The following is a 72,089-nucleotide window of genomic DNA, read 5'->3' as shown; positions in this document are numbered from 1 at the left end:
ATGCGAGAAACGCGAAAGTACGAACCACATGAGGGAAAATCCCAGAAAAAACCGAGACATAACCGGCGTTTAGCTCTAAAATATTAATCGCAACCAGGTTTAATTGACTGTTTCGGTGTGGTGACGCATTACTACGTGATCCAAACCAGAAAAAGGCCAGGATCTGGCCAACAAGTATGCGAAAAACGTGAAAGTACGAGTCAGATGAGGACAAATCCCAGACCTACCCGAGACATAACCGGCGTTATCCTCTAAAATATTAATCGCAACCAGTTTAATTGACTGTTTCGGTGTGGAACCTCATTACTACGTGATCCAAACCAGATAAAGCCCAGGATCTGGCCAACAAGTATGAGAAAAATGCGAAAGTTCGAGCCAGATGAGGGCAAGTACCAGACCTAACCCAGACAAAACCGGCGTTATCCCCTAAAATATTAATCGCAATCAGGTATAATTGACCGTTTCTTTGTGGAACCACATTACTACGTGATCCAAACTAGAAAAGGGCCAGGATCTGGCCAACAAGTATGCGAAAAATGCGAAAGTACGAGCCAGATGAGGGAAAATCCCAGACCTAACCCAGACATAACCGGCGTTATCCTCTAAAATGTTATTCGCAACCAGGTTTAATTGACTGTTTGAGTCCGGTGCAACTTTACTACGTGATCCAAACCAGAGAAAGGCCAGGATCTGGCCAACAAGGATGAGAAAAATGCGAATATATGATCCAGATGATTGCAAATACCAGAACTAACCCTGACATAACCAACGTTATCATCTAAAATATTAATCGCAACCAGGTATAATTGACTGTTTCGGTGTGGTACCACATTACTACGTGATCCAAACCAGAAAAGGGCCACGGTCTGGCCAACAAGTGTGCGAAAAACGCGAAAGTATGAGCCAGATGATTGCTAATACCAGAACTAACACAGACATAACCAGCGTTATCCTCTAAAATACTAATCGGAACCAGCTTTTATTGACTGTTTCAGTGTGGTACCACATTACTACGTGATCCAAACCAGAAAAAGCCCAGGATCTGGCCAAGAAGTATGCGAAAAACGCGAATATATGAGCCAGATGATTGCAAATACCAGAACTAACCCTGACATAACCAGCGTTATCCTCTAAAATACGAATCGGAACATGCTTTTAATGACTGTTTCAGTTTGATACCACATTACTACGTGATCCAAACCAGGAAAAGCCCAGGATCTGGCCAACCAGTATGCGAAAAATGCGAAAGTACGAGCCAGATGAGGGAAAATCCCAGACCTAACCGAGACGTAACCGGCGTTATCCCCTAAAATATTAATCGCAACCAGGTATAATTGACTGTTTCGGTGTGGTACCGCATCACTACGTGATCCAAACCATAAAAAGGCTAGGATGAGGCCAACAAGTAAGCGAAAGATGCAAAAGTACGAGCGACCTGAGGGTAAATACTAGACCTAACCTAGACATAACCGGCGTAATCCTCTAAAATATTAATCGCAACCTGGTTTAATTGACTGTTTCGGTGTGGAACCACAATACGACGGGATCCAATCTACAAAAAACCAAAGATCTGGCCAACAAGTATGCGAAAAATGCGAAAGTATGAGCCAGATGATTGCAAATACCAGAACTAACCCAGACGTAACCAGCGTTATCCTCTAAGATACTTGTCGGAACCAGCTTCTATTGACTGTTTCAGTGTGGTACCACATTACTACGTGATCAAACCAGAAAAACCCAGGATCTGGCCAACAACTATGAGAAAAACGCGAAAGTATGAGCCAGATGATTGCAAGTACCAGAACTATCCCAGACATAACCAGCGTTATCCTCTAAAATATTATTCGCAACCAGGTTTAATTGACTGTTTCAGTCTGGTACCACTTTACTACGTGGTCCAAGCCAGAAGAAGGGCAGGATCTGGCTAACAAGTATGCGAAAAACGCGAAAGCATTTGCCAGACGATAGCAAATACCAGAACTAACCCAGACATAACCAGCGTTATCCTCTAAAATACTTATAGGAACCAGCTTCTATTGACTGTTTCAGTGTGGTACCACATTACAACGTGATCCAAACCAGAAACGGGCCAGGGTCTGGCCAACAAGTATGCGATAAATGGGAAAGTCCGAGCCAGATGAGGGCAAATACCAGACCTAACCGAGACATAACCGGCGTTATCCTCTAATATATTAATCGCATCCAGGTTCAATTGACTGTTTCGGTGTGGAACCACATTACTACGGGATCCAAACCAGAAAAAACCCAGGATCTGGCCAACAACTATGAGAAAAACGCGAAAGTACGAGCCAGATTGGGGCAAATCCCAGACCTAACCGAGACATAACCAGCGTTATCCTCTAAAATATTAATCGCAACCAGGTTTAATTGACTGTTTCGGTGTTGTACCGCATTACTACGTGATCCAAACCAGAGAGAGGCCAGGATCTGGCCAACAAGAATGCGAAAAAAGCGAAAGTACGAGCCAGATGTGGGCAAATCCCAGACCTACCCGAGACATAACCGGCGTTATCCTCTAAAATATTAATCGCAACCAGGTTTAATTGACTGTTTCAGTGTGGTACCACATTACTACGTGATCCAAACCAGAAAAAGCCCAGGATCTGGCCAACAAGTATGCGAAAAACGCGAATGTATGAGCTAGATGATTGCAAATACCATAACTAACCCAGACATAACCAGCGCTATCCTCTAAAATACTGATCGGAATCAGCTTCTATTGACTGTTTCAGTGTGGTACCACATTACTACGTGATCCAAACCAGAAAAAGGCCAGGATCTGGCCAACAAGTATGCGAAAAATGCGAAAGTATGAGCCAGATGATTGCAAATACCAGAACTAACCCAGACATAACCGGCGTTATCCCCTAAAATATTAATCGCAACCAGGTTTAATTGACCGTTTCGGTGTGGTACCGCATTACTACGTGATCCAAACCAGAGAAAGGCCAGGATCTGGCCAACAAGGATGAGAAAAATGCGAATATATGATCCAGATGATTGCAAATACCAGAACTAACCCTGACATAACCAGCGTTATCATCTAAAATATTAATCGCAACCAGGTATAATTGACTGTTTCGGTGTGGTACCACATTACTACGTGATCCAAACCAGAAAAGGGCCAGGATCGGGCCAACAAGAATGCGAAAAATGCGAAAGTACGAGCCAGATGAGGGAAAATCCCAGAGCTAGCCCAGACATAACCGGCGTCTTCCTCTAAAATATTATTCGCAACCAGGTTTAATTGACTGTTTGAGTCAGGTGCAACTTTACTACGTGATCCAAACCAGAAAAAGCCCAGGATCTGGCCAACAAGTATGCGAAAAATGCGAAAGAACGCGCCAGATGAGGGCAAATACCAGACCTAACCCAGACATAACCGGCGTTATCCGCTAAAATATTAATCTCAACCAGGTTCAATTGACTGTTTCGTTGTGGAACCACATTACTATGTGATCCAAACCAGAAAAGGGCCAGGGTCTGGCCAACAAGTGAGCGAAGAACGCGAAAGTATGAGCCAGATGATTGCAAATACCAGAACTAACCCAGACGTAACCAGCGTTATCCTCTAAGATACTTATCGGAACCAGCTTCTATTGACTGTTTCAGTGTGGTACCACATTACTACGTGATCCAAACCAGACAAGGGCCAGGGTCTGGCCAACTAGTGTGCGAAAAACGCGAAAGTATGAGCCAGATGATTGCTAATACCAGAACTAACACAGACATAACCAGCGTTATCCTCTAAAATACTAATCGGAACCAGCTTTTATTGACTGTTTCAGTGTGGTACCACATTACTACGTGATCCAAACCAGAGAAAGGCCAGGATCTGGCCAACAAGGATGAGAAAAATGCGAATATATGATCCAGATGATTGCAAATACCAGAACTAACCCTGACATAACCAGCGTTATCATCTAAAATATTAATCGCAACCAGGTATAATTGACTGTTTCGTGTGGTACCGCATTGCTACGATGATCCAAACCAGAAAAAGGCCATGATCTGGCCAACAAGTATGCGAAAATTGCGAAAGTATGAGCCAGATGATTGCAAATACCAGAACTATGCCTGACATAACCGGCGTTATCCTCTAAAATATTAATCGCAACCAGGTTTAATTGACTGTTTCAGTGTGGTACCACATTACTACGTGATCCAAACCAGAAAAAGCCCAGGATCTGGCCAACAAGTATGCGAAAAATGTGGAAGTATGAGCCAGATGATTCGAAATACCAGAACTAACCCAGACATAACCAGCGTTATCCTCTAAAATATTAATCGCAACGAGGTTTAATTGACAGTATCGGTGTGGTACTGCATTACTACGTGATCCAGACCAGAAAAAGGCCAGGATCTGGCCATCAAGAATGCGCAAAATGCGAAAGTATGAGCCAGATGATTGCAAATTCCAGAACTATGCCTGACATAACCCGCGTTATCCTCTAAAATACGAATCGGAACATGCTTTTAATGACTGTTTCAGTGTGGTAACACATTACTACGAGATCCAAACCAGAAAAATCCCAGGATCGGGCCAACAAGAATGCGAGAAACGCGAAAGTACGAACCACATGAGGGAAAATCCCAGAAAAAACCGAGACATAACCGGCGTTTAGCTCTAAAATATTAATCGCAACCAGGTTTAATTGACTGTTTCGGTGTGGTGACGCATTACTACGTGATCCAAACCAGAAAAAGGCCAGGATCTGGCCAACAAGTATGCGAAAAACGTGAAAGTACGAGTCAGATGAGGACAAATCCCAGACCTACCCGAGACATAACCGGCGTTATCCTCTAAAATATTAATCGCAACCAGTTTAATTGACTGTTTCGGTGTGGAACCTCATTACTACGTGATCCAAACCAGATAAAGCCCAGGATCTGGCCAACAAGTATGAGAAAAATGCGAAAGTTCGAGCCAGATGAGGGCAAGTACCAGACCTAACCCAGACAAAACCGGCGTTATCCCCTAAAATATTAATCGCAATCAGGTATAATTGACTGTTTCGGTTTGGTACCGCATTGCTACGATGATCCAAACCAGAAAGAGGCCAGGAACTGGCTAACAAGTATGCGAAAAATGCGAAAATACGATCCAGATGAGGGCAAATCCCAGACCTAACCGAGACATAACCGGCGTTATCCTCTAAAATATTAATCGCAACTAGGTTTAATTGACTGTTTCGTTGTGGAACCACATTACTGCGGGATCCAAACCAGAAAAAACCCAGGGCCTGGCCAACAAGTATGCGAAAAATGCGAAAGAACGATCCAGATGAGGGCAAATGCCAGACCTAACCGAGACATAACCGGCGTTATCCTCTAAAATATTAATCGCAACTAGGTTTAATTGACTGTTTCGCTGTGGTACCGCATTACTACGTGATCCAAACCAGCAAAAGGCCAGGATCTGGCCAACAAGTATGCGAAAAATGCGAAAGTATGACACAGATGATTGCAAATACCAGAACTATGCCTGACATAACCAGCGTTATCCTCCTAAAATACGAATCAGAACATGCTTTTAATGACTGTTTCAGTGTGGTACCACATTACTACGTGATCGAAACCAGAAAAAGGCCAGGGTCTGTGCCAACAAGTATGCGAAAAATGCGACAGTACGATCCAGATGAGGGCAAATCCCAGACCTAACCGAGACATAACCGGCGCTATCCTCTAAAATATTAATCGCAACCAGGAATAATTGACTGTTTCGGTGTGGTACCGCATTGCTACGATGATCCAAACCAGAAAGAGGCCAGGATCTGGCTAACAAGTATGCGAAAACTGCGAAAGTACGATCCAGATGAGGGCAAATCCCAGACCTAACCGAGACATAACCGGCGTTATCCTCTAAAATATTAATCGCAACCAGGTTTAATTGACTGTTTCGTTGTGGAACCACATTACTGCGGGATCCAAACCAGAAAAAACCCAGGATCTGGCCAACAAGTATGAGAAATATGCGAAAGTTCGAGCCAGATGAGGGCAAATACCAGACCTAACCCAGACAAAACCGGCGTTATACCCTAAAATATTAATCGCAACCAGGTATAATTGACTGTTTCGGTTTGCTACCGCATTGCTACGATGATCCAAACCAGAAAGAGGCCAGGATCTGGCTAACAAGTATGCGAAAAATGCGAAAGTACGATCCAGATGAGGGCAAATGCCAGACCTAACCGAGACATATCCGGCGTTATCCTCTAAAATATTAATCGCAACCAGGTTTAATTGACTGTTTCGTTGTGGAACCACATTACTGCGGGATCCAAACCAGAAAAAACCCAGGATCTGGCCAACAACTATCAGAAAAATGCGAAAGAACGATCCAGATGAGGGCAAATGCCAGACCTAACCGAGACATAACCGGCGTTATCCTCTAAAATATTAATCGCAACCAGGTTTAATTGACTGTTTCGTTGTGGAACCACATTACTGCGGGATCCAAACCAGAAAAATCCCAGGATCTGGCCAACAAGTATGCGAAAAATGCGAAAGTACGATCCAGTTGAGGGCAAATCCCAGACCTAACCGAGACATAACCGGCGTTATCCTCTAAAATATTAATCGCAACCAGTTTAATTGACTGTTTCGGTGTGGAACCTCATTACTACGTGATCCAAACCAGAAAAATCCCAGGATCTGGCCAACAAGTATGCGAAAAATGCGAAAGTACGAACCAGTTGAGGGCAGATCGCAGACCTAACCGAGACATAACCGGCGTTATCCTCTAAAATATTAATCGCAACCAGGTTTAATTGACTGTTTCGGTGTGGTACCGCATTACTACGTGATCCAAACCAGATAAAGCCCAGGATCTGGCCAACAAGTATGAGAAATATGCGAAAGAATGAGCCTGATGAGAGAAAATCCCAGACCTAACCTAGACCTAACATGAATTATTCTCTAAAATATTGGTGGAAACCAGGTTTAATGGACTGTTTCAGTGTGGTACCACATTACTACGTGATACAAACCAGAAAAAACCCAGGATCCGTTCAACAAGTATGTGAGGAATGCGAAAGTATGAGTCTGATGAGTGAAAATCCCAGGGCTAACCTAGACCTAACATGCGTTATCCTCCAAAATATTGATCGAAACCTGTTTTAATCGACTGTTTCAGTTTGGTACCACATTACTATGTGATCCAAACCAGAAAATAACCCAGGACCTGATCAACGAGTATGTGAAGTGTGCGTAGGTATGAGTCTGATGAGGGCAAATCCCAGACCTATCCCAGACCTAACTTGCGTTATCCTCTAAAATATTGATCGAAACCAGGTTTAACCGACTGTTCCAGTGTGGATCCACATTACTACGTGATCCAAACCAGAAAAAACCCAGGATCAGTTCAACAAGTTTGTGAAGAATGCGAAAGTATGAGTCTGATGAGTGAATATCCCAGGCCTAACCTAGACCTAACATGCGTTGTCCTCAAAAATATTAATCGAAACCTGGTTTAATCGACTGTTTCAGTGTGGTACCACATTACTATGTGATCCGAACCAGAAAATAACCCAGGATCTGTTCAACGAGTATGTGAAGTGTGCGAAAGTATGAGTCTGATGAGGGCAAATCCCAGACCTATCCCAGACCTAACATGCGTTATCCTCTAAAATATTTATCACGACCAGGTTTAATTGATTGTTTCAGTGTGGACCCACATTACTACGTGATCCAAACCAGAAAAAACCCAGGATCCGTTCAACAAGTATGTGAAGAATGCGAAAGTATGAGTCTGATGAATGAAAATCCCAGGCCTAACCTAGACCTAACATGCGTTATCTTCAAAAATATTGATCGAAACCTAGTTTAATCGACTGTTTCAGTGTGGTACCACATTACTATGTGATCCAAACCAGAAAATAACCCAGGATCTGTTCAACGAGTATGTGAAAAACGCGAAACTGTGAGCCTGATGAGAGTAAATCTTAGACCTAACCCAGACCTAAGATGCGTTATCCTCTAAAATATTTATCCAGGCCAGGTTTCATTGAGTGTTTCAGTGTGGTACCACTTTACTACGTGATCCAATCCAGAAATAGCCCAGGATCTAGCCATGAAGTATGAGATATATGCGATAGTAAGAGCCTGATGAGGGCAAATCCTAGACCTATCCCAGACCTAACTTGCGTTGTCCTCTAAAATATTGATCGAAACCAGGTTTAATTGAATGTTTCAGCGTGGTAGCACATTACTACGTGATACAATGCAGAAACAGCCCAGGATCTAGCCATGAAGTATGAGAAATATGCGAAAGTATGAGTCTGATGAGTGAAAATCCCAGGGCTAACCTAGACCTAACATGCGTTATCCTCTAAAATATTGATCCAAACCAGGTTTAATGGACTGTTTCAGTGTGGTACCACACTACTACGTGATACAAACCAGCAAAAACCCAGGATCTGTTCAACAAGTATGTGAAAGACGCGAAAGTATGAGTCTGATGAGGGCGAATCCCAGACCTATGCCAGACCTAACTTGCGTTGTCCTCTAAAATATTTATCAAGACCAGGTTTAATTGAATGTTTCAGTGTGGTACCACATTACTACGTGATCAAAACCAGAAAAAACCCAGGATCCGTTCAACAAGTATGTGAAGAATGCGAAAGTATGAGTCTGATCAGTGAAAATCTCAGGCCTTACCTAGACCTAACATGCGTTGTCCTCTAAAATATTGATGGAAACCAGGTTTCAATGACTGTTTCAGTGTGGTACTACATTACTACGTGATGCAATCCAGAAATAGCCCAGGATCTAGCCATCAAGTATGAGAAATATGCGAAAGAATGAGCCTGATGAGAGCAAATCCCAGACCTAACCTAGACCTAACATGCGTTATCCTCTAAAATATTGAGCGAAACCAGGTTTAATGGACTGTTTCAGTGTGGTACCACACTACTTCGTGATCCAAACCAGAGAAAGCCCAGGATCTGTTCAACATGTATGAGAAATATGCGAAAGAATGAGCCTGATGTAAGCAAATCCCAGACCTAACCTAGACCTAACATGAATTATTCTCTAAAATATTGATCGAAACCAGGTTTAATTGACTGTTTCAGTGTGGTACCACATTACTACGTGATCCAATCCAGAAATAGCCCAGGATCTAGCCATGAAGTATGAGAAATATGCGAAAGCATGAGCCTGATGAGGGCAAATCCTAGACCTAACCCAGACCTAACATGCGTTATTCTGTAAAATATTGATGGAAACCAGGTTTAATTGACTGTTTCAGTGTTGTACTTCATTACTACGTGATCCAAAACAGAAAAAACCCAGGATCTGTTCTACATGTATGAAAAATATGCGAAAGAATGAGCCTGATGAGAGCAAATCCCAGACCTAACCTAGACCTAACATGAATTATTCTCTAAAATATTGATCGAAACCAGGTTTAACTGACTGTTTCAGTGTGGTACCACATTACTACGTGATCCAATCCAGAAATAGCCCAGGATCTAGTCATGAAGTATGAGAAATATGCGAAAGTATGAGCCTGATGAGGGCAAATCCTAGACCTAACCCTGACCTAACATGCGTTATTCTGTAAAATTTTTATCAAGACCAGGTTTAATTGAATGTTTCATTGTGGTACCTCATTACTACGTGATCAAAACCAGAAAAAACCCAGGATCAGTTCAACAAGTTTGTGAAGAATGCGAAAGTATGAGTCTGATGAGTGAATATCCCAGGCCTAACCTAGACCTAACATGCGTTGTCCTCAAAAATATTAATCGAAACCTGGTTTAATCGACTGTTTCAGTGTGGTACCACATTACTATGTGATCCGAACCAGAAAATAACCCAGGATCTGTTCAACGAGTATGTGAAGTGTGCGAAAGTATGAGTCTGATGAGGGCAAATCCCAGACCTATCCCAGACCTAACATGCGTTATCCTCTAAAATATTTATCACGACCAGGTTTAATTGATTGTTTCAGTGTGGACCCACATTACTACGTGATCCAAACCAGAAAAAACCCAGGATCCGTTCAACAAGTATGTGAAGAATGCGAAAGTATGAGTCTGATGAATGAAAATCCCAGGCCTAACCTAGACCTAACATGCGTTATCTTCAAAAATATTGATCGAAACCTGGTTTAATCGACTGTTTCAGTGTGGTACCACATTACTATGTGATCCAAACCAGAAAATAACCCAGGATCTGTTCAACGAGTATGTGAAAAACGCGAAACTGTGAGCCTGATGAGAGTAAATCTTAGACCTAACCCAGACCTAAGATGCGTTATCCTCTAAAATATTTATCCAGGCCAGGTTTCATTGAGTGTTTCAGTGTGGTACCACTTTACTACGTGATCCAATCCAGAAATAGCCCAGGATCTAGCCATGAAGTATGAGATATATGCGACAGTAAGAGCCTGATGAGGGCAAATCCTAGACCTATCCCAGACCTAACTTGCGTTGTCCTCTAAAATATTGATCGAAACCAGGTTTAATTGAATGTTTCAGCGTGGTAGCACATTACTACGTGATACAGTGCAGAAACAGCCCAGGATCTAGCCATGAAGTATGAGAAATATGCGAAAGTATGAGTCTGATGAGTGAAAATCCCAGGGCTAACCTAGACCTAACATGCGTTATCCTCTAAAATATTGATCCAAACCAGGTTTAATGGACTGTTTCAGTGTGGTACCACACTACTACGTGATACAAACCAGCAAAAACCCAGGATCTGTTCAACAAGTATGTGAAAGACGCGAAAGTATGAGTCTGATGAGGGCGAATTCCAGACCTATGCCAGACCTAACTTGCGTTGTCCTCTAAAATATTTATCAAGACCAGGTTTAATTGAATGTTTCAGTGTGGTACCACATTACTACGTGATCAAAACCAGAAAAAACCCAGGATCCGTTCAACAAGTATGTGAAGAATGCGAAAGTATGAGTCTGATCAGTGAAAATCTCAGGCCTTACCTAGACCTAACATGCGTTGTCCTCTAAAATATTGATGGAAACCAGGTTTCAATGACTGTTTCAGTGTGGTACTACATTACTACGTGATGCAATCCAGAAATAGCCCAGGATCTAGCCATCAAGTATGAGAAATATGCGAAAGAATGAGCCTGATGAGAGCAAATCCCAGACCTAACCTAGACCTAACATGCGTTATCCTCTAAAATATTGAGCGAAACCAGGTTTAATGGACTGTTTCAGTGTGGTACCACACTACTTCGTGATCCAAACCAGAGAAAGCCCAGGATCTGTTCAACATGTATGAGAAATATGCGAAAGAATGAGCCTGATGAAGCAAATCCCAGACCTAACCTAGACCTAACATGAATTATTCTCTAAAATATTGATCGAAACCAGGTTTAATTGACTGTTTCAGTGTGGTACCACATTACTACGTGATCCAATCCAGAAATAGCCCAGGATCTAGCCATGAAGTATGAGAAATATGCGAAAGCATGAGCCTGATGAGGGCAAATCCTAGACCTAACCCAGACCTAACATGCGTTATTCTGTAAAATATTGATGGAAACCAGGTTTAATTGACTGTTTCAGTGTTGTACTTCATTACTACGTGATCCAAAACAGAAAAAACCCAGGATCTGTTCTACATGTATGAAAAATATGCGAAAGAATGAGCCTGATGAGAGCAAATCCCAGACCTAACCTAGACCTAACATGAATTATTCTCTAAAATATTGATCGAAACCAGGTTTAACTGACTGTTTCAGTGTGGTACCACATTACTACGTGATCCAATCCAGAAATAGCCCAGGATCTAGTCATGAAGTATGAGAAATATGCGAAAGTATGAGCCTGATGAGGGCAAATCCTAGACCTAACCCTGACCTAACATGCGTTATTCTGTAAAATTTTTATCAAGACCAGGTTTAATTGAATGTTTCAGTGTGGTACCGCACTACTACGTGATCAAAACCAGAAAAAACCCAGGATCCGTTCAACAAGTATGTGAAGAATGCGAAAGTATGAGTCTGATCAGTGAAAATCTCAGGCCTTACCTAGACCTAACATGCGTTGTCCTCTAAAATATTGATGGAAACCTGGTTTCAATGACTGTTTCAGTGTGGTACTACATTACTACGTGATGCAATCCAGAAATAGCCCAGGATCTAGCCATCAAGTATGAGAAATATGCGAAAGAATGAGCCTGATGAGAGCAAATCCCAGACCTAACCTAGACCTAACATGCGTTATCCTCTAAAATATTGAGCGAAACCAGGTTTAATGGACTGTTTCAGTGTGGTACCACACTACTTCGTGATCCAAACCAGAGAAAGCCCAGGATCTGTTCAAGAAGTATGTGAAAAACGCTAAACTGTGAGCCTGATGAGGGCAAATCCTAGACCTAACCCAGACCTAACATGCGTTATCCTCCAAAATATTTATCAAGATCAGGTTTAATTGATTGTTTCAGTGTGGTCCCACATTACTACGTGATCCAAACCAGAAAAAACCCAGGATCCGTTCAGCAAGTATGTGAAGAATGCGAAAGTATGAGTCTGATGAGGGAAAATCCCAGGCCTAACCTAGACCTAACATGCGCTATCCTCTAAAATATTGATCGAAACCAGGTTTAGTCGACTGTTTCAGTGTGGTCCTACATTACTACGTGATCCAAACCAGAAAAAACCCAGGAGCCGTTCAACAAGTATGTGAAGAATGCGAAAGTATGAGTCTGATGAGGTCAAATCCCAGACCTATCCCAGACTTAACTTGCGTTATCCTCTAAAATATTGATCGAAACCAGGTTTAATTGACTGTTTCGGTGTGGTACCGCATTACTACGTGATCCAAACCAGATAAAGCCCAGGATCTGGCCAACAAGTATGAGAAAAATGCGAAAGATCGAGCCAGATGAAGGCAAATATCAGACCTAACCCAGACAAAACCGGCGTTATCCCCTAAAATATTAATCGCAACCAGGTATAATTGACTGTTTCGGTGTGGTACCGCATTGCTACGATGATCCAAACCAGAAAGAGGCCAGGATCTGGCTAACAAGTATGCGAAAAATGCGAAAGTACGATCCAGATGAGGGCAAATCCCAGACCTAACCGAGACATAACCGGCGTTATCCTCTAAAATATTAATCGCAACCAGGTTTAATTGACTGTTTCGTTGTGGAACCACATTACTGCGGGATCCAAACCAGAAAAATCCCAGGATCTGGCCAACAAGTATGCGAAAAATGCGAAAGTACGATCCAGTTGAGGGCAAATCCCAGACCTAACCGAGACATAACCGGCGTTATCCTCTAAAATATTAATCGCAACCAGGTTTAATTGACTGTTTCGGTGTGGTACCGCATTACTACGTGATCCAAACCAGATAAAGCCCAGGATCTGGCCAACAAGTATGAGAAAAATGCGAAAGATCGAGCCAGATGAGGGCAAATATCAGACCTAACCCAGACATAACCGGCGTTATCCTCTAAAATATTAATCGCAACCAGGTTTAATTGACTGTTTCGTTGTGGAACCACATTACTGCGGGATCCAAACCAGAAAAAACCCAGGATCTGGCCAACAACTATGAGAAAAACGCGAAAGTACGAGCCACATGAGGGAAAATCCCAGACCTAACCCAGACATAACCGGCGTTATCCTCTAAAATATTAATCGCAACCAGTTTAATTGACTGTTTCGGTGTGGAACCTCATTACTACGTGATCCAAACCAGAAAAATCCCAGGATCTGGCCAACAAGTATGCGAAAAATGCGAAAGTACGATCCAGTTGAGGGCAAATCGCAGACCTAACCGAGACATAACCGGCGTTATCCTCTAAAATATTAATCGGAACCAGGTTTAATTGACTGTTTCGGTGTGGTACCGCATTACTACGTGATCCAAACCAGATAAAGCCCAGGATCTGGCCAACAAGTATGCGAAAAATGCGAAAGTACGATCCAGATGAGGGCAAATCCCAGACCTAACCGAGACATAACCGGCGTTATCCTCTAAAATATTAATCGCAACCAGGTTTAATTGACTGTTTCGTTGTGGAACCACATTACTGCGGGATCCAAACCAGAAAAATCCCAGGATCTGGCCAACAAGTATGCGAAAAATGCGAAAGTACGATCCAGTTGAGGGCAAATCCCAGACCTAACCGTGACATAACCGGCGTTATCCTCTAAAATATTAATCGCAACCAGGTTTAATTGACTGTTTCGGTGTGGTACTGCATTACTACGTGATCCAAACCAGAAAAAGCCCAGGATCTAGCTATCGAGTATGAGAAATATGCGAAAGAATGAGCCTGATGAGAGAAAATCCCAGACCTAACCTAGACCTAACATGAATTATTCTCTAAAATATTGGTCGAAATCAGGTTTAATTGACTGATTCAGTGTGGTCCCACATTACTACGTGATCCAAACCAGAAAAAACCCAGGATCCGTTCAACAAGTATGTGAAGAATGCGAAAGTATGAGTCTGATGAGTGAAAATCCCAGGCCTAACCTAGACCTATCATGCGTTATCCTCAAAAATATTGATCGAAACCTGGTTTAATCGACTGTTTCAGTGTGGTGCCACATTACTATGTGATCCAAACCAGAAAATAACCCAGGATCTGTTCAACGAGTATGTGAAGTGTGCGAAAGTATGAGTCTGATGAGGTCAAATCCCAGACCAATCCCAGACTTAACTTGTGTTATCCTCTAAAATATTGATCGAAACCTGGTTTAATCGACTGTTTCAGTGTGGTACCACATTACTACGTGTTCCAAACCAGAAAAAACCCAGGATCAGTTCAACAAGTATAAGAAGAATGCGAAAGTATGAGACTGATGAGTGAAAATCCCTGGGCTAACCTAGACCTAACATGCGTTATCCTCTAAAATATTGATCCAAACCAGGTTTAATGGACTGTTTCAGTGTGGTACCACATTACTACGTGATACAAACCAGAAAAAACCCAGGATCCGTTCAACAAGTATGTGAGGAATGCGAAAGTATGAGTCTGATGAGTGAAAATCCCAGGGCTAACCTAGACCTAACATGCGTTATCCTCAAAAATATTGATCGAAACCTGGTTTAATCAACTGTTTCAGTGTTGTACCACATTACTATGTGATCCGAACCAGAAAATAACCCAGGATCTGTTCAACGAGTATGTGAAGAGTGCGGAAGTATGAGTCTGATGAGGTCAAATCCCAGACCAATCCCAGACTAAACTTGCGTTATCCTCTAAAATATTGATCGAAACCAGGTTTAATTGACTGTTTCACTGTTGTACTTCATTACTACGTGATCCAATCCAGAAAAAGCCCAGGATCTAGCTATCAAGTATGAGAAATATGCGAAAGAATGAGCCTGATGAGAGAAAATCCCAGACCTAACCTAGACCTAACATGAATTAATCTCTAAAATATTGGTGGAAACCAGGTTTAATGGACTGTTTCAGTGTGGTACCACATTACTACGTGATACAAACCAGAAAAAACCCAGGATCCGTTCAACAAGTATGTGAGGAATGCGAAAGTATGAGTCTGGTGAGTGAAAATCCCAGGGCTAACCTAGACCTAACATGCGTTATCCTCCAAAATATTGATCGAAACCTGTTTTAATCGACTGTTTCAGTTTGGTACCACATTACTATGTGATCCAAACCAGAAAATAACCCAGGACCTGTTCAACGAGTATGTGAAGTGTGCGTAGGTATGAGTCTGATGAGGGCAAATCCCAGACCTATCCCAGACCTAACTTGCGTTATCCTCTAAAATATTGATCGAAACCAGGTTTAACCGACTGTTCCAGTGTGGATCCACAATACTACGTGATCCAAACCAGAAAAAACACAGGATCAGTTCAACAAGTTTGTGAAGAATGCGAAAGTATGAGTCTGATGAGTGAATATCCCAGGCCTAACCTAGACCTAACATGCGTTGTCCTCAAAAATATTAATCGAAACCTGGTTTAATCGACTGTTTCAGTGTGGTACCACATTACTATGTGATCCGAACCAGAAAATAACCCAGGATCTGTTCAACGAGTATGTGAAGTGTGCGAAAGTATGAGTCTGATGAGGGCAAATCCCAGACCTATCCCAGACCTAACATGCGTTATCCTCTAAAATATTTATCACGACCAGGTTTAATTGATTGTTTCAGTGTGGACCCACATTACTACGTGATCCAAACCAGAAAAAACCCAGGATCCGTTCAACAAGTATGTGAAGAATGCGAAAGTATGAGTCTGATGAATGAAAATCCCAGGCCTAACCTAGACCTAACATGCGTTATCTTCAAAAATATTGATCGAAACCTGGTTTAATCGACTGTTTCAGTGTGGTACCACATTACTATGTGACCCAAACCAGAAAATAACCCAGGATCTGTTCAACGAGTATGTGAAAAACGCGAAACTGTGAGCCTGATGAGGGCAAATCTTAGACCTAACCCAGACCTAAGATGCGTTATCCTCTAAAATATTTATCCAGACCAGGTTTCATTGAGTGTTTCAGTGTGGTACCACTTTACTACGTGATCCAATCCAGAAATAGCCCAGGATCTAGCCATGAAGTATGAGATATATGCGATAGTAAGAGCCTGATGAGGGCAAATCCTAGACCTATCCCAGACCTAACTTGCGTTGTCCTCTAAAATATTGATCGAAACCAGGTTTAATTGAATGTTTCAGCGTGGTAGCACATTACTACGTGATACAATGCAGAAACAGCCCAGGATCTAGCCATGAAGTATGAGAAATATGCGAAAATATGAGCCTGATGAGGGCAAATCCTAGACCTAACCCAGACCTAACATGCGTTATTCTCTAAAATATTTATCAAGACCAGGTTTAATTGAATGTTTCAGTGTGGTACCACATTACTACGTGTTCCAAATCAGAAAAAACCCAGGATCTGTTCAACAAGTATGTGAAAAACTCGAAACTGTGAGCCTGATGAGGGCAAATCTTAGACCTAACCTTGACCTAACATGCGTTATCCTCTAAAATATTGAGCGAAACCAGGTTTGATGGACTGTTTCAGTGTGGTACCACACTACTACGGGATCCAAACCAGAAAAAACCCAGGATCTGTTCAACAAGTATGTGAAAAACGCGAAAGTAGTAGCCTGATGAGGTCAAATCCCAGACCAATCCCAGACTTAACTTTCGTTATCCTCTAAGATATTGATCGAAACCAGGTTTAATCGTCTGTTTCAGTGTGGTACCACATTACTACGTGATCCAAACCAGAAAAAACCCAGGATCAGTTCAACAAGTATCAGAAGAATGCGAAAGTATGAGTCTGATGAGTGAAAATCCCAGGGCTAACCTAGACCTTACATGCGTTATCCTCTAAAACATTCATCCAAACCAGGTTTAATAGACTGTTTCAGTGTGGTACCACACTACTGCGTGATACAAACCAGAAAAAACCCAGGATCTGTTCAACAAATATGTGAAAAACGCGAGAGTATGAGCCTGATGAGGGCGAATCCCAGACCTATGCCAGACCTAACTTTTTTTTTTTTTTTTTTTTTTTGTCGTGGGGAAAATCTTCGAAAGACTCCCTCCCACCTCCTTGTGGAGAGGTGGGAGGGGTGTGTGGGATTCCCCGCGCCCGTACAACGACAGGCGCGGGACCTACCCACTAAAAACCCCACGGTGACCCTTCGGCACGCTTCGGGAGGATACCGGGAATCGCTCGAAGCATTCTTCCGGTATCCTCCCCGTGCCCGCGCTTTCGCGCCCATGCCCCGGGGGGACAATCGGTCCCCCCAGTAGACACACTGCCTCATAGCGGCGGGACGGAGCCACTCCATCCCGCCGCTATCCGTCCCGGGGCCGCGTTTAGTGGCGGCTGCGAGCCCCAACTCGCAACCGCCCGCGACCCCGTTTCCACACCTCGGCGGCCGGGCGTTCATGGCCGCACCAGACCGCCGATGCCAGACCTAACTTGCGTTATCCTCAAAAATATTGATCGAAACCTGGTTTAATCGACTGTTTCAGTGTGGTACCACATTACTATGTGATCCAAACCAGAAAATAACCCAGGATCTGTTCAACGAGTATGTGAAGTGTGCGAAAGTATGAGTCTGATGAGGGCAAATCCCATACCTATCCCAGACCTAACATGCGTTATCCTCTAAAATATTTATCAAGACCAGGTTTAATGGACTGTTTCAGTGTGGCACCACACTACTACGTGATACAAACCAGCAAAAACCCAGGATCTGTTCAACAAGTATGTGAAAAACGCGAAAGTATGAGTCTGATGAGGGCGAATCCCAGACCTATGCCAGACCTAACTTGCGTTGTCCTCTAAAATATTTATCAAGACCAGGTTTAATTGAATGTTTCAGTGTGGTACCACATTACCACGTGATCAAAACCAGAAAAAACCCAAGATCCGTTCAACAAGTATGTGAAGAATGCGAAAGTATGAGTCTGATCAGTGAAAATCTCAGGCCTTACCTAGACCTAACTTGCGTTGTCCTCTAAAATATTGATCGAAACTAGGTTTAATTGACCGTTTCAGTGTTGTACTTCATTACTACGTGATGCAATCCAGAAAAAGCCCAAGATCTAGCCATCAAGTATGAGAAATATGCGAAAGAGTGAGCCTGATGGGAGCAAATCCCTGACCTAACCTAGACCTACAATGAATTATTCTCTAAAATATTGAGCGAAACCAGGTTTAATGGACTGTTTCAGTGTGGTACCACACTACTTCGTGATCCAAACCAGAGAAAGCCCAGGATCTGTTCAAGAAGTATGTGAAAAACGCTATACTGTGAGCCTGATGAGGGCAAATCCTAGACCTAACCCAGACCTAACATGCGTTATCCTCTAAAATATTTATCAAGATCAGGTTTAATTGATTGTTTCAGTGTGGTCCCACATTACTACGTGATCCAAACCAGAAAAAACCCAGTATCTGTTCAACATGTATGAGAAATATGCGAAAGAATGAGCCTGATGTAAGCAAATCCCAGACCTAACCTAGACCTAACATGAATTATTCTCTAAAATATTGATCGAAACCAGGTTTACTTGACTGCTTCAGTGTGGTCCCACATTACTACGTGATCCAAACCAGAAAAAACCCAGGATCCGTTCAGCAAGTATGTGATGAATGCGAAAGTATGAGTCTGATGAGGGAAAATCCCAGGCCTAACCTAGACCTAACATGCGCTATCCTCTAAAATATTGATCGAAACCAGGTTTAGTCGACTGTTTCAGTGTGGTCCCACATTACTACGTGATCCAAACCAGAAAAAACCCAGGAGCCGTTCAACAAGTATGTGAAGAATGCGAAAGTATGAGTCTGATGAGGTCAAATCCCAGACCTATCCCAGACTTAACTTGCGTTATCCTCTAAAATATTGATCGAAACCAGGTTTAATCGACTGTTTCAGCGTGGTACCACATTACTACGTGATACAATCCAGAAACAGCCCAGGATCTAGCCATGAAGTATGAGAAATATGCGAAAGTATGAGCCTGATGAGGGCAAATCCTAGACCTAACCCAAACCTAACATGCGTTATCCTCTAAAATATTTATCAAGACCAGGTTTAATTGAATGTTGCAGTGTGGTGCCACATTACTACGTTAACCAAACCAGAAAAAACCCTGGATCCGTTCAACAAGTATGTTAAAACTGCGACAGTATGACCCTGATGAGGGCAAATCCCAGGCCTAACCTAGACCTAACATGCGTTGTCCTCTAAAATATTGATGGAAACCAGGTTTAATTGACTGTTTCAGTGTTGTACTTCATTACTACGTGATGCAATCCAGAAAAAGCCCAGGATCTGTTCTACATGTATGAAAAATATGCGAAAGAATGAGCCTGATGAGAGCAAATCCCAGACCTAACCTAGACCTAACATGAATTATTCTCTAAAATATTGATCGAAACCAGGTTTAATTGACTGTTTCAGTGTGGTACCACATTACTACGTGATCCAATCCAGAAATAGCCCAGGATCTAGCCATGAAGTATGAGAAATATGCGAAAGCATGAGCCTGATGAGGGCAAATCCTAGACCTAACCCAGACCTAACATGCGTTATTCTGTAAAATATTGATGGAAACCAGGTTTAATTGACTGTTTCAGTGTTGTACTTCATTACTACGTGATCCAAAACAGAAAAAACCCAGGATCTGTTCTACATGTATGAAAAATATGCGAAAGAATGAGCCTGATGAGAGCAAATCCCAGACCTAACCTAGACCTAACATGAATTATTCTCTAAAATATTGATCGAAACCAGGTTTAATTGACTGTTTCAGTGTGGTACCACATTACTACGTGATCCAATCCAGAAATAGCCCAGGATCTAGCCATGAAGTATGAGAAATATGCGAAAGTATGAGCCTGATGAGGGCAAATCCTAGACCTAACCCTGACCTAACATGCGTGATTCTGTAAAATTTTTATCAAGACCAGGTTTAATTGAATGTTTCATTGTGGTACCTCATTACTACGTGATCAAAACCAGAAAAAACCCAGGATCCGTTCAACAAGTATGTGAAGAATGCGAAAGTATGAGTCTGATGAGGTCAAATCCCAGGCCTAACCTAGACCTAGCATGAATTATTCTCTAAAATATTGATCGAAACCAGGTTTAATTGACTGTTTCAGTGTGGTACCACACTACTACGTGATACAAACCAGCAAGAACCCAGGATCTGTTCAACAAGTATGTGAAAAACGCGAAAGTATGAGTCTGATGAGGGCGAATCCCAGACCTATGCCAGACCTAACTTGCGTTGTCCTCTAAAATATTTATCAAGACCAGGTTTAATTGAATGTTTCAGTGTGGTACCACATTACTACGTGATCAAAACCAGAAAAAACCCAAGATCCGTTCAACAAGTATGTGAAGAATGCGAAAGTATGAGTCTGATCAGTGAAAATCTCAGGCCTTACCTAGACCTAACTTGCGTTGTCCTCTAAAATATTGATCGAAACTAGGTTTAATTGACTGTTTCAGTGTTGTACTTCATTACTACGTGATGCAATCCAGAAAAAGCCCAAGATCTAGCCATCAAGTATGAGAAATATGCGAAAGAGTGAGCCTGATGGGAGCAAATCCCTGACCTAACCTAGACCTACAATGAATTATTCTCTAAAATATTGATCAAAACCAGGTTTAATTGACTGTTTCAGTGTGGTACCACACTACTACGCGATACAAACCAGCAAAAACCCAGGATCTGTTCAACAAGTATGTGAAAAACGCGAAAGTATGAGTCTGATGAGGGCGAATCCCAGACCTATGCCAGACCTAACTTGCGTTGTCCTCTAAAATATTTATCAAGACCAGGTTTAATTGAATGTTTCAGTGTGGTACCACATTACTACGTGATCAAAACCAGAAAAAACCCAGGATCCGTTCAACAAGTATGTGAAGAATGCGAAAGTATGAGTCTGATCAGTGAAAATCTCAGGCCTTACCTAGACCTAACATGCGTTGTCCTCTAAAATATTGATGGATACCAGGTTTAATTGACTGTTTCAGTGTTGTACTTCATTACTACGTGATGCAATCCAGAAAAAGCCCAGGATCTGTTCTACATGTATGAAAAATATGCGAAAGAATGAGCCTGATGAGAGCAAATCCCAGACCTATCCTAGACCTAACATGAATTATTCTCTAAAATATTGATCGAAACCAGGTTTAATTGACTGTTTCAGTGTGGTACCACATTACTACGTGATCCAATCCAGAAATAGCCCAGAATCTAGCCATGAAGTATGAGAAATATGCGAAAGCATGAGCCTGATGAGGGCAAATCCTAGACCTAACCCAGACCTAACATGCGTTATTCTGTAAGATATTGATGGAAACCAGGTTTAATTGACTGTTTCAGTGTTGTACTTCATTACTACGTGATCCAAAACAGAAAAAACCCAGGATCTGTTCTACATGTATGAAAAATATGCGAAAGAATGGGCCTGATGAGAGCAAATCCCAGACCTAACCTAGACCTAACATGCGTTATCCTCTAAAATATTGAGCGAAACCAGGTTTAATGGACTGTTTCAGTGTGGTACCACACTACTTCGTGATCCAAACCAGAGAAAGCCCAGGATCTGTTCAAGAAGTATGTGAAAAACGCTAAACTGTGAGCCTGATGAGGGCAAATCCTAGACCTAACCCAGACCTAACATGCGTTATCCTCTAAAATATTTATCAAGATCAGGTTTAATTGATTGTTTCAGTGTGGTCCCACATTACTACGTGATCCAAACCAGAAAATACCCAGGATCCGTTCAGCAAGTATGTGAAGAATGCGAAAGTATGAGTCTGATGAGGGAAAATCCCAGGCCTAACCTAGACCTAACATGCGCTATCCTCTAAAATATTGATCGAAACCAGGTTTAGTCGACTGTTTCAGTGTGGTCCCACATTACTACGTGATCCAAACCAGAAAAAACCCAGGAGCCGTTCAACAAGTATGTGAAGAATGCGAAAGTATGAGTCTGATGAGGTCAAATCCCAGACCTATCCCAGACTTAACTTGCGTTATCCTCTAAAATATTGATCGAAACCAGGTTTAATCGACTGTTTCAGCGTGGTACCACATTACTACGTGATACAATCCAGAAACAGCCCAGGATCTAGCCATGAAGTATGAGAAATATGCGAAAGTATGAGCCTGATGAGGGCAAATCCTAGACCTAACCCAAACCTAACATGCGTTATCCTCTAAAATATTTATCAAGACCAGGTTTAATTGAATGTTGCAGTGTGGTGCCACATTACTACGTTAACCAAACCAGAAAAAACCCTGGATCCGTTCAACAAGTATGTTAAAACTGCGACAGTATGACCCTGATGAGGGCAAATCCCAGGCCTAACCTAGACCTAACATGCGTTGTCCTCTAAAATATTGATGGATACCAGGTTTAATTGACTGTTTCAGTGTTGTACTTCATTACTACGTGATGCAATCCAGAAAAAGCCCAGGATCTGTTCTACATGTATGAAAAATATGCGAAAGAATGAGCCTGATGAGAGCAAATCCCAGACCTATCCTAGACCTAACATGAATTATTCTCTAAAATATTGATCGAAACCAGGTTTAATTGACTGTTTCAGTGTGGTACCACATTACTACGTGATCCAATCCAGAAATAGCCCAGGATCTAGCCATGAAGTATGAGAAATATGCGAAAGCATGAGCCTGATGAGGGCAAATCCTAGACCTAACCCAGACCTAACATGCGTTATTCTGTAAGATATTGATGGAAACCAGGTTTAATTGACTGTTTCAGTGTTGTACTTCATTACTACGTGATCCAAAACAGAAAAAACCCAGGATCTGTTCTACATGTATGAAAAATATGCGAAAGAATGAGCCTGATGAGAGCAAATCCCAGACCTAACCTAGACCTAACATGCGTTATCCTCTAAAATATTGAGCGAAACCAGGTTTAATGGACTGTTTCAGTGTGGTACCACACTACTTCGTGATCCAAACCAGAGAAAGCCCAGGATCTGTTCAAGAAGTATGTGAAAAACTCTAAACTGTGAGCCTGCTGAGGGCAAATCCTAGACCTAACCCAGACCTAACATGCGTTATCCTCTAAAATATTTATCAAGATCAGGTTTAATTGATTGTTTCAGTGTGGTCCCACATTACTACGTGATCCAAACCAGAAAATACCCAGGATCCGTTCAGCAAGTATGTGAAGAATGCGAAAGTATGAGTCTGATGAGGGAAAATCCCAGGCCTAACCTAGACCTAACATGCGCTATCCTCTAAAATATTGATCGAAACCAGGTTTAGTCGACTGTTTCAGTGTGGTCCCACATTACTACGTGATCCAAACCAGAAAAAACCCAGGAGCCGTTCAACAAGTATGTGAAGAATGCGAAAGTATGAGTCTGATGAGGTCAAATCCCAGACCTATCCCAGACTTAACTTGCGTTATCCTCTAAAATATTGATCGAAACCAGGTTTAATCGACTGTTTCAGCGTGGTACCACATTACTACGTGATACAATCCAGAAACAGCCCAGGATCTAGCCATGAAGTTTGAGAAATATGCGAAAGTATGAGCCTGATGAGGGCAAATCCTAGACCTAACCCAAACCTAACATGCGTTATCCTCTAAAATATTTATCAAGACCAGGTTTAATTGAATGTTGCAGTGTGGTGCCACATTACTACGTTAACCAAACCAGAAAAAACCCTGGATCCGTTCAACAAGTATGTTAAAACTGCGACAGTATGACCCTGATGAGGGCAAATCCCAGGCCTAACCTAGACCTAACATGCGTTGTCCTCTAAAATATTGATGGAATCCAGGTTTAATTGACTGTTTCAGTGTTGTACTTCATTACTACGTGATGCAATCCAGAAAAAGCCCAGGATCTGTTCTACATGTATGAAAAATATGCGAAAGAATGAGCCTGATGAGAGCAAATCCCAGACCTAACCTAGACCTAACATGAATTATTCTCTAAAATATTGATCGAAACCAGGTTTAATTGACTGTTTCAGTGTGGTACCACATTACTACGTGATCCAATCCAGAAATAGCCCAGGATCTAGCCATGAAGTATGAGAAATATGCGAAAGCATGAGCCTGATGATGGCAAATCCTAGACCTAACCCTGACCTAACATGCGTGATTCTGTAAAATTTTTATCAAGACCAGGTTTAATTGAATGTTTCATTGTGGTACCTCATTACTACGTGATCAAAACCAGAAAAAACCCAGGATCCGTTCAACAAGTATGTGAAGAATGCGAAAGTATGAGTCTGATGAGGTCAAATCCCAGGCCTAACCTAGACCTAGCATGAATTATTCTCTAAAATATTGATCGAAACCAGGTTTAATTGACTGTTTCAGTGTGGTCCCACATTACTACGTGATCCAACCCAGAAAAAACCCAGGATCTGTTCAACAAGTATGTGAAAAACACCTAAACTGTGAGACTGATGAGGGCAAATCTTAGACCTAACCCAGACCTAAGATGCGTTATCCTCTAAAATATTTACCCAGACCAGGTTTCATTGAATGTTTCAGTGTGGTACCACTTTACTACGTGATCCAATCCAGAAATAGCCCATGATCTAGCCATGAAGCATGAGAAATATGCGAAAGTATGAGCCTGATGAGGGCAAATCCCAGACCTATCCCAGACCTAACTTGCGTTGTCCTCTAAGAGATTGATGGAAACCAGGTTTAATTGACTGTTTCAGTGTTGTACTTCATTACTACGTGATCCAAACCCGAAAAAACCCAGGATCTAGCCATCAAGTATGAGAAATATGCGGAAGAATGAGCCTGATGAGAGCAAATCCCAGACCTAACGTAGACCTAGCATGAATTATTCACTAAAATATTGATCGAAACCAGGTTTAATTGACTGTTTCAGTGTGGTCCCACATTACTACGTGATCCAAACCAGAAAAAACCCAGAATCCGTTCAACAAGTATGTGAGGAATGCGAAAGTATGAGTCTGATGAGGTCAAATCCCAGGTCTAACCTAGACCTAACATGCATTATCCTCAAAAATATTGATCGAAACCTGGTTTAATCGACTGTTTCAGTGTGGTACCACATTACTATGTGATCCAAACCAGAAAATAACCCAGGATCTGTTCAACGAGTATGTGAAGTGTGCGAAAGAATGAGCCTGATGAGAGCAAATCCCAGACCTAACCTAGACCTTACATGCGTTATCCTCTAAAATATTGAGCGAAACCAGGTTTAATGGACTGTTTCAGTGTGGTACCACTTTACTGCGTGATCCAATCCAGAAATAGCCCATGATCTAGCCATGAAGTATGGGAAATATGCGAAAGAATGAGCCTGATGAGAGCAAATCCCAGACCTAACCTAGACCTTACATGCGTTATCCTCTAAAATATTGAGCGAAACCAGGTTTAATGGACTGTTTCAGTGTGGTACCACACTACTTCGTGATCCAAACCAGAAAAAACCCAGGATCTGTTCAACAAGTATGTGAAAAACGCTAAACTGTGAGCCTGATGAGAGCAAATGCCAGACCTATCCTAGACCTTACATGCGTTATCCTCAAAAATATTGATCGAAACCTGGTTTAATCGACTGTTTCAGTGTGGTACAACATTACTACGTGATCCAAACCAGAAAAAACCCAGGATCTAGCCATCAAGTACGAGAAATATGCGAAAGAATGTGCCTGATGAGAGCAAATCCCAGACCTATCCTAGACCTTACATGCGTTATCCTCTAAAATATTGAGCGAAACCAGGTTTAATGGACTGTTTCAGTGTGGTCCCACATTACTACGTGATCCAAACCAGAAGTAACCCAGGATCTGTTCTACATGTATGAAAAATATGCGAAAGAATGAGCCTGATGAGAGAAAATCCCAGACCTAACCTAGACCTAACATGAATTATTCTCTAAAATATTGGTCGAAACCAGGTTTAATGGACTGTTTCAGTGTGGTACCACATTACTACGTGATTCAATCCAGAAATAGCCCAGGATCTAGCCATGAAGTATGAGAAATATGCGAAAGTATGAGCCTGATGAGGGCAAATCCTAGACCTAACCCAGACCTAACATGCGTTATTCTGTAAAATTTTTATCAAGACCAGGTTTAATTGAATGTTTCATTGTGGTACCTCATTACTACGTGATCAAAACCAGAAAAAACCCAGGATCCGTTCAACAAGTATGTGAAGAATGCGAAAGTATGAGTCTGATCAGTGAAAATCTCAGGCCTTACCTAGACCTAACTTGCGTTATCCTCTAAAATATTGATCGAAACCAGGTTTAATTGACTGTTTCAGTGTTGTACTTCATTACTACGTGATCCAATCCAGAAAAAGCCCAGGATCTAGCTATCAAGTATGAGAAATATGCGAAAGAATGAGCCTGATGAGAGAAAATCCCAGACCTAACCTAGACCTAACATGAATTATTCTCTAAAATATTGGTCGAAACCAGGTTTAATGGACTGTTTCAGTGTGGTACCACATTACTACGTGATACAAACCAGAAAAAACCCAGGATCCGTTCAACAAGTATGTGAGGAATGCGAAAGTATGAGTCTGATGAGTGAAAATCCCAGGGCTAACCTAGACCTAACATGCGTTATCCTCCAAAATATTGATCGAAACCTGTTTTAATCGACTGTTTCAGTTTGGTACCACATTACTACGTGATCCAAACCAGAAAAAACCCAGGATCTAGCCATCAAGTACGAGAAATATGCGAAAGAATGTGCCTGATGAGAGCAAATCCCAGACCTATCCTAGACCTTACATGCGTTATCGTCTAAAATATTGAGCGAAACCAGGTTTAATGGACTGTTTCAGTGTGGTCCCACATTACTACGTGATCCAAACCAGAAGTAACCCAGGATCTGTTCTACATGTATGAAAAATATGCGAAAGAATGAGCCTGATGAGAGCAAATCCCAGACCTAACCTAGACCTAACTTGCGTTATCCTCTAAAATATTGATCGAAACCAGGTTTAACCGACTGTTCCAGTGTGGATCCACATTACTACGTGATCCAAACCAGAAAAAACCCAGGATCAGTTCAACAAGTATGTGAAGAATGCGAAAGTATGAGTCTGATGAGTGAATATCCCAGGCCTAACCTAGACCTAACATGCGTTGTCCTCAAAAATATTAATCGAAACCTGGTTTAATCGACTGTTTCAGAATGGTCCCACATTACTACGTTATCCAAACCAGAAGTAACCCAGGATCTGTTCTACATGTATGAAAAATATGCGAAAGAATGAGCCTGATGAGAGCAAATCCCAGACCTAACCTAGACCTAACATGAATTATTCTCTAAAATATTGATCGAAACCAGGTTTAATTGACTGTTTCAGTGTTGTACTTCATTACTACGTGATCCAATCCAGAAAAAGCCCAGGATCTAGCTATCAAGTATGAGAAATATGCGAAAGAATGAGCCTGATGAGAGAAAATCCCAGACCTAACCTAGACCTAACATGAATTATTCTCTAAAATATTGGTCGAAACGAGGTTTAATGGACTGTTTCAGTGTGGTACCACATTACTACGTGATACAAACCAGAAAAAACCCAGGATCCGTTCAACAAGTATGTGAGGAATGCGAAAGTATGAGTCTGATGAGTGAAAATCCCAGGGCTAACCTAGACCTAACATGCGTTATCCTCCAAAATATTGATCGAAACCTGTTTTAATCGACTGTTTCAGTTTGGTACCACATTACTATGTGATCCAAACCAGAAAATAACCCAGGACCTGTTCAACGAGTATGTGAAGTGTGCGTAGGTATGAGTCTGATGAGGGCAAATCCCAGACCTATCCCAGACCTATCCCAGACCTAACTTGCGTTATCCTCTAAAATATTGATCGAAACCAGGTTTAACCGACTGTTCCAGTGTGGATCCATATTACTACGTGATCCAAACCAGAAAAAACCCAGGATCAGTTCAACAAGTATGTGAAGAATGCGAAAGTATGAGTCTGATGAGTGAAAATCCCAGGGCTAACCTAGACCTAACATGCGTTATCCTCTAAAATATTGATCCAAACCAGGTTTAATGGACTGTTTCAGTGTGGTACCACACTACTACGTGATACAAACCAGCAAAAACCCAGGATCTGTTCAACAAGTATGTGAAAAACGCGAAAGTATGAGTCTGATGAGGGCGAATCCCAGACCTATGCCAGACCTAACTTGCGTTGTCCTCTAAAATATTTATCAAGACCAGGTTTAATTGAATGTTTCAGTGTGGTACCACATTACTACGTGATCAAAACCACAAAAAACCCAAGATCCGTTCAACAAGTATGTGAAGAATGCGAAAGTATGAGTCTGATCAGTGAAAATCTCAGGCCTTACCTAGGCCTAACTTGCGTTGTCCTCTAAAATATTGATCGAAGCTAGGTTTAATTGACTGTTTCAGTGTTGTACTTCATTACTACGTGATGCAATCCAGAAAAAGCCCAAGATCTAGCCATCATGTATGAGAAATATGCGAAAGAGTGAGCCTGATGGGAGCAAATCCCTGACCTAACCTAGACCTACAATGAATTATTCTCTAAAATATTGATCAAAACCAGGTTTAATTGACTGTTTCAGTGTGGTACCACACTACTACGTGATACAAACCAGCAAAAACCCAGGATCTGTTCAACAAGTATGTGAAAAACGCGAAAGTATGAGTCTGATGAGGGCGAATCCCAGACCTATGCCAGACCTAACTTGCGTTGTCCTCTAAAATATTTATCAAGACCAGGTTTAATTGAATGTTTCAGTGTGGTACCACATTACTACGTGATCAAAACCACAAAAAACCCAAGATCCGTTCAACAAGTATGTGAAGAATGCGAAAGTATGAGTCTGATCAGTGAAAATCTCAGGCCTTACCTAGGCCTAACTTGCGTTGTCCTCTAAAATATTGATCGAAGCTAGGTTTAATTGACTGTTTCAGTGTTGTACTTCATTACTACGTGATGCAATCCAGAAAAAGCCCAAGATCTAGCCATCAAGTATGAGAAATATGCGAAAGAGTGAGCCTGATGGGAGCAAATCCCTGACCTAACCTAGACCTACAATGAATTATTCTCTAAAATATTGATCAAAACCAGGTTTAATTGACTGTTTCAGTGTGGTACCACACTACTACGTGATACAAACCAGCAAAAACCCAGGATCTGTTCAACAAGTATGTGAAAAACGCGAAAGTATGAGTCTGATGAGGGCGAATCCCAGACCTATGCCAGACCTAACTTGCGTTGTCCTCTAAAATATTTATCAAGACCAGGTTTAATTGAATGTTTCAGTGTGGTACCACATTACTACGTGATCAAAACCAGAAAAAACCCAGGATCCGTTCAACAAGTATGTGAAGAATGCGAAAGTATGAGTCTGATCAGTGAAAATCTCAGGCCTTACCTAGACCTAACAGGCGTTGTCCTCTAAAATATTGATGGAAACCAGGTTTCAATGACTGTTTCAGTGTGGTACTACATTACTACGTGATGCAATACAGAAATAGCCCAGGATCTAGCCATCAAGTATGAGAAATATGCGAAAGAATGAGCCTGATGAGAGCAAATCCCAGACCTAACCTAGACCTAACATGCGTTATCCTCTAAAATATTGAGCGAAACCAGGTTTAATGGACTGTTTCAGTGTGGTACCACACTACTTCGTGATCCAAACCAGAGAAAGCCCAGGATCTGTTCAAGAAGTATGTGAAAAACGCTATACTGTGGGCCTGATGAGGGCAAATCCTAGACCTAACCCAGACCTAACATGCGTTATCCTCTAAAATATTTATCAAGATCAGGTTTAATTGATTGTTTCAGTGTGGTCCCACATTACTACGTGATCCAAACCAGAAAAAACCCAGTATCTGTTCAACATGTATGAGAAATATGCGAAAGAATGAGCCTGATGTAAGCAAATCCCAGACCTAACCTAGACCTAACATGAATTATTCTCTAAAATATTGATCGAAACCAGGTTTACTTGACTGCTTCAGTGTGGTCCCACATTACTACGTGATCCAAACCAGAAAAAACCCAGGATCCGTTCAGCAAGTATGTGAAGAATGCGAAGGTATGATTCTGATGAGGGAAAATCCCAGGCCTAACCTAGACCTAACATGCGCTATCCTCTAAAATATTGATCGAAACCAGGTTTAGTCGACTGTTTCAGTGTGGTCCCACATTACTACGTGATCCAAACCAGAAAAAACCCAGGAGCCGTTCAACAAGTATGTGAAGAATGCGAAAGTATGAGTCTGATGAGGTCAAATCCCAGACCTATCCCAGACTTAACTTGCGTTATCCTCTAAAATATTGATCGAAACCAGGTTTAATCGACTGTTTCAGCGTGGTACCACATTACTACGTGATACAATCCAGAAACAGCCCAGGATCTAGCCATGAAGTATGAGAAATATGCGAAAGTATGAGCCTGATGAGGGCAAATCCTAGACCTAACCCAAACCTAACATGCGTTATCCTCTAAAATATTTATCAAGACCAGGTTTAATTGAATGTTGCAGTGTGGTGCCACATTACTACGTTAAACAAACCAGAAAAAACCCTGGATCCGTTCAACAAGTATGTTAAAACTGCGATAGTATGACCCTGATGAGGGCAAATCCCAGGCCTAACCTAGACCTAACATGCGTTGTCCTCTAAAATATTGATGGAAACCAGGTTTAATTGACTGTTTCGGTGTTGTACTTCATTACTACGTGATGCAATCCAGAAAAAGCCCAGGATCTGTTCTACATGTATGAAAAATATGCGAAAGAATGAGCCTGATGAGAGCAAATCCCAGACCTAACCCAGCCCTAACATGCGTTATTCTGTAAAATATTGATGGAATCCAGGTTTAATTGACTGTTTCAGTGTTGTACTTCATTACTACGTGATCCAAAACAGAAAAAACCCAGGATCTGTTCTACATGTATGAAAAATATGCGAAAGAATGAGCCTGATGAGAGCAAATCCCAGACCTAACCTAGACCTAACATGAATTATTCTCTAAAATATTGATCGAAACCAGGTTTAATTGACTGTTTCAGTGTGGTACCACATTACTACGTGATCCAATCCAGAAATAGCCCAGGATCTAGCCATGAAGTATGAGAAATATGCGAAAGTATGAGCCTGATGAGGGCAAATCCTAGACCTAACCCTGACCTAACATGCGTGATTCTGTAAAATTTTTATCAAGACCAGGTTTTATTGAATGTTTCATTGTGGTACCTCATTACTACGTGATCAAAACCAGAAAAAACCCAGGATCCGTTCAACAAGTATGTGAAGAATGCGAAAGTATGAGTCTGATGAGGTCAAATACCAGACCTAACCGAAACATAACCGGCGCTATCCTGTAAAATATTAATCGCAACCAGGTTTAATAGACTGTTTCAGTGTGGTCCCACATTACTACGTGATCCAACCCAGAAAAAACCCAGGATCTGTTCAACAAGTATGTGAAAAACGCTAAACTGTGAGCCTGATGAGGGCAAATCTTAGACCTAACCCAGACCTAAGATGCGTTATCCTCTAAAATATTTACCCAGACCAGGTTTCATTGAATGTTTCAGTGTGGTACCACTTTACTACGTGATCCAATCCAGAAATAGCCCATGATCTAGCGATGAAGTATGAGAAATATGCGAAAGTATGAGCCTGATGAGGGCAAATCCCAGACCTATCCCATACCTAACTTGCGTTGTCCTCTAAGAGATTGATGGAAACCAGGTTTAATTGACTGTTTCAGTGTTGTACTTCATTACTACGTGATCCAAACCCGAAAAAACCCAGGATCTAGCCATCAAGTATGAGAAATATGCGGAAGAATGAGCCTGATGAGAGCAAATCCCAGACCTAACGTAGACCTAGCATGAATTATTCTCTAAAATATTGATCGAAACCAGGTTTAATTGACTGTTTCAGTGTGGTCCCACATTACTACGTGATCCAAACCAGAAAAAAACCCAGATTCTGTTCAACAAGTATGTGAAAAACGCTAAACTGTGAGCCTGATGAGGGCAAATCTTAGACCTAACCCAGACCTAAGATGCGTTATCCTCTAAAATATTTATCCAGACCAGGTTTCATTGGATGTTTCAGTGTGGTACCACTTTACTGCGTGATCCAATCCAGAAATAGCCCATGATCTAGCCATGAAGTATGAGAAATATGCGATAGAATGAGCCTGATGAGAGCAAATCCCAGACCTAACCTAGACCTTACATGCGTTATCCTCTAAAATATTGAGCGAAACCAGGTTTAGTGGACTGTTTCAGTGTGGTACCACACTACTTCGTGATCCAAACCAGAAAAAACCCAGGATCTGTTCAACAAGTATGTGAAAAACGCTAAACTGTGAGCCTGATGAGAGCAAATGCCAGACCTATCCTAGACCTTACATGCGTTATCCTCAAAAATATTGATCGAAACCTGGTTTAATCGACTGTTTCAGTGTGGTACCACATTACAACGTGATCCAAACCAGAAAAAACCCAGGATCTAGCCATCAAGTACGAGAAATATGCGAAAGAATGTGCCTGATGAGAGCAAATCCCAGACCTATCCTAGACCTTACATGCGTTATCCTCTAAAATATTGAGCGAAACCAGGTTTAATGGACTGTTTCAGTGTGGTCCCACATTACTACGTGATCCAAACCAGAAGTAACCCAGGATCTGTTCTACATGTATGAAAAATATGCGAAAGAATGAGCCTGATGAGAGCAAATCCCAGACCTAACCTAGACCTAACATGAATTATTCTCTAAAATATTGATTGAAACCAGGTTTAATTGACTGTTTCAGTGTGGTACCACATTACTACGTGATTCAATCCAGAAATAGCCCAGGATCTAGCCATGAAGTATGAGAAATATGCGAAAGTATGAGCCTGATGAGGGCAAATCCTAGACCTAACCCAGACCTAACATGCGTTATTCTGTAAAATTTTTATCAAGACCAGGTTTAATTGAATGTTTCATTGTGGTACCTCATTACTACGTGATCAAAACCAGAAAAAACCCAGGATCCGTTCAACAAGTATGTGAAGAATGCGAAAGTATGAGTCTGATCAGTGAAAATCTCAGGCCTTACCTAGACCTAACTTGCGTTGTCCTCTAAAATATTGATGGAAACCAGGTTTAATAGACTGTTTCGGTGTGGAACCACATTACTACGGGATCCAAACCAGAAAAAACCCAGAATCTGGCCAACAACTATGAGAAAAACGAGAAAGTATGAGCCAGATGGTTGCAAATACCAGAACTATCCCAGACATACCCAGCGTTATCCACTAAAATATTATTCGCAACCAGGTTTAATTGACTGCTTCGGTGTGGTACCACATTACTACGTGGTCCAAGCCAGAAAAAGGCCAGGATCTGGCCAACAAGTATGCGAAAAATGCGAAAGTACGAGCCAGGTGAGGGCAAATACCATACCTAACCGAGACATTACCGGCTTTATCCTCTAAAATATTAATCGCAACCAGATTTAATTGACTGTTTCAGTGTGGTACCGCATTACTACGTGATCCAAACCAGAAAGAGGCCAGGATCTGGCCAACAAGTATGCGAAAAACGCGAAAGTACGAGCCAGATGATTGCAAATACCAGAACTCACCCAGACATAACCAGCGCTATCCTCTAAAATACTAATCTGAACCAGGGTTAATTGACTGTTTCAGTGTGGTACCACATTACTACGTGATCCAAACCAGAGAAAGGCCAGGATCTGGCCCACAAGTATGCGAAAAATGCGAAAGTACGAGCCAGATGATGGCAAATACCAGACCTATACGAGACATAACCGGCGTTATCCTCTAAAATATTAATCGCAACCAGGTTTAATTGACTGTTTCGGTGTCGTGCCGTATTACTACGTGATCCAAATAAGAAAAAGGCCAGGATCTGGCCACCAAGAATGCGAAAAATGCGAAAGTACGAGCCAGATGATTGCAAATACCAGCACTATCCCAGACATAACCAGCGATATCCTCTAAAATACAAATCGGAACCAGCGTCTATTGACTGGTTCAGTGTGGTACCACACTACTACGTGATCGAAACCAGAAAAAGGCCAGGATCTGGCCAACAAGTATGCGAAACGTGCGAAAGTACGAGGCAGATGAGGGCAAATCCCAGACCTAACCGTGACATAACCGGCGTTATCCTCTAAAATATTAATCGCAACCAGTTTAATTGACTGTTTCGGTGTGGAAGCTCATTACTACGGGATCCAAAACAGAAAGAACCCAGGATCGGGCTAACAAGTATGCGAAAAACGCGAAAGAATGAGCCAGATGATTGCAAATACCAGAACAATCCCAGGCATAACAAGCGTTATCCTCTAAAATACTAAGCGGAACCAGCTTTTATTGACAGTGTGGTACCACATTACTACGTGATCCAAACCAGAAAAAGCCCAGGATCTGGCCAACAAGTATGCGAAAAACGCGAAAGTACGAGCCAGATGATTGCAAATACCAGAACTCACCCAGACATAACCAGCGCTATCCTCTAAAATACTAATCTGAACCAGGGTTAATTGACTGTTTTGGTGTGGTACCGCATTACTACGTGATCCACAACAGAAAAAACCCAGGATCTGGCCCACAAGTATGCGAAAAATGCGAAAGTACGAGCCAGATGATGGCAAATACCAGACCTATCCGAGACATAACCGGCGTTATCCTCTAAAATATTAATCGCAACCAGGTTTAATTGACTGTTTCGGTGTCGTGCCGTATTACTACGTGATCCAAATAAGAAAAAGGCCAGGATCTGGCCACCAAGAATGCGAAAAATGCGAAAGTACGAGCCAGATGATTGCAAATACCAGCACTATCCCAGACATAACCAGCGATATCCTCTAAAATACAAATCGGAACCAGCGTCTATTGACTGGTTCAGTGTGGTACCACACTACTACGTGATCGAAACCAGAAAAAGGCCAGGATCTGGCCAACAAGTATGCGACAAACGCGAAAGTATGAGGCAGATGATTGCAAATACCAGAACTAACCCAGGCATAACCAGCGTTATCCTCTAAAGTATTAATCGGAACCAGGTTTAATTGACTGTTTCAGTGTGGTACCACTTTACTACGTGGTCCAAGCCAGAAGAAGGCCAGGATGTGGCCAACAAGTATGCGAAAAATGCGAAAGTACGAGCCAGATGATGGCAAATACCAGACCTATCCGAGACATAACCGGCGTTATCCTCTAAAATATTAATCGCAACCAGGATAAATTGACTGTTTCGGTGTGGTACCACATTACTACGTGGTCCAAGCCAGAAAAAGGCAAGGATCTGGCCAACAAGTATGCGAAAAACGCGAAAGTACGAGCCAGATGAGGACAAATCCCAGACCTACCCGAGACATAACCGGCGTTATCCTCTAAAATATTAATCGCAACCAGTTTAATTGACTGTTTCGGTGTGGTACCACATTACTACGTGATCCGAACCAGAAAAAGCCCAGGATCTGGCCATCAAGTATGCGAAAAACGCGAATATATGAGCCATATGATTGCAAATACCAGAACTAACCCTGACATAACCAGCGTTATCCACTAAAATACGCATCGGAACATGCTTTTAATGACTGTTTCAGTGTGGTACCACATTACAACCTGATCCAAACCAGAAAAAGCCCAGGATCGGGCCAACAAGAATGCGAAAAATGCGAAAGTACGAGCCTGATGAGGGAAACTCCCAGAGCTAACCGAGACGTAACCGGCGTTATCCCCTAAAATATTAATCGCAACCAGGTGTAATTGACTGTTTCGGTGTGGTACCGCATTGCTACGATGATCCAAACCAGAAAGAGGCCAGGATCTGGCCAACAAGTATGCGAAAAATGCGAAAGTATGAGCCAGATGATTGCAAATACCTGAACTAACCCAGACATAACCAGCGATATCCTCTAAAATATTAATCGCAACCAGGTTTAATTGACTGTTTCGGTGTGGTACTGCATTACTACGTGATCCAGACCAGAAAAAGGCCAGGATCTGGCCAACAAGTATGCGCAAAATGCGAAAGTACGAGCCAGTTGAGGGCAAATCCCAGACCAAAACGAGACGTAACCGGCGTTATCCCCTAAAATATTAATCGCAACCAGGTTTAATTGACTGTTTCGGTGTGGTAACGCATTACTACGTGATCCAAACCAGAAAAAGGCCAGGATCTGGCCAACAAGTATGCGAAAAATGCGAAAGTATGAGCCAGATGATTGCAAATTCCAGAACTAACCCTGACATAACCAGCGTTATCCTCTAGAATAAGAATCGGAACATGGTTTTAATGACTGTTTCAGTGTTGTAACACATTACTACCTGATCCAAACCAGAAAAATCCCAGGATCGGGCCAACAAGAATGCGAAAAACGCGAAAGTACGAGCCAGATGAGGGAAAATCCCAGACCAAAACGAGACGTAACCGGCGTTATCCCCTAAAATATTAATCGCAACCAGGTTTAATTGACTGTTTCGGTGTGGTACTGCATTACTACGTGATCCAGACCAGAAAAAGGCCAGGATCTGGCCAACAAGTATGCGCAAAATGCGAAAGTACGAGCCAGTTGAGGGCAAATCCCAGACCAAAACGAGACGTAACCGGCGTTATCCCCTAAAATATTAATCGCAACCAGGTTTAATTGACTGTTTCGGTGTGGTAACGCATTACTACGTGATCCAGACCAGAAAAAGGCCAGGATCTGGCCAACAAGTATGCGAAAAACGCGAAAGTATAAGCCAGATGATTGCAAATACCAGAACTAACCCAGGCATAACCAGCGTTATCCTCTAAAATACTAAGCGGAACCAGCTTCTATTGACTGTTTCAGTGTGGTACCACATTACTACGTGATCCAAGCCAAAAAAAGGCCAGGATCTGGCCAACAAGTATGCGAAAAACGCGAAAGTACGGGCCAGATGATTGCAAATACCAGAACTATCCCAGGCATAACCAGCGTTATCCTCTAAAATACTAAGCGGAACCAGCTTTTATTGACAGTGTGGTACCACATTACTACGTGATCCAAACCAGAAAAAGCCCAGGATCTGGCCAACAAGTATGCGAAACGTGCGAAAGTACGAGGCAGATGAGGGCAAATCCCAGACCTAACCGTGACATAACCGGCGTTATCCTCTAAAATATTAATCGCAACCAGTTTAATTGACTGTTTCGGTGTGGAACCTCATTACTACGGGATCCAAAACAGAAAAAACCCAGGATCGGGCTAACAAGTATGCGAAAAACGCGAAAGAATGAGCCAGATGATTGCAAATACCAGAACAATCCCAGGCATAACAAGCGTTATCCTCTAAAATACTAAGCGGAACCAGCTTTTATTGACAGTGTGGTACCACATTACTACGTGATCCAAACCAGAAAAAGCCCAGGATCTGGCCAACAAGTATGCGAAAAACGCGAAAGTACGAGCCAGATGATTGCAAATACCAGAACTCACCCAGACATAACCAGCGCTATCCTCTAAAATACTAATCTGAACCAGGGTTAATTGACTGTTTTGGTGTGGTACCGCATTACTACGTGATCCACAACAGAAAAAACCCAGGATCTGGTCAACAAGTATGCGAAAAACGCGAAAGTATAAGCCAGATGATTGCAAATACCAGAACTAACCCAGGCATAACCAGCGTTATCCTCTAAAATACTAAGCGGAACCAGCTTCTATTGACTGTTTCAGTGTGGTACCACATTACTACGTGATCCAAACCATAAAAAGGCTAGGATCAGGCCAACAAGTAAGCGAAATATGCGAAAGTACGAGCGAGATGAGGGCAAATAGCAGACCTAAACCAGACAAAATCGGCGGTATCCTCTAAAACATTAATCGGACCCAGGTTTAATTGACTGTTTCGGTGTGGCACCACATTTCTACGTGGTCCAAGCCAGAAAAAGGCGAGGATCTGGCCAAAAACTATTCGAAACGTGCGAAAGTACGTGCCAGATGAGGACAAATCCCAGACCTAACCGAGACATAACCGGCGTTATCCTCTAAAGTATTAATCGGATCCAGGTTTAATTGACTGTTTCGGTGTTGTGCCGTATTACTACGTGATCCAAATCAGAAAAAGGCCAGGATCTGGCCACCAAGAATGCGAAAAATGCGAAAGAACGAGCCAGATGATTGCAAATACCAGCACTATCCCAGACATAACCAGCGATATCCTCTAAAATATTAATCGCAACCAGGATAAATTGACTGTTTCGGTGTGGTACCACATTACTACGTGGTCCAAGCCAGAAAAAGGCAAGGATCTGGCCAGCAAGTATGCGAAAAACGCGAAAGTACGAGCCAGATGAGGACAAATCCCAGACCTACCCGAGACGTAACCGGCGTTATCCTCTAGAATACGAATCGGAACATGCTTTTAATGACTGTTTCAGTGTTGTAACACATTACTACGTGGTCCAAACCAGAAAAATCCCAGGATCGGGCCAACAAGAATGCGAAAAACGCGAAAGTACGAGCCAGATGAGGGAAAATCCCAGACATAAACGAGACGTAACCGGCGTTATCCCCTAAAATATTAATCGCAACCAGGTTTAATTGACTGTTTCGGTGTGGAACCACATTACTACGGGATCCAAACCAGAAAAAACCCAGGATCTGGCCAACAAGTATGCGAAAAACGCGAAAGTATGAGCCAGATGATTGCAAATACCAGAACTATCCCAGGCATAACCAGCGTTATCCTCTAAAATACTAAGCGGAACCAGCTTTTATTGACAGTGTGGTACCACATTACTACGTGATCCAAACCAGAAAAAGCCCAGGATCTGGCCAACAAGTATGCGAAACGTGCGAAAGTACGAGGCAGATGAGGGCAAATCCCAAACCTAACCGTGACATAACCGGCGTTATCCTCTAAAATATTAATCGCAACCAGTTTAATTGACTGTTTCGGTGTGGAACCTCATTACTACGGGATCCAAAACAGAAAAAACCCAGGATCGGGCTAACAAGTATGCGAAAAACGCGAAAGTATGAGCCAGATGATTGCAAATACCAGAACAATCCTAGGCATAACCAGCGTTATCCTCTAAAATACTAAGCGGAACCAGCTTTTATTGACAGTGTGGTACCACATTACTACGTGATCCAAACCAGAAAAAGCCCAGGATCTGGCCAACAAGTATGCGAAAAACGCGAAAGTACGAGCCAGATGATTGCAAATACCAGAACTCACCCAGACATAACCAGCGCTATCCTCTAAAATACTAATCAGAACCAGGGTTAATTGACTGTTTCGGTGTGGTACCGCATTACTACGTGATCCACAACAGAAAAAACCCAGGATCTGGTCAACAAGTATGTGAAAAACGCGAAAGTATGAGCCAGAGGATTGCAAATACCAGAACTAACCCAGACATAACCAGCGTTATCCTCTAAAATACTTATCGGAACCAGCTTCTATTGACTGTTTCAGTGTGGTACCACTTTACTACGTGGTCCAAGCCAGAACAAGGCCAGGATGTGGCCAACAAGTATGCGAAAAATGCGAAAGTACGAGACAGATGAGGGCAAATACCAGACCTAACCGAGACATAACCGGCGTTATCCTCTAAAATATTATTCGCAACCAGGTTTAATTGACTGTTTCGGTGTGGTACCACATTACTACGTGGTCCAAGCCAGAAAAAGGCAAGGATCTGGCCAACAAGTATGCGAAAAACGCGAAAGTATGAGCCAGATGAGGACAAATCCCAGACCTTCCCGAGACATAACCGGCGTTATCCTCTAAAATATTAATCGCAACCAGCTTCTATTGACTGTTTCAGTGTGGTACCACATTACTACGTGATCCAAACCAGAAAAAGCCCAGGATCTGGCCAACAAGTATGCGAAAAACGCGAATATATGAGCCATATGATTGCAAATACCAGAACTAACCCTGACATAACCAGCGTTATCCTCTAAAATACGCATCGGAACATGCTTTTAATGACTGTTTCAGTGTGGTACCACATTACAATGTGATCCAAACCAGAAAAAGCCCAGGATCGGGCCAACAAGAATGCGAAAAATGCAAATGTACGAGCCTGATGAGGGAAAGTCCCAGACCTAACCGAGACGTAACCGGCGTTATCCCCTAAAATATTAATCGCAACCAGGTGTAATTGACTGTTCCGGTGTGGTACCGCATTGCTACGATGATCCAAACCAGAAAGAGGCCAGGATCTGGCCAACAAGTATGCGAAAAATGCGAAAATATGGGCCAGATGATTGCAAATACCAGAACTAACCCAGACATAACCAGCGATATCCTCTAAAATACGCATCGGAACATGCTTTTAATGACTGTTTCAGTGTGGTACCACATTACAACGTGATCCAAACCAGAAAAAGCCCAGGATCGGGCCAACAAGAATGCGAAAAATGCGAAAGTACGAGCCTGATGAGGGAAAATCCCAGACCTAACCGAGACGTAACCGGCGTTATCCCCTAAAATATTAATCGCAACCAGGTGTAATTGACTGTTTCGGTGTGGTACCGCATTGCTACGATGATCCAAACCAGAAAGAGGCCAGGATCTGGCCAACAAGTATGCGAAAAATGCGAAAGTATGAGCCAGATGATTGCAAATACCAGAACTAACCCAGACATAACCAGCGATATCCTCTAAAATATTAATCGCAACCAGGTTTAATTGACTGTTTCGGTGTGGTACTGCATTACTACGTGATCCAGACCAGAAAAAGGCCAGGATCTGGCCAACAAGTATGCGCACAATGCGCAAGTACGAGCCAGTTGAGGACAAATCCCAGACCAAACCGAGACATAACCGGCGTTATCCTCTAAAATATTAATCGCAACCAGGTTTAATTGACTGTTTCGGTGTGGTACCGCATTACTACGTGATCCAAACCAGAAAAAAGCCAGGATCTGTTCAACAAGTATGTGAAAAACGCGAAAGTATGAGTCTGATGAGGTCAAATCCCAGACCTATCCCAGACTTAACTTGCGTTATCCTCTAAAATATTGATCGAAACCAGGTTTAATCGACTGTTTCAGCGTGGTATCACATTAGTACGTGATACAATCCAGAAACAGCCCAGGATCTAGCCATGAAGTATGAGAAATATGCGAAAGTATGAGCCTGATGAGGGCAAATCCTAGACCTAACCCAATCCTAAAATGCGTTATCCTCTAAAATATTTATCAAGACCAGGTTTAATTGAATGTTTCAGTGTGGTACCACATTAATACGTGAACCAAACCAGAAAAAACCCAGGATCCGTTCAACAAGTATGTTAAAACTGCGACAGTATGACCCTGATGAGGGCAAATCCCAGGCCTAACCTAGACCTAACATGCGTTGTCCTCTAAAATATTGATGGAAACCAGGTTTAATGGACTGTTTCAGTGTGGCACCACTTTACTACGTGATCCAAAGCAGAAAAAACCCTCGATCAGGCCAACATGTATGTTAAAACTGCGAAAGTATGACCCTGATGAGGGCAAATCCCAGGACTAACCTAGACCAAACTTGCGTTATCCTCTAAAATATTGATCGAAACCAGGTTTAATCGACTGTTTCAGCGTGGTACCACATTACTACGTGATCCAATCCAGAAATAGCCCAGGATCTAGCCATGAAGTATGAGAAATATGCGAAAGTATGAGCCTGATGAGGGCAAATCCTAGACCTAACCCAGACCTAACATGCGTTATTCTCTAAAATATTTGTCTAGACCAGGTTTAATTGAATGTTTCAGTGTGGTACCACATTCCTGCGTGATCAAAACCAGAAAAAACCCAGGATCCGTTCAACAAGTATGTGAAGAATGCGAAAGTATCAGTCTGATCAGTGAAAATCTCAGGCCTTACCTAGACCTAACATGCGTTGTCCTCTAAAATATTGATGGAAACCAGGTTTGAATGACTGTTTCAGTATGGTACTCCATTACTACAAGATGCAATCCAGAAATAGCCCAGGATCTAGCCATGAAGTATGAGAAATATGCGAAAGAATGAGCCTGATGAGAGCAAATCCCAGACCTAACCTAGACCTTACATGCGTTATCCTCTAAAATATTGAGCGAAACCAGGTTTAATGGACTGTTTCAGTGTGGTACCACACTACTTCGTGATCCAAACCAGAAAAAACGCAGGATCTGTTCAACAAGTATGTGAAAAACGCTAAACTGTGAGCCTGATGAGAGCAAATCCCAGACCTATCCTAGACCTTACATGCGTTATCCTCTAAAATATTGAGCGAAACCAAGTTTAATGGACTGTTTCAGTGTGGTCCCACATTACTACGTGATCCAAACCAGAAATAACCCAGGATCTGTTCTACATGTATGAATAATATGCGAAAGAATGAGCCTGATGAGAGCAAATCCCAGACCTAACCTAGACCTAACATGAATTATTCTCTAAAATATTGATCGAAACCAGGTTTAATTGACTGTTTCAGTGTGGTACCACATTACTACGTGATTCAATCCAGAAATAGCCCAGGATCTAGCCATGAAGTATGAGAAATATGCGAAAGTATGAGCCTGATGAGGGCAAATCCTAGACCTAACCCAGACCTAACATGCGTTATTCTGTAAAATTTTTATCAAGACCAGGTTTAATTGAATGTTTCATTGTGGTACCACGTTACTATGTGATCCCAACCAGAAAATAACCCAGGATCTGTTCAACGAGTATGTGAAGTGTGCGAAAGTGTGAGTCAGATGAGGTCAAATCCCAGACCAATCCCAGACTTAACTTGCGTTATCCTCTTAAATATTGATCGAAACCAGGTTTAATCGACTGTTTCAGTGTGGTACCACATTACTACGTGATCCAAACGAGAAAAAACCCAGGATCTAGCCATCAAGTATGAGTAATATGCGAAAGAATGAGCCTGATGAAGGCAAATCCCAGACCTAACCTAGACCTAACATGCGTTATCCTCTAAACTATTGAGCGAAACCAGGTTTAATGGACTGTTTCAGTGTGGTACGACACTACTTCGTGATTCAAACCAGAGAAAGCCCAGGATCTGTTCAAGAAGTATGTGAAAAACGCTAAACTGTGAGCCTGATGAGGGCAAATCTTAGACCTAACCCAGACCTAAGATGCGTTATCCTCTAAAATATTGATCGAAACCAGGTTTAGTCGACTGTTTCAGTGTGGTCCCACATTACTACGTGATCCAAACCAGAAAAAACCCAGAATCCGTTCAACAAGTATGTGAAGAATGCGAAAGTATGAGTCTGATGAGGTCAAATCCCAGGCCTAACCTAGACCTAACATGCGTTATCCTCAAAAATATTGATCGAAACCTGGTTTAATCGACTGTTTCAGTGTGGTACCACATTACTATGTGATCCAAACCAGAAAATAACCCAGGATCTGTTCAACGAGTATGTGAAGTGTGCGAAAGTATGAGTCCGATGAGGTCAAATCCCAGACCATTCCCAGACTTAACTTGCGTTATCCTCTAAAATATTTATCAAGATCAGGTTTAATTGATTGTTTCAGTGTGGTCCCACATTACTACGTGATCCAAACCAGAAAAAACCCAGTATCTGTTCAACATGTATGAGAAATATGCGAAAGAATGAGCCTGATGTGAGCAAATCCCAGACCTAACCTAGACCTAACATGAATTATTCTCTAAAATATTGATCGAAACCAGGTTTACTTGACTGCTTCAGTGTGGTCCCACATTACTACGTGATCCAAACCAGAAAAAACCCAGGATCCGTTCAGCAAGTATGTGAAGAATGCGAAAGTATGAGTCTGATGAGGTCAAATCCCAGGCCTAACCTAGACCTAACATGCGTTATCCTCAAAAATATTGATCGAAACCTGGTTTAATCGACTGTTTCAGTGTGGTACCACATTACTATGTGATCCAAACCAGAAAATAACCCAGGATCTGTTCAACGAGTATGTGAAGTGTGCGAAAGTATGAGTCTGATGAGGTCAAATCCCAGACCATTCCCAGACTTAACTTGCGTTATCCTCTAAAATATTGATCGAAACCAGGTTTAATCGACTGTTTCAGTGTGGTACCACATTACTACGTGATCCAAACCAGAAAAAACCCAGGATCTAGCCATCAAGTACGAGAAATATGCGAAAGAATGAGCCTGATGAGAGCAAATCCCAGACCTAACCTAGACCTAACATGCGTTATCCTCTAAAATATTGAGCGAAACCAGGTTTAATGGACTGTTTCAGTGTGGTACCACACTACTTCGTGTTCGAAACCAGAAAAAACCCAGGATCAGTTCAACAAGTATGTGAAAAACGCTAAACTGTGAGCCTGATGAGGGCAAATCTTAGACCTAACCCAGACCTAAGATGCGTTATCCTCTAAAATATTTATCCAGACCAGGTTTCATTGAATGTTTCAGTGTGGTCCCACATTACTACGTGATCCAAACCAGAAAAAACCCTGGATCCGTTCAACAAGTATGTGAAGAATGCGAAAGTATGAGTCTGATGAGTGAAAATCCCTGACCTAACCTAGACTTAACATGCGTTATCCTCTAAAATATTGATCGAAACCTGGTTTAATCGACTGTTTCAGTGTGGTACCACATTACTATGTGATCCAAACCAGAAAATAACCCAAGATCTGTTCAAGGAGTATGTGAAGTGTGCGAAAGTATGAGTCTGATGAGGTCAAATCCTAGACCTATCCCAGACCTAACTTGCGTTATCCTCTAAAATATTGATCGAAACCAGGTTTAATCGACTGTTTCAGTGTGGTACCACATTACTATGTGATCCAAACCAGAAAATAACCCAGGATCTGTTCAAGGAGTATGTGAAGTGTGCGAAAGTATGAGTCTGATGAGGTCAAATCCTAGACCTATCCCAGACCTAACTTGCGTTATCCTCTAAAATATTGATCGAAACCAGGTTTAATCGACTGTTTCAGTGTGGTACCACATTACTATGTGATCCAAACCAGAAAATAACCCAAGATCTGTTCAAGGAGTATGTGAAGTGTGCGAAAGTATGAGTCTGATGAGGTCAAATCCTAGACCTATCCCAGACCTAACTTGCGTTATCCTCTAAAATATTGATCGAAACCAGGTTTAATTGACTGTTTCAGCGTGGTACCACATTACTACGTGTTACAATCCGGAAACAGCCCAGGATTTAGCCATGAAGTATGAGAAATATGCGAAAGTATGAGCCTGATGAGGGCAAATCCTAGACCTAACCCAGACCTAACATGCGTTATCCTCTAAAATATTTATCAAGATCAGGTTTAATTGAATGTTTCGGTGTGGTACCGCATTACTACGTGATCCAAACCATAAAAAGGCTAGGATCAGGCCAACAAGTAAGCGAAATATGCGAAAGTACGAGCGAGATGAGGGCAAATAGCAGACCTAAACCAGACAAAATCGGCGGTATCCTCTAAAACATTAATCGGACCCAGGTTTAATAGACTGTTTCGGTGTGGAACCACATTACTACGGGATCCAAACCAGAAAAAACCCAGAATCTGGCCAACAACTATGAGAAAAACGAGAAAGTATGAGCCAGATGGTTGCAAATACCAGAACTATCCCAGACATACCCAGCGTTATCCACTAAAATATTATTCGCAACCAGGTTTAATTGACTGTTTCGGTGTGGTACCACATTACTACGTGGTCCAAGCCAGAAAGAGGCCAGGATCTGGCCAACAAGTATGCGAAAAATGCGAAAGTACGAGCCAGGTGAGGGCAAATACCATACCTAACCGAGACATTACCGGCTTTATCCTCTAAAATATTAATCGCAACCAGATTTAATTGACTGTTTCAGTGTGGTACCGCATTACTACGTGATCCAAACCAGAAAGAGGCCAGGATCTGGCCAACAAGTATGCGAAAAACGCGAAAGTACGAGCCAGATGATTGCAAATACCAGAACTCACCCAGACATAACCAGCGCTATCCTCTAAAATACTAATCTGAACCAGGGTTAATTGACTGTTTCAGTGTGGTACCACATTACTACGTGATCCAAACCAGAGAAAGGCCAGGATCTGGCCAACAAGTATGCGAAAAACGCGAAAGGACGAGCCAGATAAGGACAAATCCCAGACCTACCCGAGACATAACCAGCGTTATCCCCTAAAATATAAATCGCAACCAGGTTTAATTGACTGTTTCGGTGTGGTACCGCATTACTACGTGATCCAAACCAGAAAAAAGCCAGGATCTGTTCAACAAGTATGTGAAAAACGCGAAAGTATGAGTCTGATGAGGTCAAATCCCAGACCTATCCCAGACTTAACTTGCGTTATCCTCTAAAATATTGATCGAAACCAGGTTTAATCGACTGTTTCAGCGTGGTATCACATTAGTACGTGATACAATCCAGAAACAGCCCAGGATCTAGCCATGAAGTATGAGAAATATGCGAAAGTATGAGCCTGATGAGGGCAAATCCTAGACCTAACCCAATCCTAAAATGCGTTATCCTCTAAAATATTTATCAAGACCAGGTTTAATTGAATGTTTCAGTGTGGTACCACATTAATACGTGAACCAAACCAGAAAAAACCCAGGATCCGTTCAACAAGTATGTTAAAACTGCGACAGTATGACCCTGATGAGGGCAAATCCCAGGCCTAACCTAGACCTAACATGCGTTGTCCTCTAAAATATTGATGGAAACCAGGTTTAATGGACTGTTTCAGTGTGGCACCACTTTACTACGTGATCCAAAGCAGAAAAAACCCTCGATCAGGCCAACATGTATGTTAAAACTGCGAAAGTATGACCCTGATGAGGGCAAATCCCAGGACTAACCTAGACCAAACTTGCGTTATCCTCTAAAATATTGATCGAAACCAGGTTTAATCGACTGTTTCAGCGTGGTACCACATTACTACGTGATCCAATCCAGAAATAGCCCAGGATCTAGCCATGAAGTATGAGAAATATGCGAAAGTATGAGCCTGATGAGGGCAAATCCTAGACCTAACCCAGACCTAACATGCGTTATTCTCTAAAATATTTGTCTAGACCAGGTTTAATTGAATGTTTCAGTGTGGTACCACATTCCTGCGTGATCAAAACCAGAAGAAACCCAGGATCCGTTCAACAAGTATGTGAAGAATGCGAAAGTATCAGTCTGATCAGTGAAAATCTCAGGCCTTACCTAGACCTAACATGCGTTGTCCTCTAAAATATTGATGGAAACCAGGTTTGAATGACTGTTTCAGTATGGTACTCCATTACTACAAGATGCAATCCAGAAATAGCCCAGGATCTAGCCATGAAGTATGAGAAATATGCGAAAGAATGAGCCTGATGAGAGCAAATCCCAGACCTAACCTAGACCTTACATGCGTTATCCTCTAAAATATTGAGCGAAACCAGGTTTAATGGACTGTTTCAGTGTGGTACCACACTACTTCGTGATCCAAACCAGAAAAAACGCAGGATCTGTTCAACAAGTATGTGAAAAACGCTAAACTGTGAGCCTGATGAGAGCAAATCCCAGACCTATCCTAGACCTTACATGCGTTATCCTCTAAAATATTGAGCGAAACCAAGTTTAATGGACTGTTTCAGTGTGGTCCCACATTACTACGTGATCCAAACCAGAAATAACCCAGGATCTGTTCTACATGTATGAATAATATGCGAAAGAATGAGCCTGATGAGAGCAAATCCCAGACCTAACCTAGACCTAACATGAATTATTCTCTAAAATATTGATCGAAACCAGGTTTAATTGACTGTTTCAGTGTGGTACCACATTACTACGTGATTCAATCCAGAAATAGCCCAGGATCTAGCCATGAAGTATGAGAAATATGCGAAAGTATGAGCCTGATGAGGGCAAATCCTAGACCTAACCCAGACCTAACATGCGTTATTCTGTAAAATTTTTATCAAGACCAGGTTTAATTGAATGTTTCATTGTGGTACCACGTTACTATGTGATCCCAACCAGAAAATAACCCAGGATCTGTTCAACGAGTATGTGAAGTGTGCGAAAGTGTGAGTCAGATGAGGTCAAATCCCAGACCAATCCCAGACTTAACTTGCGTTATCCTCTTAAATATTGATCGAAACCAGGTTTAATCGACTGTTTCAGTGTGGTACCACATTACTACGTGATCCAAACGAGAAAAAACCCAGGATCTAGCCATCAAGTATGAGTAATATGCGAAAGAATGAGCCTGATGAAGGCAAATCCCAGACCTAACCTAGACCTAACATGCGTTATCCTCTAAACTATTGAGCGAAACCAGGTTTAATGGACTGTTTCAGTGTGGTACGACACTACTTCGTGATTCAAACCAGAGAAAGCCCAGGATCTGTTCAAGAAGTATGTGAAAAACGCTAAACTGTGAGCCTGATGAGGGCAAATCTTAGACCTAACCCAGACCTAAGATGCGTTATCCTCTAAAATATTGATCGAAACCAGGTTTAGTCGACTGTTTCAGTGTGGTCCCACATTACTACGTGATCCAAACCAGAAAAAACCCAGAATCCGTTCAACAAGTATGTGAAGAATGCGAAAGTATGAGTCTGATGAGGTCAAATCCCAGGCCTAACCTAGACCTAACATGCGTTATCCTCAAAAATATTGATCGAAACCTGGTTTAATCGACTGTTTCAGTGTGGTACCACATTACTATGTGATCCAAACCAGAAAATAACCCAGGATCTGTTCAACGAGTATGTGAAGTGTGCGAAAGTATGAGTCCGATGAGGTCAAATCCCAGACCATTCCCAGACTTAACTTGCGTTATCCTCTAAAATATTTATCAAGATCAGGTTTAATTGATTGTTTCAGTGTGGTCCCACATTACTACGTGATCCAAACCAGAAAAAACCCAGTATCTGTTCAACATGTATGAGAAATATGCGAAAGAATGAGCCTGATGTGAGCAAATCCCAGACCTAACCTAGACCTAACATGAATTATTCTCTAAAATATTGATCGAAACCAGGTTTACTTGACTGCTTCAGTGTGGTCCCACATTACTACGTGATCCAAACCAGAAAAAACCCAGGATCCGTTCAGCAAGTATGTGAAGAATGCGAAAGTATGAGTCTGATGAGGTCAAATCCCAGGCCTAACCTAGACCTAACATGCGTTATCCTCAAAAATATTGATCGAAACCTGGTTTAATCGACTGTTACAGTGTGGTACCACATTACTATGTGATCCAAACCAGAAAATAACCCAGGATCTGTTCAACGAGTATGTGAAGTGTGCGAAAGTATGAGTCTGATGAGGTCAAATCCCAGACCATTCCCAGACTTAACTTGCGTTATCCTCTAAAATATTGATCGAAACCAGGTTTAATCGACTGTTTCAGTGTGGTACCACATTACTACGTGATCCAAACCAGAAAAAACCCAGGATCTAGCCATCAAGTACGAGAAATATGCGAAAGAATGAGCCTGATGAGAGCAAATCCCAGACCTAACCTAGACCTAACATGCGTTATCCTCTAAAATATTGAGCGAAACCAGGTTTAATGGACTGTTTCAGTGTGGTACCACACTACTTCGTGTTCGAAACCAGAAAAAACCCAGGATCAGTTCAACAAGTATGTGAAAAACGCTAAACTGTGAGCCTGATGAGGGCAAATCTTAGACCTAACCCAGACCTAAGATGCGTTATCCTCTAAAATATTTATCCAGACCAGGTTTCATTGAATGTTTCAGTGTGGTCCCACATTACTACGTGATCCAAACCAGAAAAAACCCTGGATCCGTTCAACAAGTATGTGAAGAATGCGAAAGTATGAGTCTGATGAGTGAAAATCCCTGACCTAACCTAGACTTAACATGCGTTATCCTCTAAAATATTGATCGAAACCTGGTTTAATCGACTGTTTCAGTGTGGTACCACATTACTATGTGATCCAAACCAGAAAATAACCCAAGATCTGTTCAAGGAGTATGTGAAGTGTGCGAAAGTATGAGTCTGATGAGGTCAAATCCTAGACCTATCCCAGACCTAACTTGCGTTATCCTCTAAAATATTGATCGAAACCAGGTTTAATCGACTGTTTCAGTGTGGTACCACATTACTATGTGATCCAAACCAGAAAATAACCCAGGATCTGTTCAAGGAGTATGTGAAGTGTGCGAAAGTATGAGTCTGATGAGGTCAAATCCTAGACCTATCCCAGACCTAACTTGCGTTATCCTCTAAAATATTGATCGAAACCAGGTTTAATCGACTGTTTCAGTGTGGTACCACATTACTATGTGATCCAAACCAGAAAATAACCCAAGATCTGTTCAAGGAGTATGTGAAGTGTGCGAAAGTATGAGTCTGATGAGGTCAAATCCTAGACCTATCCCAGACCTAACTTGCGTTATCCTCTAAAATATTGATCGAAACCAGGTTTAATTGACTGTTTCAGCGTGGTACCACATTACTACGTGTTACAATCCGGAAACAGCCCAGGATTTAGCCATGAAGTATGAGAAATATGCGAAAGTATGAGCCTGATGAGGGCAAATCCTAGACCTAACCCAGACCTAACATGCGTTATCCTCTAAAATATTTATCAAGATCAGGTTTAATTGAATGTTTCGGTGTGGTACCGCATTACTACGTGATCCAAACCATAAAAAGGCTAGGATCAGGCCAACAAGTAAGCGAAATATGCGAAAGTACGAGCGAGATGAGGGCAAATAGCAGACCTAAACCAGACAAAATCGGCGGTATCCTCTAAAACATTAATCGGACCCAGGTTTAATAGACTGTTTCGGTGTGGAACCACATTACTACGGGATCCAAACCAGAAAAAACCCAGAATCTGGCCAACAACTATGAGAAAAACGAGAAAGTATGAGCCAGATGGTTGCAAATACCAGAACTATCCCAGACATACCCAGCGTTATCCACTAAAATATTATTCGCAACCAGGTTTAATTGACTGTTTCGGTGTGGTACCACATTACTACGTGGTCCAAGCCAGAAAGAGGCCAGGATCTGGCCAACAAGTATGCGAAAAATGCGAAAGTACGAGCCAGGTGAGGGCAAATACCATACCTAACCGAGACATTACCGGCTTTATCCTCTAAAATATTAATCGCAACCAGATTTAATTGACTGTTTCAGTGTGGTACCGCATTACTACGTGATCCAAACCAGAAAGAGGCCAGGATCTGGCCAACAAGTATGCGAAAAACGCGAAAGTACGAGCCAGATGATTGCAAATACCAGAACTCACCCAGACATAACCAGCGCTATCCTCTAAAATACTAATCTGAACCAGGGTTAATTGACTGTTTCAGTGTGGTACCACATTACTACGTGATCCAAACCAGAGAAAGGCCAGGATCTGGCCAACAAGTATGCGAAAAACGCGAAAGGACGAGCCAGATAAGGACAAATCCCAGACCTACCCGAGACATAACCAGCGTTATCCCCTAAAATATAAATCGCAACCAGGTTTAATTGACTGTTTCGGTGTGGTACCGCATTACTACGTGATCCAAACCAGAAAAAAGCCAGGATCTGTTCAACAAGTATGTGAAAAACGCGAAAGTATGAGTCTGATGAGGTCAAATCCCAGACCTATCCCAGACTTAACTTGCGTTATCCTCTAAAATATTGATCGAAACCAGGTTTAATCGACTGTTTCAGCGTGGTATCACATTAGTACGTGATACAATCCAGAAACAGCCCAGGATCTAGCCATGAAGTATGAGAAATATGCGAAAGTATGAGCCTGATGAGGGCAAATCCTAGACCTAACCCAATCCTAAAATGCGTTATCCTCTAAAATATTTATCAAGACCAGGTTTAATTGAATGTTTCAGTGTGGTACCACATTACTACGTGGTCCAAGCCAGAAAAAGGCAAGGATCTGGCCAGCAAGTATGCGAAAAACGCGAAAGTACGAGCCAGATGAGGACAAATCCCAGACCTACCCGAGACGTAACCGGCGTTATCCTCTAGAATACGAATCGGAACATGCTTTTAATGACTGTTTCAGTGTTGTAACACATTACTACGTGGTCCAAACCAGAAAAATCCCAGGATCGGGCCAACAAGAATGCGAAAAACGCGAAAGTACGAGCCAGATGAGGGAAAATCCCAGACATAACCGAGACGTAACCGGCGTTATCCCCTAAAATATTAATCGCAACCAGGTTTAATTGACTGTTTCGGTGTGGAACCACATTACTACGGGATCCAAACCAGAAAAAACCCAGGATCTGGCCAACAAGTATGCGAAAAACGCGAAAGTATGAGCCAGATGATTGCAAATACCAGAACTATCCCAGGCATAACCAGCGTTATCCTCTAAAATACTAAGCGGAACCAGCTTTTATTGACAGTGTGGTACCACATTACTACGTGATCCAAACCAGAAAAAGCCCAGGATCTGGCCAACAAGTATGCGAAACGTGCGAAAGTACGAGGCAGATGAGGGCAAATCCCAGACCTAACCGTGACATAACCGGCGTTATCCTCTAAAATATTAATCGCAACCAGTTTAATTGACTGTTTCGGTGTGGAACCTCATTACTACGGGATCCAAAACAGAAAAAACCCAGGATCGGGCTAACAAGTATGCGAAAAACGCGAAAGTATGAGCCAGATGATTGCAAATACCAGAACAATCCCAGGCATAACCAGCGTTATCCTCTAAAATACTAAGCGGAACCAGCTTTTATTGACAGTGTGGTACCACATTACTACGTGATCCAAACCAGAAAAAGCCCAGGATCTGGCCAACAAGTATGCGAAAAACGCGAAAGTACGAGCCAGATGATTGCAAATACCAGAACTCACCCAGACATAACCAGCGCTATCCTCTAAAATACTAATCAGAACCAGGGTTAATTGACTGTTTCGGTGTGGTACCGCAATACTACGTGATCCACAACAGAAAAAACCCAGGATCTGGTCAACAAGTATGCGAAAAACGCGAAAGTATGAGCCAGAGGATTGCAAATACCAGAACTAACCCAGACATAACCAGCGTTATCCTCTAAAATACTTATCGGAACCAGCTTCTATTGACTGTTTCAGTGTGGTACCACTTTACTACGTGGTCCAAGCCAGAACAAGGCCAGGATGTGGCCAACAAGTATGCGAAAAATGCGAAAGTACGAGACAGATGAGGGCAAATACCAGACCTAACCGAGACATAACCGGCGTTATCCTCTAAAATATTATTCGCAACCAGGTTTAATTGACTGTTTCGGTGTGGTACCACATTACTACGTGGTCCAAGCCAGAAAAAGGCAAGGATCTGGCCAACAAGTATGCGAAAAACGCGAAAGTATGAGCCAGATGAGGACAAATCCCAGACCTTCCCGAGACATAACCGGCGTTATCCTCTAAAATATTAATCGCAACCAGCTTCTATTGACTGTTTCAGTGTGGTACCACATTACTACGTGATCCAAACCAGAAAAAGCCCAGGATCTGGCCAACAAGTATGCGAAAAACGCGAATATATGAGCCATATGATTGCAAATACCAGAACTAACCCTGACATAACCAGCGTTATCCTCTAAAATACGCATCGGAACATGCTTTTAATGACTGTTTCAGTGTGGTACCACATTACAATGTGATCCAAACCAGAAAAAGCCCAGGATCGGGCCAACAAGAATGCGAAAAATGCGAATGTACGAGCCTGATGAGGGAAAATCCCAGACCTAACCGAGACGTAACCGGCGTTATCCCCTAAAATATTAATCGCAACCAGGTGTAATTGACTGTTCCGGTGTGGTACCGCATTGCTACGATGATCCAAACCAGAAAGAGGCCAGGATCTGGCCAACAAGTATGCGAAAAATGCGAAAATATGGGCCAGATGATTGCAAATACCAGAACTAACCCAGACATAACCAGCGATATCCTCCAAAATACGCATCGGAACATGCTTTTAATGACTGTTTCAGTGTGGTACCACATTACAACGTGATCCAAACCAGAAAAAGCCCAGGATCGGACCAACAAGAATGCGAAAAATGCGAAAGTACGAGCCTGATGAGGGAAAATCCCAGACCTAACCGAGACGTAACCGGCGTTATCCCCTAAAATATTAATCGCAACCAGGTGTAATTCACTGTTTCGGTGTGGTACCGCATTGCTACGATGATCCAAACCAGAAAGAGGCCAGGATCTGGCCAACAAGTATGCGAAAAATGCGAAAGTATGAGCCAGATGATTGCAAATACCAGAACTAACCCAGACATAACCAGCGATATCCTCTAAAATATTAATCGCAACCAGGTTTAATTGACTGTTTCGGTGTGGTACTGCATTACTACGTGATCCAGACCAGAAAAAGGCCAGGATCTGGCCAACAAGTATGCGCACAATGCGCAAGTACGAGCCAGTTGAGGGCAAATCCCAGACCAAACCGAGACATAACCGGCGTTATCCTCTAAAATATTAATCGCAACCAGGTTTAATTGACTGTTTCGGTGTGGTGGCGCATTACTACGTGATCCAAACCAGAAAAAAGCCAGGATCTGTTCAACAAGTATGTGAAAAACGCGAAAGTATGAGTCTGATGAGGTCAAATCCCAGACCTATCCCAGACTTAACTTGCGTTATCCTCTAAAATATTGATCGAAACCAGGTTTAATCGACTGTTTCAGCGTGGTATCACATTAGTACGTGATACAATCCAGAAACAGCCCAGGATCTAGCCATGAAGTATGAGAAATATGCGAAAGTATGAGCCTGATGAGGGCAAATCCTAGACCTAACCCAATCCTAAAATGCGTTATCCTCTAAAATATTTATCAAGACCAGGTTTAATTGAATGTTTCAGTGTGGTACCACATTAATACGTGAACCAAACCAGAAAAAACCCAGGATCCGTTCAACAAGTATGTTAAAACTGCGACAGTATGACCCTGATGAGGGCAAATCCCAGGCCTAACCTAGACCTAACATGCGTTGTCCTCTAAAATATTGATGGAAACCAGGTTTAATGGACTGTTTCAGTGTGGCACCACTTTACTACGTGATCCAAAGCAGAAAAAACCCTCGATCAGGCCAACATGTATGTTAAAACTGCGAAAGTATGACCCTGATGAGGGCAAATCCCAGGACTAACCTAGACCAAACTTGCGTTATCCTCTAAAATATTGATCGAAACCAGGTTTAATCGACTGTTTCAGCGTGGTACCACATTACTACGTGATCCAATCCAGAAATAGCCCAGGATCTAGCCATGAAGTATGAGAAATATGCGAAAGTATGAGCCTGATGAGGGCAAATCCTAGACCTAACCCAGACCTAACATGCGTTATTCTCTAAAATATTTATCTAGACCAGGTTTAATTGAATGTTTCAGTGTGGTACCACATTCCTGCGTGATCAAAACCAGAAAAAACCCAGGATCCGTTCAACAAGTATGTGAAGAATGCGAAAGTATCAGTCTGATCAGTGAAAATCTCAGGCCTTACCTAGACCTAACATGCGTTGTCCTCTAAAATATTGATGGAAACCAGGTTTGAATGACTGTTTCAGTATGGTACTCCATTACTACAAGATGCAATCCAGAAATAGCCCAGGATCTAGCCATCAAGTATGAGAAATATGCGAAAGAATGAGCCTGATGAGAGCAAATCCCAGACCTAACCTAGACCTTACATGCGTTATCCTCTAAAATATTGAGCGAAACCAGGTTTAATGGACTGTTTCAGTGTGGTACCACACTACTTCGTGATCCAAACCAGAAAAAACGCAGGATCTGTTCAACAAGTATGTGAAAAACGCTAAACTGTGAGCCTGATGAGAGCAAATCCCAGACCTATCCTAGACCTTACATGCGTTATCCTCTAAAATATTGAGCGAAACCAGGTTTAATGGACTGTTTCAGTGTGGTCCCACATTACTACGTGATCCAAACCAGAAATAACCCAGGATCTGTTCTACATGTATGAATAATATGCGAAAGAATGAGCCTGATGAGAGCAAATCCCAGACCTAACCTAGACCTAACATGAATTATTCTCTAAAATATTGATCGAAACCAGGTTTAATTGACTGTTTCAGTGTGGTACCACATTACTACGTGATTCAATCCAGAAATAGCCCAGGATCTAGCCATGAAGTATGAGAAATATGCGAAAGTATGAGCCTGATGAGGGCAAATCCTAGACCTAACCCAGACCTAACATGCGTTATTCTGTAAAATTTTTATCAAGACCAGGTTTAATTGAATGTTTCATTGTGGTACCACGTTACTATGTGATCCCAACCAGAAAATAACCCAGGATCTGTTCAACGAGTATGTGAAGTGTGCGAAAGTGTGAGTCAGATGAGGTCAAATCCCAGACCAATCCCAGACTTAACTTGCGTTATCCTCTTAAATATTGATCGAAACCAGGTTTAATCGACTGTTTCAGTGTGGTACCACATTACTACGTGATCCAAACGAGAAAAAACCCAGGATCTAGCCATCAAGTATGAGTAATATGCGAAAGAATGAGCCTGATGAAGGCAAATCCCAGACCTAACCTAGACCTAACATGCGTTATCCTCTAAACTATTGAGCGAAACCAGGTTTAATGGACTGTTTCAGTGTGGTACGACACTACTTCGTGATTCAAACCAGAGAAAGCCCAGGATCTGTTCAAGAAGTATGTGAAAAACGCTAAACTGTGAGCCTGATGAGGGCAAATCTTAGACCTAACCCAGACCTAAGATGCGTTATCCTCTAAAATATTGATCGAAACCAGGTTTAGTCGACTGTTTCAGTGTGGTCCCACATTACTACGTGATCCAAACCAGAAAAAACCCAGAATCCGTTCAACAAGTATGTGAAGAATGCGAAAGTATGAGTCTGATGAGGTCAAATCCCAGGCCTAACCTAGACCTAACATGCGTTATCCTCAAAAATATTGATCGAAACCTGGTTTAATCGACTGTTTCAGTGTGGTACCACATTACTATGTGATCCAAACCAGAAAATAACCCAGGATCTGTTCAACGAGTATGTGAAGTGTGCGAAAGTATGAGTCCGATGAGGTCAAATCCCAGACCATTCCCAGACTTAACTTGCGTTATCCTCCAAAAAAAATTTATCAAGATCAGGTTTAATTGATTGTTTCAGTGTGGTCCCACATTACTACGTGATCCAAACCAGAAAAAACCCAGTATCTGTTCAACATGTATGAGAAATATGCGAAAGAATGAGCCTGATGTGAGCAAATCCCAGACCTAACCTAGACCTAACATGAATTATTCTCTAAAATATTGATCGAAACCAGGTTTACTTGACTGCTTCAGTGTGGTCCCACATTACTACGTGATCCAAACCAGAAAAAACCCAGGATCCGTTCAGCAAGTATGTGAAGAATGCGAAAGTATGAGTCTGATGAGGTCAAATCCCAGGCCTAACCTAGACCTAACATGCGTTATCCTCAAAAATATTGATCGAAACCTGGTTTAATCGACTGTTTCAGTGTGGTACCACATTACTATGTGATCCAAACCAGAAAATAACCCAGGATCTGTTCAACGAGTATGTGAAGTGTGCGAAAGTATGAGTCTGATGAGGTCAAATCCCAGACCATTCCCTGACTTAACTTGCGTTATCCTCTAAAATATTGATCGAAACCAGGTTTAATCGACTGTTTCAGTGTGGTACCACATTACTACGTGATCCAAACCAGAAAAAACCCAGGATCTAGCCATCAAGTACGAGAAATATGCGAAAGAATGAGCCTGATGAGAGCAAATCCCAGACCTAACCTAGACCTTACATGCGTTATCCTCTAAAATATTGAGCGAAACCGGGTTTAATCGACTGTTTCAGTGTGGTACCACATTACTATGTGATCCAAACCAGAAAAAACCCAGGATCAGTTTAACAAGTATGAGAAGAATGCGAAAGTATGAGTCTGATGAGTGAGAATCCCAGACCTATCCCAGTCCTAACATTCGTTATCCTCTAAAATATTGATCGAAACCAGGTTTAATCGACAGTTTCAGTGTGTTACCACATTACTACGTGATCCAAACCAGAAAAAACCCAGGATCAGTTCAACAAGTATGTGAAGAATGCGAAAGCATGAGTCTGATGAGTGTAATTCCCAGGGCTGACCTAGACCTAACATGCGTTATCCTCTAAAATATTGATCGAAACCAGGTTTAATCGACTGTTTCAGTGTGGTATCACACTACTACGTGACCCAAACCAGAAAAAACCCAGGATCTGTACAACAGGAATGTGAAAAACACGAAAGTATGAGCCTGATGAGGGCAAATCCCAGACCAATCCCAGACCTAACTTGCGTTATCCTCTAAAATACTGATCGAAACCAGGTTTGAATGACCGTTTCAGTGTGGTACCACATTACTACGTGATCCAAACCAGAAAAAACCCAGGATCCGTTCAACAAGAATGTGTAAAATGCGAAAGTAAGAGTCCGATCAGTGAAAATCTCAGGCCTTACCTAGACCTAACTCGCGTTGTCCTCTAAAATATTGATGGAAACCAGGTTTCATTGACTGTTTCAGTGTGGTACCACATTACTACGTGATCCAAACGAGAAAAAACCCAGGATCTAGCCATCAAGTATGAGAAATATGCGAAAGAATGAACCTGATGAGAGCAAATCCCAGACCTAACCTAGACCTTACATGCGTTATCCTGTAAAATATTGAGCGAAACCAGGTTTAATCGACTGTATCAGTGTGGTACCACATTACTATGTGATGCAATCCAGAAAAAGCCCAGCATCTAGCCATCTAGTATGAGAAATATGCGAAAGAATGAGCCTGATGAGAGCAAATCCCAGACCTATCCCAGACCTAACATTCGTTATCCTTTAAAATATTGATCGAAACCAGGTTTAATCGACTGTTTCAGTGTGGTACCACATTACTACGTGATCCAAACCAGAAAAAACCCAGGATCAGTTCAACAAGTATGTGAAGAATGCGAAAGTATGAGTCTGATGAGTGTAATTCCCAGGGCTGACCTAGACCTAACATGCGTTATCCTCTAAAATATTGATCGAAACCAGGTTTAATCGACTGTTTCAGTGTGGTATCACACTACTACGTGACCCAAACCAGAAAAACCCCGGGATCTGTACAACAAGTATGTGAAAAACGCGAAAGTATGAGCCTGATGAGGGCAAATCCCAGGCCTAACCTAGACCTAACATGCGTTGTCCTCTAAAATATTGATGGAAACCAGGTTTCATTGACTGTTTCAGTGTGGTACCACATTACTACGTGATCCAAACGAGAAAAAACCCAGGATCTAGCCATCAAGTATGAGAAATATGCGAAAGAATGAACCTGATGAGAGCAAATCCCAGACCTAACCTAGACCTTACATGCGTTATCCTCTAAAATATTGAGCGAAACCAGGTTCAATCGACTGTATCAGTGTGGTACCACATTACTATGTGATGCAATCCAGAAAAAGCCCGGGATCTAGCCATCTAGTATGAGTAATATGCGAAAGAATGAGCCTGATGAGAGCAAATCCCAGACCTATCCCAGACCTAACATTCGTTATCCTTTAAAATATTGATCGAAACCAGGTTTAATCGACTGTTTCAGTGTGATACCACATTACTACGTGATCCAAACCAGAAAAAACCCTGGATCAGTTCAACAAGTATGTGAAGAATGCGAAAGTATGAGTCTGATGAGTGTAATTCCCAGGGCTGACCTAGACCTAACATGCGTTATCCTCTAAAATATTGATCGAAACCAGGTTTAATCGACTGTTTCAGTGTGGTATCACACTACTACGTGACCCAAACCAGAAAAAACCCGGGATCTGTACAACAAGTATGTGAAAATCGCGAAAGTATGAGCCTGATGAGGGCAAATCCCAGGCCTAACCTAGACCTAACATGCGTTGTCCTCTAAAATATTGATGGAAACCAGGTTTCATTGACTGTTTCAGTGTGGTACCACAATACTACGTGATCCAAACCAGAAAAAACCCAGGATCAGTTCAACAAGTATGTGAAGAATGCGAAAGTATGAGTCAGATGAGTGTAATTCCCAGGGCTAACCTAGACCTAAGATGCGTTATCCTCTAAAATATTTATCCAGACCAGGTTTCATTGAATGTTTCAGTGTGGTCCCACATTACTACGTGATCCAAACCAGAAAAAACCCTGGATCCGTTCAACAAGTATGTGAAGAATGCGAAAGTATGAGTCTGATGAGTGAAAATCCCTGACCTAACCTAGACTTAACATGCGTTATCCTCTAAAATATTGATCGAAACCAGGTTTAATCGACTGTTTCAGTGTGGTACCACATTACTATGTGATCCAAACCAGAAAATAACCCAAGATCTGTTCAAGGAGTATGTGAAGTGTGCGAAAGTATGAGTCTGATGAGGTCAAATCCTAGACCTATCCCAGACCTAACTTGCGTTATCCTCTAAAATATTGATCGAAACCAGGTTTAATCGACTGTTTCAGTGTGGTACCACATTACTATGTGATCCAAACCAGAAAATAACCCAGGATCTGTTCAAGGAGTATGTGAAGTGTGCGAAAGTATGAGTCTGATGAGGTCAAATCCTAGACCTATCCCAGACCTAACTTGCGTTATCCTCTAAAATATTGATCGAAACCAGGTTTAATCGACTGTTTCAGTGTGGTACCACATTACTATGTGATCCAAACCAGAAAATAACCCAAGATCTGTTCAAGGAGTATGTGAAGTGTGCGAAAGTATGAGTCTGATGAGGTCAAATCCTAGACCTATCCCAGACCTAACTTGCGTTATCCTCTAAAATATTGATCGAAACCAGGTTTAATTGACTGTTTCAGCGTGGTACCACATTACTACGTGTTACAATCCGGAAACAGCCCAGGATTTAGCCATGAAGTATGAGAAATATGCGAAAGTATGAGCCTGATGAGGGCAAATCCTAGACCTAACCCAGACCTAACATGCGTTATCCTCTAAAATATTTATCAAGATCAGGTTTAATTGAATGTTTCGGTGTGGTACCGCATTACTACGTGATCCAAACCATAAAAAGGCTAGGATCAGGCCAACAAGTAAGCGAAATATGCGAAAGTACGAGCGAGATGAGGGCAAATAGCAGACCTAAACCAGACAAAATCGGCGGTATCCTCTAAAACATTAATCGGACCCAGGTTTAATTGACTGTTTCGGTGTGGCACCACATTTCTACGTGGTCCAAGCCAGAAAAAGGCGAGGATCTGGCCAAAAACTATTCGAAACGTGCGAAAGTACGTGCCAGATGAGGACAAATCCCAGACCTAACCGAGACATAACCGGCGTTATCCTCTAAAGTATTAATCGGATCCAGGTTTAATTGACAGTTTCAGTGTGGTACCACTTCACTACGTGGTCCGAACCAGAAGAAGGCCAGTATGTGGCCAACAAGTATGCGAAAACTGCGAAAGTACGAGCCAGTTGAGGGCAAATACCAGACCTAACCGAAACATAACCGGCGCTATCCTGTAAAATATTAATCGCAACCAGGTTTAATAGACTGTTTCGGTGTGGAACCACATTACTACGGGATCCAAACCAGAAAAAACCCAGAATCTGGCCAACAACTATGAGAAAAACGAGAATGTATGAGCCAGATGGTTGCAAATACCAGAACTATCCCAGACATACCCAGCGTTATCCACTAAAATATTATTCGCAACCAGGTTTAATTGACTGTTTCGGTGTGGTACCACATTACTACGTGGTCCAAGCCAGAAAGAGGCCAGGATCTGGCCAACAAGTATGCGAAAAATGCGAAAGTACGAGCCAGGTGAGGGCAAATACCATACCTAACCGAGACATTACCGGCTTTATCCTCTAAAATATTAATCGCAACCAGATTTAATTGACTGTTTCAGTGTGGTACCGCATTACTACGTGATCCAAACCAGAAAGAGGCCAGGATCTGGCCAACAAGTATGCGAAAAACGCGAAAGTACGAGCCAGATGATTGCAAATACCAGAACTCACCCAGACATAACCAGCGCTATCCTCTAAAATACTAATCTGAACCAGGGTTAATTGACTGTTTCAGTGTGGTACCACATTACTACGTGATCCAAACCAGAGAAAGGCCAGGATCTGGCCAACAAGTATGCGAAAAACGCGAAAGGACGAGCCAGATAAGGACAAATCCCAGACCTACCCGAGACATAACCAGCGTTATCCCCTAAAATATAAATCGCAACCAGGTTTAATTGACTGTTTCGGTGTTGTGCCGTATTACTACGTGATCCAAATCAGAAAAAGGCCAGGATCTGGCCACCAAGAATGCGAAAAATGCGAAAGAACGAGCCAGATGATTGCAAATACCAGCACTATCCCAGACATAACCAGCGATATCCTCTAAAATACAAATCGGAACCAGCTTCTATTGACTGTTTCAGTGTGGTACCACTTTACTACGTGGTCCAAGCCAGAAGAAGGCCAGGATGTGGCCAACAAGTATGCGAAAAATGCGAAAGTACGAGCCAGATGAGGGCAAATACCAGACCTATCCGAGACATAACCGGCGTTATACTCTAAAATATTAATCGCAACCAGGATAAATTGACTGTTTCGGTGTGGTACCACATTACTACGTGGTCCAAGCCAGAAAAAGGCAAGGATCTGGCCAGCAAGTATGCGAAAAACGCGAAAGTACGAGCCAGATGAGGACAAATCCCAGACCTACCCGAGACGTAACCGGCGTTATCCTCTAGAATACGAATCGGAACATGCTTTTAATGACTGTTTCAGTGTTGTAACACATTACTACGTGGTCCAAACCAGAAAAATCCCAGGATCGGGCCAACAAGAATGCGAAAAACGCGAAAGTACGAGCCAGATGAGGGAAAATCCCAGACATAACCGAGACGTAACCGGCGTTATCCCCTAAAATATTAATCGCAACCAGGTTTAATTGACTGTTTCGGTGTGGAACCACATTACTACGGGATCCAAACCAGAAAAAACCCAGGATCTGGCCAACAAGTATGCGAAAAACGCGAAAGTATGAGCCAGATGATTGCAAATACCAGAACTATCCCAGGCATAACCAGCGTTATCCTCTAAAATACTAAGCGGAACCAGCTTTTATTGACAGTGTGGTACCACATTACTACGTGATCCAAACCAGAAAAAGCCCAGGATCTGGCCAACAAGTATGCGAAACGTGCGAAAGTACGAGGCAGATGAGGGCAAATCCCAGACCTAACCGTGACATAACCGGCGTTATCCTCTAAAATATTTATCGCAACCAGTTTAATTGACTGTTTCGGTGTGGAACCTCATTACTACGGGATCCAAAACAGAAAAAACCCAGGATCGGGCTAACAAGTATGCGAAAAACGCGAAAGTATGAGCCAGATGATTGCAAATACCAGAACAATCCCAGGCATAACCAGCGTTATCCTCTAAAATACTAAGCGGAACCAGCTTCTATTGACTGTTTCAGTGTGGTACCACTTTACTACGTGGTCCAAGCCAGAACAAGGCCAGGATGTGGCCAACAAGTATGCGAAAAATGCGAAAGTACGAGACAGATGAGGGCAAATACCAGACCTAACCGAGACATAACCGGCGTTATCCTCTAAAATATTATTCGCAACCAGGTTTAATTGACTGTTTCGGTGTGGTACCACATTACTACGTGGTCCCAGCCAGAAAAAGGCAAGGATCTGGCCAACAAGTATGCGAAAAACGCGAAAGTATGAGCCAGATGAGGACAAATCCCAGACCTTCCCGAGACATAACCGGCGTTATCCTCTAAAATATTAATCGCAACCAGCTTCTATTGACTGTTTCAGTGTGGTACCACATTACTACGTGATCCAAACCAGAAAAAGCCCAGGATCTGGCCAACAAGTATGCGAAAAACGCGAATATATGAGCCATATGATTGCAAATACCAGAACTAACCCTGACATAACCAGCGTTATCCTCTAAAATACGCATCGGAACATGCTTTTAATGACTGTTTCAGTGTGGTACCACATTACAATGTGATCCAAACCAGAAAAAGCCCAGGATCGGGCCAACAAGAATGCGAAAAATGCGAATGTACGAGCCTGATGAGGGAAAATCCCAGACCTAACCGAGACGTAACCGGCGTTATCCCCTAAAATATTAATCGCAACCAGGTGTAATTGACTGTTCCGGTGTGGTACCGCATTGCTACGATGATCCAAACCAGAAAGAGGCCAGGATCTGGCCAACAAGTATGCGAAAAATGCGAAAATATGGGCCAGATGATTGCAAATACCAGAACTAACCCAGACATAACCAGCGATATCCTCTAAAATACGCATCGGAACATGCTTTTAATGACTGTTTCAGTGTGGTACCACATTACAACGTGATCCAAACCAGAAAAAGCCCAGGATCGGACCAACAAGAATGCGAAAAATGCGAAAGTACGAGCCTGATGAGGGAAAATCCCAGACCTAACCGAGACGTAACCGGCGTTATCCCCTAAAATATTAATCGCAACCAGGTGTAGTTCACTGTTTCGGTGTGGTACCGCATTGCTACGATGATCCAAACCAGAAAGAGGCCAGGATCTGGCCAACAAGTATGCGAAAAATGCGAAAGTATGAGCCAGATGATTGCAAATACCAGAACTAACCCAGACATAACCAGCGATATCCTCTAAAATATTAATCGCAACCAGGTTTAATTGACTGTTTCGGTGTGGTACTGCATTACTACGTGATCCAGACCAGAAAAAGGCCAGGATCTGGCCAACAAGTATGCGCACAATGCGCAAGTACGAGCCAGTTGAGGGCAAATCCCAGACCAAACCGAGACATAACCGGCGTTATCCTCTAAAATATTAATCGCAACCAGGTTTAATTGACTGTTTCGGTGTGGTACCGCATTACTACGTGATCCAAACCAGAAAAAAGCCAGGATCTGTTCAACAAGTATGTGAAAAACGCGAAAGTATGAGTCTGATGAGGTCAAATCCCAGACCTATCCCAGACTTAACTTGCGTTATCCTCTAAAATATTGATCGAAACCAGGTTTAATCGACTGTTTCAGCGTGGTATCACATTAGTACGTGATACAATCCAGAAACAGCCCAGGATCTAGCCATGAAGTATGAGAAATATGCGAAAGTATGAGCCTGATGAGGGCAAATCCTAGACCTAACCCAATCCTAAAATGCGTTATCCTCTAAAATATTTATCAAGACCAGGTTTAATTGAATGTTTCAGTGTGGTACCACATTAATACGTGAACCAAACCAGAAAAAACCCAGGATCCGTTCAACAAGTATGTTAAAACTGCGACAGTATGACCCTGATGAGGGCAAATCCCAGGCCTAACCTAGACCTAACATGCGTTGTCCTCTAAAATATTGATGGAAACCAGGTTTAATGGACTGTTTCAGTGTGGCACCACTTCACTACGTGATCCAAAGCAGAGAAAACCCTCGATCAGGCCAACATGTATGTTAAAACTGCGAAAGTATGACCCTGATGAGGGCAAATCCCAGGACTAACCTAGACCAAACTTGCGTTATCCTCTAAAATATTGATCGAAACCAGGTTTAATCGACTGTTTCAGCGTGGTACCACATTACTACGTGATCCAATCCAGAAATAGCCCAGGATCTAGCCATGAAGTATGAGAAATATGCGAAAGTATGAGCCTGATGAGGGCAAATCCTAGACCTAACCCAGACCTAACATGCGTTATTCTCTAAAATATTTATCTAGACCAGGTTTAATTGAATGTTTCAGTGTGGTACCACATTCCTGCGTGATCAAAACCAGAAAAAACCCAGGATCCGTTCAACAAGTATGTGAAGAATGCGAAAGTATCAGTCTGATCAGTGAAAATCTCAGGCCTTACCTAGACCTAACATGCGTTGTCGTCTAAAATATTGATGGAAACCAGGTTTGAATGACTGTTTCAGTATGGTACTCCATTACTACAAGATGCAATCCAGAAATAGCCCAGGATCTAGCCATCAAGTATGAGAAATATGCGAAAGAATGAGCCTGATGAGAGCAAATCCCAGACCTAACCTAGACCTTACATGCGTTATCCTCTAAAATATTGAGCGAAACCAGGTTTAATGGACTGTTTCAGTGTGGTACCACACTACTTCGTGATCCAAACCAGAAAAAACGCAGGATCTGTTCAACAAGTATGTGAAAAACGCTAAACTGTGAGCCTGATGAGAGCAAATCCCAGACCTATCCTAGACCTTACATGCGTTATCCTCTAAAATATTGAGCGAAACCAGGTTTAATGGACTGTTTCAGTGTGGTCCCACATTACTACGTGATCCAAACCAGAAATAACCCAGGATCTGTTCTACATGTATGAATAATATGCGAAAGAATGAGCCTGATGAGAGCAAATCCCAGACCTAACCTAGACCTAACATGAATTATTCTCTAAAATATTGATCGAAACCAGGTTTAATTGGCTGTTTCAGTGTGGTACCACATTACTACGTGATTCAATCCAGAAATAGCCCAGGATCTAGCCATGAAGTATGAGAAATATGCGAAAGTATGAGCCTGATGAGGGCAAATCCTAGACCTAACCCAGACCTAACATGCGTTATTCTGTAAAATTTTTATCAAGACCAGGTTTAATTGAATGTTTCATTGTGGTACCACGTTACTATGTGATCCCAACCAGAAAATAACCCAGGATCTGTTCAACGAGTATGTGAAGTGTGCGAAAGTGTGAGTCAGATGAGGTCAAATCCCAGACCAATCCCAGACTTAACTTGCGTTATCCTCTTAAATATTGATCGAAACCAGGTTTAATCGACTGTTTCAGTGTGGTACCACATTACTACGTGATCCAAACGAGAAAAAACCCAGGATCTAGCCATCAAGTATGAGTAATATGCGAAAGAATGAGCCTGATGAAGGCAAATCCCAGACCTAACCTAGACCTAACATGCGTTATCCTCTAAACTATTGAGCGAAACCAGGTTTAATGGACTGTTTCAGTGTGGTACGACACTACTTCGTGATTGAAACCAGAGAAAGCCCAGGATCTGTTCAAGAAGTATGTGAAAAACGCTAAACTGTGAGCCTGATGAGGGCAAATCTTAGACCTAACCCAGACCTAAGATGCGTTATCCTCTAAAATATTGATCGAAACCAGGTTTAGTCGACTGTTTCAGTGTGGTCCCACATTACTACGTGATCCAAACCAGAAAAAACCCAGAATCCGTTCAACAAGTATGTGAAGAATGCGAAAGTATGAGTCTGATGAGGTCAAATCCCAGGCCTAACCTAGACCTAACATGCGTTATCCTCAAAAATATTGATCGAAACCTGGTTTAATCGACTGTTTCAGTGTGGTACCACATTACTATGTGATCCAAACCAGAAAATAACCCAGGATCTGTTCAACGAGTATGTGAAGTGTGCGAAAGTATGAGTCCGATGAGGTCAAATCCCAGACCATTCCCAGACTTAACTTGCGTTATCCTCCAAAAAAAATTTATCAAGATCAGGTTTAATTGATTGTTTCAGTGTGGTCCCACATTACTACGTGATCCAAACCAGAAAAAACCCAGTATCTGTTCAACATGTATGAGAAATATGCGAAAGAATGAGCCTGATGTGAGCAAATCCCAGACCTAACCTAGACCTAACATGAATTATTCTCTAAAATATTGATCGAAACCAGGTTTACTTGACTGCTTCAGTGTGGTCCCACATTACTACGTGATCCAAACCAGAAAAAACCCAGGATCCGTTCAGCAAGTATGTGAAGAATGCGAAAGTATGAGTCTGATGAGGTCAAATCCCAGGCCTAACCTAGACCTAACATGCGTTATCCTCAAAAATATTGATCGAAACCTGGTTTAATCGACTGTTTCAGTGTGGTACCACATTACTATGTGATCCAAACCAGAAAATAACCCAGGATCTGTTCAACGAGTATGTGAAGTGTGCGAAAGTATGAGTCTGATGAGGTCAAATCCCAGACCATTCCCTGACTTAACTTGCGTTATCCTCTAAAATATTGATCGAAACCAGGTTTAATCGACTGTTTCAGTGTGGTACCACATTACTACGTGATCCAAACCAGAAAAAACCCAGGATCTAGCCATCAAGTACGAGAAATATGCGAAAGAATGAGCCTGATGAGAGCAAATCCCAGACCTAACCTAGACCTTACATGCGTTATCCTCTAAAATATTGAGCGAAACCGGGTTTAATCGACTGTTTCAGTGTGGTACCACATTACTATGTGATCCAAACCAGAAAAAACCCAGGATCAGTTTAACAAGTATGAGAAGAATGCGAAAGTATGAGTCTGATGAGTGAGAATCCCAGACCTATCCCAGTCCTAACATTCGTTATCCTCTAAAATATTGATCGAAACCAGGTTTAATCGACAGTTTCAGTGTGTTACCACATTACTACGTGATCCAAACCAGAAAAAACCCAGGATCAGTTCAACAAGTATGTGAAGAATGCGAAAGCATGAGTCTGATGAGTGTAATTCCCAGGGCTGACCTAGACCTAACATGCGTTATCCTCTAAAATATTGATCGAAACCAGGTTTAATCGACTGTTTCAGTGTGGTATCACACTACTACGTGACCCAAACCAGAAAAAACCCAGGATCTGTACAACAGGAATGTGAAAAACACGAAAGTATGAGCCTGATGAGGGCAAATCCCAGACCAATCCCAGACCTAACTTGCGTTATCCTCTAAAATACTGATCGAAACCAGGTTTGAATGACCGTTTCAGTGTGGTACCACATTACTACGTGATCCAAACCAGAAAAAACCCAGGATACGTTCAACAAGAATGTGTAAAATGCGAAAGTAAGAGTCCGATCAGTGAAAATCTCAGGCCTTACCTAGACCTAACTCGCGTTGTCCTCTAAAATATTGATGGAAACCAGGTTTCATTGACTGTTTCAGTGTGGTACCACATTACTACGTGATCCAAACGAGAAAAAACCCAGGATCTAGCCATCAAGTATGAGAAATATGCGAAAGAATGAACCTGACGAGAGCAAATCCCAGACCTAACCTAGACCTTACTTGCGTTATCCTGTAAAATATTGAGCGAAACCAGGTTTAATCGACTGTATCAGTGTGGTACCACATTACTATGTGATGCAATCCAGAAAAAGCCCAGCATCTAGCCATCTAGTATGAGAAATATGCGAAAGAATGAGCCTGATGAGAGCAAATCCCAGACCTATCCCAGACCTAACATTCGTTATCCTTTAAAATATTGATCGAAACCAGGTTTAATCGACTGTTTCAGTGTGGTACCACATTACTACGTGATCCAAACCAGAAAAAACCCAGGATCAGTTCAACAAGTATGTGAAGAATGCGAAAGTATGAGTCTGATGAGTGTAATTCCCAGGGCTGACCTAGACCTAACATGCGTTATCCTCTAAAATATTGATCGAAACCAGGTTTAATCGACTGTTTCAGTGTGGTATCACACTACTACGTGACCCAAACCAGAAAAACCCCGGGATCTGTACAACAAGTATGTGAAAAACGCGAAAGTATGAGCCTGATGAGGGCAAATCCCAGGCCTAACCTAGACCTAACATGCGTTGTCCTCTAAAATATTGATGGAAACCAGGTTTCATTGACTGTTACAGTGTGGTACCACATTACTACGTGATCCAAACCAGAAAAAACCCAGGATCCGTTCAACAAGAATGTGTAAAATGCGAAAGTATGAGTCCGATCAGTGAAAATCTCAGGCCTTACCTAGACCTAACTTGCGTTGTCCTCTAAAATATTGATGGAAACCAGGTTTCATTGACTGTTTCAGTGTGGTACCACATTACTACGTGATCCAAACGAGAAAAAACCCAGGATCTAGCCATCAAGTATGAGAAATATGCGAAAGAATGAACCTGATGAGAGCAAATCCCAGACCTAACCTAGACCTTACATGCGTTATCCTCTAAAATATTGAGCGAAACCAGGTTCAATCGACTGTATCAGTGTGGTACCACATTACTATGTGATCCAAACCAGAAAAAACCCAGGATCCGTTCAACAAGTATGTGAAGAATGCGAAAGTATGAGTCTGATGAGTGAAAATCCCAGACCTAACCTAGACTTAACATGCGTTATCCTCTAAAATATTGATCGAAACCTGGTTTAATCGACTGTTTCAGTGTGGTACCACAATACTATGTGATCCAAACCAGAAAATAACCCAGGATCTGTTCAAGGAGTATGTGAAGTGTGCGAAAGTATGAGTCTGATGAGGTCAAATCCTAGACCTATCCCAGACCTAACTTGCGTTATCCTCTAAAATATTGATCGAAACCAGGTTTAATCGACTGTTTCAGTGCGGTACCACATTACTACGTGATCCAAAGCAGAAAAAACCCAGGATCCGTTCAACAAGAATGTGAAAAATGCGAAAGTATGAGTCCGATCAGTGAAAATCTCAGGCCTTACCTAGACCTAACTTGCGTTGTCCTCTAAAATATTGATGGAAACCAGGTTTCATTGACTGTTTCAGTGTGGTACCACATTACTACGTGATCCAAACGAGAAAAAACCCAGGATCTAGCCATCAAGTATGAGAAATATGCGAAAGAATGAACCTGATGAGAGCAAATCCCAGACCTAACCTAGACCTTACATGCGTTATCCTCTGAAATATTGAGCGAAACCGGGTTTAATCGACTGTTTCAGTGTGGTACCACATTACTATGTGATGCAATCCAGAAAAAGCCCAGGATCAGTTCAACAAGTATGAGAAGAATGCGAAGGTATGAGTCTGATGAGTGAGAATCCCAGACCTATCCCAGACCTAACTTGCGTTATCCTCAAAAATATTGATTGAAACCAGGTTTAATCGACTGTTTCAGTGTGGTACCACATTACTACGTGATCCAAACCAGAAAAAACCCAGGATCCGTTCAACAAGTATGTGAAGAATGCGAAAGTATGAGTCTGATAAGTGAAAATCCCAGACCTAACCTAGACTTAACATGCGTTATCCTCTAAAATATTGATCGAAACCTGGTTTAGTCGACTGTTTCAGTGTGGTACCACTTTACTACGTGATCCAATCCAGAAATAGCCCAGGATCTGTTCAAGGAGTATGTGAAGTGTGCGAAAGTATGAGTCTGATGAGGTCAAATCCTAGACCTATCCCAGACCTAACTTGCGTTATCCTCTAAAATATTGATCGAAACCAGGTTTAATCGACTGTTTCAGTGTGGTACCACATTACTATGTGATCCAAACCAGAAAAAACCCAGGATCAGTTTAACAAGTATGAGAAGAATGCGAAAGTATGAGTCTGATGAGTGAGAATCCCAGACCTATCCCAGACCTAACATTCGTTATCCTCTAAAATATTGATCGAAACCAGGTTTAATCGACTGTTTCAGTGTGGTACCACATTACTACGTGATCCAAACCAGAAAAAACCCAGGATCAGTTCAACAAGTATGTGAAGAATGCGAAAGTATGAGTCAGATGAGTGTAATTCCCAGGGCTAACCTAGACCTAACATGCGTTGTCCTCTAAAATATTGATCGAAACTTGGTTTAATCGACTGTTTCAGTGTGGTACCACATTACTATGTGATCCAAACCAGTAAATAACCCAGGATCTGTTCAAGGAGTATGTGAAGTGTGCGA

This window comes from Colletes latitarsis, unplaced genomic scaffold (genome assembly GCF_051014445.1).
Source record: "Colletes latitarsis isolate SP2378_abdomen unplaced genomic scaffold, iyColLati1 scaffold0025, whole genome shotgun sequence".
NCBI classification, from domain to species: Eukaryota; Metazoa; Arthropoda; class Insecta; order Hymenoptera; family Colletidae; genus Colletes; species Colletes latitarsis.
The sequence above is the reverse complement of the archived record's forward strand: the minus strand, read 5'-3'. Positions refer to the sequence as shown.